Source organism: Symphalangus syndactylus, chromosome 3 (assembly GCF_028878055.3).
Source record: "Symphalangus syndactylus isolate Jambi chromosome 3, NHGRI_mSymSyn1-v2.1_pri, whole genome shotgun sequence".
NCBI lineage: Eukaryota > Metazoa > Chordata > Mammalia > Primates > Hylobatidae > Symphalangus > Symphalangus syndactylus.
The window spans coordinates 62,390,659-62,462,747 of NC_072425.2; the positions used below are offsets into that span (position 1 = coordinate 62,390,659).

Genomic DNA, 72,089 nt, shown 5'->3' on the forward strand with positions numbered 1-72,089 from the left:
AACATGGTGAAACCCCGTCTCTACTAAAAATACAAAAAAATTAGACATGCGTGGTGGCAGGCGCCTATAGTCCCAGCTACTCAGGAGACTGAGGCAGGAGAATGGCATGAACCCGGGGAGCAGAGCTTGCAGCGAACGGAGATCACACCACTGCACTCCAGCCTGGGTGACAGAGTGAGACTCCGTCTCAAAAAAAAAAAAAAATCCTCAAATCATAAAGGAAGTTGGTAAAAGGAACAAAGGAACTACAAAACAGAAATTAATAAAATGGCCATAGTAAATCCTTTCATATCAATAATTATTTTAAATGTGAATCACTCATCAAAAGACATAGAGTGCCTGGGTTTTAAAAAAAGATATAACTGGCCAGGCGTGGTGGCTCACACCTGTAATCCCAGCACTTTGGGAGGCCGAGGCAGGTGGATCACCTGAGGTTGGCAGTTCATGACCGGCCTGACCAACATGCAGAAACCCCGTCTCTACTGAAAATACAAAATTAGCTGGGCATGGTGGCGCATGCCTGTAATCCCAGCTACTCAGGAGGCTGAGGTAGGAGGATAGCTTGAACCCAGGAGGTGGAGGTTGTGGTGAGCTGAGATCGTGCCACTGCACTCCAGCCTAGGCAACAAGAGTGAAACTCTGTCTCAAAAATAAATAAATTAAAAAGTAAATAATAATAATAATAAAGATATAACTATTATACTGCCTATAAGAGATTCATTTTAGCTTTAAGAACACACATAGACTGAAAGTAAAGAGATGGAAAAAGGTATTTCGTGCAAATGGTAACCAGAAGAGAGCAGGAGTGGCTATACTTATATCAGACAAAATAGATATAATGTATACCAAAAGAAAATGAAATCAGTACCTTGTAGAGATATCTACACTCCCATGTTCATTGCAACATTACTCACAATAGCCAAGATATAGGAACAACCAAAGTGTTCATCAGTTAATGAATAGATAAAGGAATTGTGAGATATATATATCAGCCTTTAAAAAAGAAGGAGATCCTGTCATTTGCAACAACATGGATGAACCTGGAGGGCTTATGCTAAATGAAATAAGTCAAGACACAGAATGAAAAACACTACATGGTCTCACTTGTATGTGGAATCTTTTTTTATAAAAAGTTGAATATATAGAAACAGAGTAGAACAATGGTTACTGGGATGAGGGCAGTGGGAGTGAAGGAAGGAAGTGGGAAAGGAGTAGGTACAAAGCTGTAGTTACGTAGGATAAAAAAGTCTAGAGACTTGATAATGTACAACATGATTTTAGTTAATAATACTGTATTGTATACTGGAAGCTTGCTAAAAGAGTAGGTTTTAGATGCTCTTGCCACAAAAAAAGTAACTGATGGCTATGTTAATTGGCTTGACTGTAGTAATCATTTCACCATGTTTATCAAAACATCATGTTTTACACCTTAAATATAAATAATTAAAAATAAATAGTATAAAATTCTTGTTTAAAACCATAGAAGGCAAAAAAGTGAGGAAGAAAAAGGAAAGAACTGGTACAATGAATAGTAAGCAGTTGCAGAAGTGGTAGATATTAGTCCAACTGTATTTTAAAAATTGCTTTAAATATAAATGGCCTAAATTAACCAATTAAAAGACAAACTGTCAGAGTAGATTAAAAAATAAGACCCAACTGTGTGTTGTCCGCAAGATACCCTTTTATTTATTTATTTATTTATTTAGAGACAGTTTTGCTCTTGTCACCCAGGCTGGAGTGCAATGGCGCAATCTTGACTCACTGCAAATTCCATCTCCCGGGTTCAAGTGATTCTTCTGCCTCAGCCCCAATGAGTAGCTGGGATTACAGGCACCTGCCACCATGCCCAGCTAATTTTTGTATTTTTAGTAGAAACAGGGTTTCACCATGTTATCCAGGCTGGTCTTGAACTCCTGACCTCAGGTGATCCACCTGCCTCGGCCTCCCAAAGTGCTGGGATTGCGCCTCAGGTAAGCCACCATGTCCGGTCCACAAGATAGCCATCTAACATATAAAGGCACAGATAGATTAAAAGCAAAGGGATGGGGATAAACATACCATACTAACAGTAATCAGAAGAAAATAGAGGTAGCTATATTAATTTAAAACAAGTCAAATTTCAGCACAAGGAAAATTGTCAGGGATAAAGAGGGGCATTACATGATAACAAAGAGATCAATTTTCCAAGAAGCCATAATAATTCCTAATGTGTACACCTCTAACAACAAGAGTGTCAAAATATATGAGGCAAAAAGTGGTAGAACTACAAGGAGAAATAGATAAATCCACTATTATTGTGGGAGACTTCAAAATGTCTCTATTAGTAATTGACAGATAAAGCAGAAAATCTGTGAAGATATAGTTGCTCAGAACACCACTAGTAATCAGCTGGATCTAATTGACATATATTGAATACTTCATTCAACAGCATTCTGTTCAAGCTCACATGGAACATTAACTAAGGTAGATCACATTCTGGGCCATAAAGCATACCTTAATAACTATAAAAGAAATTATATAACATCTACTCTTAGACCATAATGTGGCAAAACTAGAAATCAATAACATAAAGATATCCAGAAAATCTCAAAATACATGAAGATTAAACAACACACATGGGCAAAGAAGAAGTATCAAGAGAAATTTTAAAATATTTTAAACTAAATGAAAATGGAAAAATCAAAATTTGCTGAAAATCAAAATTGCAGCAAAAATCGTGTTTAGAAGGAAATTTCTAGCATTAAATACACACGTTAGAAAAGAATAAAAACCTAAAATCTCTGTGCAGCTCTGGCTCACTTGACTGACAGATGTCTCTCTGTTTCCAAAATATTGGAAAACACAGATTACTCTTTAGGTAGCACAGAGATAGGAGGAGGAGTCCCATCCCACACAGGAAGGCAAGGATAGGAATACCCAGGAAGTCAAGCTGGAGCTCAGCCATGGTGCAGTAAGGCTTCTGAGACAAAGAAGGTAGTCTTCATTATCAGAAGCTGAGTGCTGAGTCCCCATTCCAGATCAGAGTTCCAGGCCTACATCATGGAACTTTAACACAGACACCAGAAGTTCTTGAGGGTGGGGCAGGGACAACAAATGGAAGATGAACCCACAGTTCTTCCCCCTATCATCTAGCCCAACTGATCTGTCCATTCTCCTGGGTCCCTTTAGATCTTCCATCTTACCCTCCAACTGCACCCTTTCATGATACTGTATGTTTACATTAGTAACATTTTCTATTTATTCCACCTATTACCTTTTACTGCTTCATGATCCCCCTTTGGAGCCCACTGTCTTTGAAAGTGACGTGGCCATGGATTTACACCTTCAAAATCTACTCTGTCCTCAACTATAACCTCCCCACAAACACAATGGTTTTTTTTTCACCTGCGCAAAACCAGGAATTTACTCAGCAGCAACCTATCCCCTCCATATTTCTTCAAAAAGATCCATGTTTACCAAAAGCCATTAGAGAACAGAGTAACCTGTGCAACAAAGAGGGACACAAAGGCATGGCCCATCTCTGGCAAAAAATTTGGAACACTTTTAGTAATTTTTTCTCCTCTAATCTCTTTTAGGCTATTCACCCCTAAGGGCTCTCAAATCTAGCGCCCTCTACCACAGTGTTCTATCCTATGCACCTTCTTTCTTTTTTTTTTTTTTTTGAAATGGAGTCTTGCTCTGTCGCCCAGGCTGGAGTGCAGTGGCGCAATCTTGGCTCACTGCAAGCTCCGCCTCGCGGGTTCACGCCATTTTTCTGCCTCAGCCTCTCCAAGTAGCTGGGACTACAGGCGCCCGCCACCACGCCCAGCTAATTTTTTGTATTTTTAGTAGAGACGGGGTTTCACCGTGGTCTCGATCTCCTGACCTCGTGATCCACCCGCCTGGGCCTCCCAAAGTGCTGGGATTACAAGCGTGAGCCACTGTGCCCAGCCTTGCACCTTCTTTCTTGTCTCTACCAAACCCCCTCTCTTCTTCCCAGCATTTTAAAATTCTGCCTCAATTTCACAGAGCAACTGTGCTGAACCACAACCCACATAACCAAACTTATCCTGATTTAGGAAGCAGATTTCTCCTTAGTGTAATATAACCTATAATGAGCACAATTGAAACTTAGCATAGCATTTTGTTTTGAATTATGCCTATGATTACTTCTTTTATGAAAATTTTTAATTTTTTTCCATCTACTTTCTAACTTTTCACCCCAATTCCTATGGCTCCTCTATACTTTTTTAAAACAATGTCGATTTTGTTTATAGTATATATGTATTTATCTCCCCATGTTAGCCAGTCATTTAACAGTTACAACCCTTGAAGCTTCTCTACTTAGATTATGAACTGCTGAAATTAAGCCTTGTGTCATTGCCTTACACTGCTTGCCTAAATTCCATCACTGAGTCTGATGACTCCATCTTGACCCCAGGCACCCAATCCTTTTCATCTGATGAGGGTTTACCAGTGATGACAGCTTTGCCTGTCTTCTGTATCCACAGCTTCTCCATTTTCTCTACCCAAAAGGAGGTAAACTTTAAGCCTGCCTCCTCACATCTACCCTCCCTTGACTACAGGAGGTCTCTCTGTTGAGAAATATATCTCCATATAGCCTTGCATCTCTGATGGTTTTTGTTGTTTTGTATGTTTGGTTTCATTCTGTTTGTTTATAATGTCTGGTCCTAACAGCCTGTATGGTCCCTAGAACTCACAAATGTAAAAATGTCCTTTACAGCCAGAGCAAGATAAGCTCCACCATAAACTTTCCAAGAAGAAGGGATTATAAAAATTACACATTGAATATATTCTTCAAAAAGGGTGATGCCATTAAAAAAAAGTTGAGAAACTGCTCTAGATTAGAGACTGAAGACACATGAGAACTAAATGCAATACATGATTCTAGACTGGATCCTGTAATGGAGGTTATTTTTAAGCCACAAAGGATATTACTGACAAAAATGGAATATGGATAAGAGATTAGTTAAAAGTTTTACATCAATGCTGAATTTACTGAAAGGGATAATTTACTATGTAAAAGAATATTCTTTTCTTAAGAAATACACAATGAAATTGTCAAGAAGAAAGTGGATGATGTATGAAATGTATTCTCAGATGTCCAGGAATCCATGTGTGTGTGTGTGTGTGTGTGTGTGTGTGTGTGTTTAGAGAGAAAGAGAGAGAGAGAAGAGAGGAGGTAGGAGGGAGGGATATAGGAGAGAGATCACAAATGGGTCAGAATGTGAATAGGCAAATCTGGATAAAAGTTACACTGTTGTGATATGGTTTGGAAGTTTCGTTCCCTCCAAATCTCATGTTAAAATATGACCACCAGTGTTGGAGGTGAGTCTAGTGGGAGGTGTTTGTGTCAACGTGGTGGATCCCTCATGAATGGCTTGGTGCCCTCCCCATGGTAATAAATGAGTTCTCTATGAGTTCATATGAGATCTGGCTGTTTAAAAGAATATGCCACCTCCCCCACTCTCTCTCCCACCATGTGACATGTTGTCTCTAGTCTTCCTTCCACCATGATTAAAAATCTTCTGAGGCCCTCTCCAGAAGCAGATGCTGGTGCCACCTTTCCTGTATAGCCTGCAGAACTATAAGCCAAAATAAAATTCTTTTTGTTATAAATTACCCAGCCTCAGGTATTTCTTTATGGCAATGCAAATGGACCAATATATTGTCGTTTACCATCCATGCAACTCTTCTGCAAGTTTAATTACATTAAATTTCAAATAAATACATTTTTAATAGACCATTGACTACATTTTTATATAACGTTTGAGATTTTTGGCTTTGATTCCCACAGTTGCCACCACCACACCTAGACCTAGTATTGTACAAAGTTGGCATAGTGTACTAATACACCAAAGTAGAATGCCATGCCAACTTTAAAACACTTGTCCCAGGTTCTGTTCCAGGCAAGAACCTGGGATTCCCTTTCCACATTTGAAGCATGCTAACATTTCAACAGGGTTTTACAATATACTGAAAAAGAGCTCCTCCAAAAAAAGATTTTAATTATATATAAAAAATTTATACACTGCAATATGGTTTGGCTGTAATCCTACCCAAATCTCATCTTGAATTGTAGCTCCCATAATTCCCATGTGTTGTGGGAGAGCCCTGGTGGGAGATAATTGAATCATGGGGGCAGTTTCCCCCATCCTGTTCTCGTGGTAGTGAATACATCTCATGAGATCTGACCGTTATATAAGGGGTTTCCCCTTTCACTTGGCTCTCATTATCTCTTGTCTGCCACCATGTAAGACGTGCCTTTTACCATCCACCATGATTGTGAGGCCTCCCCAGCCACATGGAACTCTTGACTCCATTAAACCTTTCTTTATAAATTACCTAGTCTCAGATATGTCTTTATCAGCAGTGTGACAATGGACTAATAAAGTAAATTGGTACCGGGAGTAGTGGGGTGCTGCTGTAAAGATACCTGAAAATGTGGAAGCGACTTTGGAACTGGGTAACAGGCAGAGGTTAGAACAGTTTGGAGGGCTCAGAAGACAGGAAAATGTGGGAAAGTTTGGAACTTCCTAGAGACTTTTTGAATGGCTTTGACCAAAAGGTTGATGATGATATAGACAATGAAATCTAGGCTGAGGTGGTCTCAGATGGAGATGAGGAACTTCTTGGGAACTGGAATAAAGGTGACTCTTGCTATGTTTTAGCAAAGAGACTGGGAGAATTTTGCCCCTGCACTAGAGATTTGCAGAACTTTGAAGTTGAGGGAGATGATTTAGGGTGTCTGGCAGAAGAAATTTCTAAGCAACAAAGCATTGAAGAGGTGACTTGGATGCTGTTAAAAGCATTCGGTTTTAAAAAGAAAATAGAGCATAAAAGTTTGGATAAATTGCAGCCTGACAATGTGATAGCAAAGAAAAACCCATTTTCTGAGAAGAAATTCAAGTCAGGTGCAGAAATTTGCATGAGTAATGAGGACCCAATTGTTAATCCTCAAGACAATGGGAAAAATGTCTTCAGAGCATGTCAGAGACCTTGTGGCAGCCCCTCCCATCACAGGCCCAGAGGCCTAGGAGGAAAAAATGGTTTCACGGGACAGGCCCAGGGTCCCCCTGCTTTGTGAAGCCTAGGGACTTAGTGCCCTGCATCCCAGCTGCTCTACCCATAGCTAAAAGGGACCAAAGTACAGCTCAGGCTGTGGCTTCAGAGGGTGCAAGCCCAAAGCCTTGGCAGCTTCTACATGGTATTCCTGTGGGTGCCCAGAAGAATTGAGATTTGGGAACCTCTGCATAGATTTCAGAGGATCTATAGAAATTCCTGGATGTCCAGGCAGAAGTTTGCTGCAGGGGCGGGAACCTCATGGAGGACCTCTGCTAGGGAAATGTGGAAGGAAAATGCCAAAACCATGGGAACTCACCTCTTGCATCAGCATGACCTGGATGTGAGACATGGGGTGAAAGGAGATAATTTTGGAGATTTGATTGCCTTGCTGAATTTTGGACTTGCATGGGACCTGGAGCCCCTTTGTTTTGGCCAATTTCTCCTATTTGAAATGGCTGTGTATACCCAATGCCTGTAACCCCATTGTATCTAGGAAGTAACTAACTTGCTTTTGATTTTACAGGCTTATAAGTTAAAGAGACTTGCATTGTCTCAGAAGAGACTTTGAACTGTGGACTTTTTTAACGCTGAAGTGAGTCAAGACTTTGGGGGACTATTGGGAAGGCATGATTGGTTTTGAAATGTGAGTACATGAGATTTAGGAGAGGCAAGGGGAGGAATAATATGGTTTGGCTGTCCCCACCCAAATCTCATCTTTTCTTTTTTTTTTTGAGACAGAGTCTTGCTCTGTTGCCCAGGCTGGAGAGCAGTGGTGCAATCTCCGCTCACTGCAAGCTCTGCCTCCCGGGTTCATGCCATTCTCCTGCCTCAGCCTCCTGAGTAGCTGGGATTACAGGTGCCTGCCACCACGCCCAGCTAATTGTTTGTATTTTTTAGTAGAAACGGGGTTTCACCATGTTAGCCAGGATGGTCTCGATCTCCTGACCTCATGATCCACCCACTTCAGCCTCCCAAAGTGCTGGGATTACAGGTGTGAGCCACTGCGCCTGGCCCCAAATCTCATCTTGAATTGTAGCTCTCATGATTCCCATGTGTTGTAGGAGGGACCTGGTAGGAGATCACTGAATCATGAGGGCAGTTTCCCCAATACTGTTCTCATGGTAGTGAATAAGTCTTACAATATCTGACTGTTTTATAAGGGGTTTCCCCTTTCACTTGACTGTCATTCTCTCTTGTCCATTGCCATGTAAGATGTGCCTTTCACCTTCTGCCATGATTGTGAGGCCTCCCCAGCCACATGGAACTGTTAGTCCATTAAACCTCTTTTTCTTTATAAATTACCCAGTCTCAGGTATGTCTTTATCCACACCATGAGAACAGACTAATATACAATGTAAAACAAAAAGGAATCAAAATTTCAATGAACCTTGTTTATGGCATGTAACTCCGAATTTCTTGTTTGGTTCCATCATGTCACTTGTATTCTGCAGTTTTGTGGTGTGATGTGGTTTGACTCTCTGTCCCCTCCCAAATCTCATGCTGTATTGTAATCTCCAGTATTGGGGGAGAGATCCAGTGGGAGGTGATTGGATCATGGGGGGAGATTTTCCCTTTGCTGTTCTTGTGATAGCAAGTTCTCACAAGATCTGATTTTCTGAAAGTGTGTAGTACTTCCTCCTTAGCTTTCTGTCTCCTGTGCCATGTGAAGACATGCTTGCTTTCCCTTTGCCTTCTGCCATGATTGTAAGTTTCCTGAGGCCTCCCCAGCCGTGCCTTCTGAACAACTTGTGGAACTATCAGTCAATGAAACCTCTTTTCTTCATTAATCACCCAGTCTCAAGTAGTTCTTTATAGCAGTGTGAAAATGGACTAATACATGGTGTGAATTGGTTTGCAGGCACTAAGTCAATTACCTGTCCTCTACCAGATTTCCACCTTCCAAAAATGAGTTGACCCTTTTTGTTGTATCCTCTCCTGTCCCTGTCATGTCAAGCATTTATTTTTTAAATCCTTCAGTTTTTAAAGCAGTTTTATTGAAATACAGTTCACATACCATATAAGTCACCCATTTTAAGTGTATAATTCAGTGATTTTTATATTCACAGTTGTGCATCCATCACCAGTCATTTTAAAAATATTTTTATGACTTCAAAAAGAAACCATATATCCTTTAGCTATTACATTTCTTGCACCTCATTAACCTAGTTCTAAGTCTACTTTATCTCTGTGTAATGTCTCTATTCTGGACATCAGAATGGAATCATATGTGGTTATTTGTGACTGACCTTTCACTCAGCATAAAATTTTCAAGGTTTATCTATGTTATACCCTGTGTCAATACTTTATTCCTTTTTATGGCTAGATAATAATCTGTTGTATGGATATACCACATTCTGTTTATACATTCATCAGTTGATGGACATTTGAATTGTTTCCATCTTTTGGCTATTTGAATAATGCTGTGATGAACCTTTGTGTACAAGTTTCTTTGCACTCACATATTTTCATTTCTCTTGGTATATACTTAGGATTGGATTTGCTGGGTTATATGCCAACATTTTGAGGAACTGCCTGTTTTCCAAAGCAGCTGTACCATTTCACATTCCCACTCTCACTGTACGAGGCTTCCAGTTTCTCCAACTTGTCTCAAACACTTGTCTATTTTATTCCAGCCATCCTAGTGGGCGTGAAGTGCTATCTCATGGTGATTTTTATTTGTATTTTTCTGATGACTAATGATGTTGAGCCTCTTTTCATATAATCTTTTACTCTTAATTGCACTATGGGAAGGAGGGTAGATAAACATGTATATTTGATCTAATTTATATAAGTGGAAACATGAATACTCATTTTAAATATGTGATAGAAAAAATTTCTTTTAAATATTTGAAAACACTTATATAGCAATCTCAAGTTTTTAGCAACATGCACAGTTTCTACTGTTATTTTCATGTTATAGTTACTGTGTGATTAAGGGACTGCAACGTTGTGCACTGAATTTGCTCTGTAAGGTTGCTTCTTGTGTGGACTGTGGGTAAAAATTCAAATGACTCCTTGGGGTTGACTTAAAGGAGAAGTTTAAGGAGAACTGATTGCCAAGGCCATTAAAGCTCAATGTGTTTGTCACCAATGCTGTGTACATCTGTTGTACATAAGTGTGTTCCTCATGTGATAAGTATCAAAGGAATGTGACAGCATTGACATATGGCAGATGGCATATCTTCTAATAGATGGATGGCAACATGTTTAAATGGACTTTTGCACTTTAATCACATGTAAAACATGGGATGCATCATCCATACCAAATGATAATTGTGAAATTTAGGTGGTGGGTACATGGGGAGTTACATTGTTCTACCTGCTCTTGTGTATGTTTAACCATCTCTTCAATGAAAGGACTTAAGAAATAAAACATGTTCAGTGCCTCATGAAGAGAAGGAAGCAGCAATAAGCATAACCGGTGCTTTGTCTACTTTGCTAAATCAGCTTTCTCTCCTCCACCAGGTTTTCATCTTCCAAAAATGTGTTAACTCCTTTTGGTGTATCCTATTGTATTCTTATTATCCTCAAGCACTTCTTCTTTTTAAATCCTTTAAGTTTTATTGCATTATAGTACACATACCACAAAATTCACCCATTTAAAGCGTGTACTGTGTACCTATTACAAGGCAAGAATGGATCAGTCCATCAAGACTAGAGTTTAGCTACCACTCAATAGAGACATTTCAGGACGTATAATTCCTCTGAAGATAAAACCCTTAGAAGGTGGCTGAGAGCAGTGGTTCACATCTATAATCCCGGCACTTTGAGAGGCTAAGGCAGGCAGATCACTTGAGGTCAGGAGTTCGAGACCAGCCTGGCCAACATGGTGAAACCTTGTCTCTACAAAAAAAAAAAAAAAAAAAACCCGGCATCATGGCATGTGCCTTTAATCCCAGCTATTCAGGAGGCTGAGGCAGGAGAATCACTTGAACCTGGTAGGCGGAGGTTGCAGTGAGCCAAGAACATGCCACTGCACACCAGGCTGGGCGAATGAACAATACTCTGCCTCCAAAAACAGAGGGTTTCTGATGTTAACTTTTAGCTGTTTCTGACGATAGCTTCTGGGTGTGGCAGTAACTGAACTGGAATGGAGATAAAGGACCTAAGATGAAATGACAGAGGAATTAGGAGGCCAGGTCATTGGCAAGCCTATCCACATGGATGTTTGGGCCCTCCATGGATACTCCATCTCCTTAAGTTCTTTGCTCTGGGCTTTATCCCAATTTTGTCCTTCTTAAGGCCTTCACAAAATCTGAATTATTTCTGCAATCCTAAGTTTCAGACACAGCAGGGTCAGTGGCATAAGCATGGACAGGAAAAGAGAACATGGACAGGTGAGGGAGCTGTAGTGGACATCTGTTTTGTTTTGTTTTGTTTCGATTTGATTTGTTTTTGTTTTCGCACCAAGAATTCACACATTTTTCTGGAAAACCTATCTCAAGTGACCTCTAGAAAACTCACCTCATTTATTAGTCCCAATCTGTATAAGTGGAGTTGCCTTCTCTTCAGAGCTCTAATATTTTAAGGATGTGTATGTGCACACTCTTAGCCGTATGGAGCATTCTGTAAAGATTCATAGCTAGCCTCCAAATGTCTGTAATTCTCATGCGTAGTCAAGGACTCACCTCAGGACCATGAGCTGCAGGTGTTCTAGACAATATTATATTCCACTAAGCCCATGAAGATCATAGGTGAAACCTCCATCCTGATAGGTGCACTGTATACACTAAGGGAAGATCTTGCATGTTGCCATCAACATGGCTAGAAAGAAGGCACAAAGATCACTTCCCCTAAAAAGAGGGATGCCATGTTGACAACAGCCCTGCAGGTACTGTTTTAGTCCTTAAAGAAGAGCCCCATGTATACTTCTGCCAAAATGGCATCTGTCAGCTCTTGAGTGCCCTGGTAAACCTCAAGGGGGTGGTGCCTAGATCCAGATTGAGAAAGGGTCATGAAATAGGCATGATGAGGCATAAACCTTTTTCCACTAGCATGGTCACACTTTCCTAGCTTCACTTGTTTCCTACTTTCTCATTCATTCTAAAGCATCTTTTCCTTACTCTCAGCTACATTTTACCCTAGGAGATAGGTGGTTGCCTGGTCAACATTCCTGCCACAGACAGCTAGGTGAACTTTTTGCTCTGTAAAAATGTCATCAATCCAGGCAGCATGGAGAAATACACAGGGAGGGGAACTACTTCCCCAAGTGACTTGTTAGCAGAAAGACCCCCATGTTGAGGTCAAAATATGCGTCCCTAAATCATGAGCATGCCCTGCTTGTCAAATTCTTAAGCAGCATCCTCAGTGTTCCTAACACCCTACCCCAACCAACAATATCCCAAACACTCCCACCAACCTATAAGATACTGTGGTCTGTGACAACTTTTTTTAAACAGCGCTCAAACCACTATTTCTGCAAAATGTTCCTGTCCTTGAACCTGTCTTCAGATATGGAAGGGCTGCCTTCCTTATTGCTCTAAAGGATATGAAGCAGTGAATGGTGAGGAAGGTGCAGGCTGCCATACAATATCAGTAAGTCTAAAGCAAAGAAGTAGAAAAGAGCTCATCTCCTCAGACTTCATCAGGGAGAGAAGGGGCTTTTGGAGGCACATGATATTCATTCCTCCACAAGAGCTCCAGGGGATTGGTCACCTTTTAAAAACCAAAAGAGTCAGTAAGAGCTGAGCTAACTCCTACCTTTCCCTAACCACAAGCTTGGGTTACCCAAAACCTACACCTCCCAACACAATACACAGAAAAGACATCCTTCTTATTAGGACATTTATTGGGGAGAATCAAGATTCTCAACAAGGAGTTAATTATCTTGTGGGGGGAAATTTTCCTCCCTGGAAATGCTTCGGAAGCATTCTCTGTCCAGTTAGTGAAGGGACATCACTGAACACAGTGCTTTTAGCACTGGTTGGCATGGCTGGACGCACCAGGCTGACCTGACGCTGGCAAGTGGGCTTTGAATGTGGCACGGGCTTCCTGTGGGGCATGGATTGGGGATGGCTTTGACACAGTATCTTCCCCTTAAATGCCTCAACTTTCTGGGGCTGTCTGTCCTTGTCTATGATCTGTCTAATCCTTGTAGGATAATTCTGGCCAACAAAGATAGCTTGTTGTCTGCAAGATTTGGTAGATGTCACTTTGCAGGAGGGAGCCATGTAGTTGCAGTGATAGCCCTGGACAGGTTCTGCTCCGACCTGCTGTTCTGGCACATTCTGAGCTTTCACAAGCTGCAATGGGCAGTGAAGGGGCTCCTGGGGACAGGTGATATCTATCCCATGCCTATGTCCCAGCTTCTCTTCTAGGAACTCCCCAGTGTCTTTCCTAATTTTCTGAGCTTCAATAGTCCCAGTAAAGGCAGTACTTTTACCTCGACCTCTATTCTGCACAGATGATGACAGGGAGCTACCCTTTTCCTGGGAACTGTCTTGCTTTTCATATGTTAGGATGGGTTTATTAAACTGCTGCAAAAAGGTCTTCATCCATTTTCTGAAAAGGTTTTCAGGAGGAGGCTGTGTTTTCAAGGTTGGGGAAGATTTGCTCCCAAGCAACTCCTTTGATGTCTTGTTATGAATAGCATGGCTCTTTCTTCTGAGTTGGGATGTGCCCAACCCTGTATCCCCTCCACCAAGCTCTCCTCCATTGGGTCTTAGAGGGCTCACTCTCTTTGTAGCTGGTGAAAAATTCTTAACTTGGCATTTCTGTAAGACATGCATAGGGACCCTGGGCTCCTGCTGCTGTGCCACAGGGATCCCTCTGTCCTCCAGGTTGACATGCAGCACCTGGGAAGTTCCCATGTCCTGACTCGAGATGCCCTGGGCATGAGTCAGTAAGTCCTTGGAACTCAAGTTATCTATGGCCGGAGACATGTCAGTGAAATGGCTCTGAGGATGGCTGTGCTTCCTCTGGACCAACTTTAACTGGCTCGACATCTGATTTTTAAGATGTGATGATTTAGGATCTTGGGGAACTGGCATTCTTGGTGGGAAAATTTCAGTTTCATGAGAAGTGCTTGCTTTCACATTTGTCACTGAGCAGCTTCCTGACTTGCTGGTTGTCAAGTTGTTCCTAGTTTGTGATTGAAGAGCACAGATCTCCTCTTCCTTGAACATCTCCTTCCACCAGTTGGTGACAGGAAAGGTCTTTCTACTGCCCCGAAGACTGTTAACATTATTACTGGCACTCTCTGTCTTATCCCTTGACTCATGGCCAACTCCAGCTTGCAGTATGGGCAGCTCGGCACTGAATCTACTGGCAGGTACAGTCTGTTTCTGACTGACTTCGTCTATGATGCCGTGTGTGGGGGACAGAAAAGTCTGTCTGCCATCCTCAGTTGTCCGGACACTTTCTGTAAGATAATTGTCAGTATCAGATAATTCTCTTCTCAGATTCCCATGCCTTTCGTGGTCAACAGATGAGGTGACGAGGTGAGGATGACCCAGGATGGAGAATGAGCTTGTTGTTTCTAACTTTTCTCCTTGAAAATCTGTAGTGCCTCTTCTAAGGGGCGTGGAGGCACCATCTTTGGAATCTTTCTCTATAAGGTCATAGTCAGTATCAGAAAATTGTCTTCTCAGGGTCCCCGGTTCTTCTTTGCCAACAGGTGAGGTGACAGGATAAGGACCATCGAGAACAGGGACTGAGCTTGTTGTTCCCAACTTTTCTCCTTGAAAAGTGATTCGTCTACGAGACTTAGAGACCCCATCTTTGGAATCTCCCTGAGAAATAAACCTGGCTGAGGAGGAAAGGTCAAAATGGGGAAAGGAATTGGAAAGATCCTCTTTCGATTTGAAGATTTCTATCAATTCACGGACCTTGCAGGGAAGGCCTGACAGACTGCTCATATAGAAAGATTTAATATGGGCTTCTAGCATCTTTTGTTTGTTGGAACTAAGGAAGGAAATCTCCTGGGAAGTATCAATGCGGTGGTCCTCACTCACCAATGCTGCCAAATTTCGATGTTTTATTTGGCTGTGGGATTTCTCAGCAAGAGATGTTGTCTGTTTGACTGAGTGCCATGAGCTATGCACAGTCTCAGGCATTCGGCCCTCATTGATTTCCTCAAATTTCTTGCTCAAATGTACTGTCAGGGCATTTTCCAGTTGTTTCTGACCTAAGCTCTCCCCTGAGTGATTCCCTGACAGATGCATCATATGAGTTTCTAGGTCTCTCTCAGAGTTAGACCTCAGATCCTCATCTGAAGATGTCTCCAGATCATGCAAGAGATGGTTTTTTGGGGCATTCTCCTGGCTGTATCCCTGATAATTCCCCACATTCTCCAGGGAAAGCATATTTGAGCTCCTCTCGTGGAAGCTTCTAGGGATGCTTGATCCGGACTTCTTTAGAACATTGTGCCTCTGACCCTCAACCGAAGAGATATTTAATGGTCCATGAATGCTCTCTGACATTGATAGCTCTGAAATTTTGCTCTGAGGACATAGCAATGACAGAGACTCACGGATTCTGCGGGGCAGGCCCCATCTGCGTTGGATGAGCCTCTTTCGAATGTGTTGCTCTAGTTTCTTCCTTACCTCAGAGCTGAGTGGAAAATCTCCAGGAAGGATGGAGATGGGAACATGGACCTTGGAGGGCTTTCTGACCAATACAGGATTGGGAGCTGGAGGACAAAAGTCTTCCTGGGATTTTTGAACCACAGAGGGTAAACCCCACACACTTTCCTGCACTTTCTGCAACACGTTCCACTCCAGATGATTAATTTCAGATGGCGTAAGAGACTGTGCCTCATTCTGGGATCTATGAAAACACACTCCACACTCCCTAATCAGGAATAGAGGACTAGGTAGTAGGGCTTGGAATGGAGATTGATGTTGAGCCTCGGACTGGACCTGAGTGAGATGTGGGGACTGACCTTGGGGCAGGGTTTGAGGCAAGGGTAGAGGTTGGGTACTAGGCAAGAACAGAGGTTGGGGAGGGGGAAGTACTGGGGATTCATGGGATATAGATGTATTTGTAATGCCATGGAAGAATACAAACACAGAGGGATGGCCAGGTTGGACAAGAACAGTAGGATGCAGAGACTCGCTGTGCAGAGATGGGAGACCCCAGAAGAGCTGGACATATTTTTGCTCTAAATGGTCCTCAAAACACTTAGAATATGGGGGCTTCTGATGGATGTGCTGCCACTCTAGTTTGTCTTTACTGTCCCCAAAATGAAAGGATTCTGCCATGTCATGCTTAACAGCAATTGAGGTTATCATATTCCGTGAGGAGTTTAGTTGGTAGTTTGGCCTAAGCTGTGTTGGACAAGATCCTGGTTTCTTTCCATTTTCTTTCCACATCAGGAAATCACCCCTTTTTTTGACTTGTCTCTCCAGGAGTGTCAGAGTATCATGGCTGAGAAAAGAGATGTTACCAGGCTGTATGACATTGTCCACAGAGTGCCCCCCTAAAGAGGCCTCAGAAGAGTGAAGGGTAAGAAGCTCCTCCACGAAATCAGATGGTACAAAATTGGAGGAAAAAGAGTCCTTGGCATGAGGCTGCCACCAGGAGAATTCTGAAGATGCGGAGCATGAATGGTCAATGCCTTTGATTGTTGGGGCAGAGGTGGATGACCCACCAGAGTCACCTAGAGATAACGTCTCTGGAAAACTCTTCAAGACGGTGAGACTTGATTTAGACTGAGTCCCAGTGCAATCTTCCGTTGGTAAAGCAGATGGGATTGGTGGTTCGTGATGATGAGCACATGAATCAGTGGGATTCACGGCCTGGGAAATATCTTGGCATAGGGTGGACTCAAATGAAAAGATGGTGTTCAGAGACAAACTGGACTCAGTTTGGAGGCTGGGCTCCCCTCTCTCAATGTGATGTGGTGGGAGAAGGGGAAAGGGAAGCTGTTGGGGTGGGGAATGGTCTACAGGGAACTTGGAATCCAAGGGAGAAACAGGCTGTGGTGGCAGAGGGTCCCTCAGTGGTGAGGGTGAAAATAAGTCAGGTAAGGTGGTGATCAGGTCAGGTGAGGGAATTAAGGGGGGCGGTGGAGAGGGCTTAGGCCGAGGGGACAATATTAGTTCTTCTGGAGTGGTTGCTGAGGTGGAAGACAGAGTGAATGATGACTCAGTCGCAGAAGCTGAAGAAGCCAAAGGGGACACAGAGGGAGCAGCATCTTTCAGGGACTCCCAAGACAGCAGTCGCTGGATATCAGCAGTTGCTCTGTTACACACCTGACAGCTGGGGTCTGGGCATAACAGTCGACGAAAGCGGGTGATATCATGATGCTGGCCCAGGGGACTGCAGGAAGCAGGAGGTCCAAAGCTGCAGCCAGGACCAGAACAAGGAAATGAGGATCTGTTAGCCTGTCAGGGGTGGGGCCCCCTGAATCCTGCTTCACATTGCCCCCCACCCATGACCTCACCATATGTGAGGTCATATGACCTCACTATAGCCTCTCCCCAACACATTCATTCACATACCCGTTCCTATGGCTACCCACTCCCAAAACTACAGCAGGCTACAAGGAATCCCTGAAATGAACATGCAAAAAAAAAAAAAAAAAGGAGGGGGTGGGAACAGGACAGAAGGGAAATGATTAATCACCTTTTCAGAATAGAAAGTAGCTTCCTTTTCTCTTCTGCTTCCTTCTGGAAACTTTTCCGATCTGGGAAACCAGAACAGTGTGTTATATGCAATGAAGGTAGAGGCATAGGGATCATACAGAACTAACTCTGTGGAAGACCCTTGAGATATTAAACTCTGATAGCCCCAAGAATCAGTAGAAAAGGGCAAATAGTCATTGATAATGTTCACAAGTTCACATGTGTATGTCGAATCATTAGTAGAATTCTTTCATATACATTATCCCATGTCATGCTCAAAACCACCACGTGAAACACAGACATCAGTGGTTACCTCCAGGAAGAATCCGAGCATCGAGGAAGTCAAAGTACTTTTGCAAAGTTGTGAGACAGAAACTCTGACTCCAAGCCCACCAGTAGGCCTTCCTCGATATCTCAGTTGGCCACCAGTTGGGCAACACCCATTACTCAGGTCCATCACTTTGTCATGCCCATGAATGGGCAGAGCAGGGCCTATGAGCAGTGTCTCAGGTCTGATTGCTTTCCCATGAGCCTGTCTTCTGAGGGCTCTGTTTTCTGAGACTATCTAGTAACTGACATACTAAGAAATCATGGGACTGAGTGCTCATGAAAGGGACAGGAAGGGTCACCCTGAAGCTCAGATAGAGCAAGCTGACATTACCTTTAAATGTCACACTTTTCCTTTTCCTCCTGGCTCTGCCCTGATGCTGAGAACAAAAGAAACATAATGACAGGCTGGGACTCACTTCTCTCACTCTCTATGAAGCTCATTCATTCATTCATTCATTATACAAGAATGATATGACTCTCTAATTAATAGAAATATGTTCTTGTTATCAATTTTTAAAGGTGATAAAATATTCCCCATTTTCCCTTCTCTGAAAAGCTGAAAGAGGATTTCTTCTGTGAGAGCCACACTTGATGTGCTCAGTTAGAAGTCCTCATCCAGGGCACAGACTCAGAGGCCAACAGTCACATCTGTGCTCCCTCACAGGACAAATATCCCAGAGACAGAGCTCTGGCTCCAGCCTCTGCTCAGAGACTCAGCATTACTCCCCTGGTCAGCCCAACAAGAAGGAAGGCTTTGTTGAATGACAGGTGACATGGGAATGTGATTCATGATCAAATTTCAGCAGAGACTATTCTCCTTCAGAGAGCCCACACTCTCTGAATAATCCCATCTGGGACCACAGAATTACTGTGTTTGGGATTTACCCTGGAACTCTCCACCACAGCCAGATAGGTAGTCTATAAGCTACAGATGGAAACCTTAGTCCTCCTGAACCCCTACGTCTGCCCAACCTCTTCCATAGAAGAGTGAAGTTCTATCCTCTCTTCAGACTTCCCATCTAAGACATGTCTCTGTACCAACCAAACTTTTTTACAAATGTGGGAATAGGATTGGGAGACAACAACAGGGCATTTCTCTTGGGTGTTCACCCACAGTTCCTTACCTTTTGGATGACATTATTATTTTCAGTCGGTGATGAATACATGGTCAATACCACGTAGAACAAGTACAGTATAAACAACCCCAACCCACTCAAGCAGATGAAGTTGGGGTCAATATCGAAGTAATGTGAGTCAAGGCTCAGCCCTGTCTCAGTATAGCTGTTCAGAAAATAGAGGATATTCTCCATGGTCTGAATAGCTCGGCTGCCTGAAGCAACTGAGCACTGAGGGTGCCCAGGCTTAACTATAAGCACAGGCCTGCATCACAGAGCATGGAAGAGTCACAAAGGGTTTCTGAGGGTGGAGGGAGCAACAAGAGGAGGGTGTGTCCACAGCCCCAACCCCACCAGCCCAGCTGACTCCACCTTCCTGGGCCCTCTAGGTCCCTCTGCCCTACCCTGACACTCCATTTCCCAACTCTATCCTTTTTCAAGTCATATATTTATCCTAGTTGAATTTTCGGTTTGTTCCAACAGTAAACCAGGCATTACCCAAGTCCCACTTTGCTGTTTGGAGCCCTTAACTTGGACCCCACCAACTACACTGCCTTGAAAGCCTGAAATACTGCCTGGAATATTTGTTGTACCCAGGCTTTGCTACTCTCAGGATCACATTTGTCCTCAAATCCGTCTTATCTACAGAATGTTTTTGCCTTACATAAATGCAGATATAAAACTTAAATTTCCTTTATATTTACTTCGTTTTGTCAATGTTGAACATTACATTCTTTGTTTTGAAGTCAGTTTTTACTATTTCCAATCAGAGGGACTGACTCAAATGATTAAAACATGTTATCAAGGAAAAGAAGCTCACTGCCCAATTTGGGTTTTTTTTAGACAAGATGGTTTCTATTGTAAATTAACCAAAAAGGAGACAGGAGTCCAGCTCAGATCTGTCCCATGTGCTTGCTTTCATGCAGTCATTTTATTAGAAAAGGTTTAGGGAGTGGCCTTTGGAATTAATAGTTGATTGGTTGAAGGAAAGGGGAGGTCTGAAAGTCCTCAGCATGCACAGTTTTGTTTAATGCTGCCTCATGTATTCCATGTGCACATCTGTGGGGAGTTGGTTAAAATGTGGCAGAAATTTGGGCTGTGACCCCAGCCAGCTTGTTCTGTGCAAACTCCAGTTGGCCTTAATAGTTTTAATCCATTTTAGCCAATTTTTAAACCTCAGAAGCAGGGAGAGTTTTGGCATTTTAGAAAGTTACTGTTGTTGTTCTTCGATCTCCTATCTTATAAACTGATTAATTTCATTAGTCGTTGTTTTCTTCAACTTTCTGGGGCGTGGTTTCAGTAATAATTCATTATTTAACTCTACAAAATGAAAATAAGTGTACAATAAATGTATATACTTGAAACTTCCAGGGACCTTAGGGGTAAATTTATAGAACTTATTTTTCTGAAGTTAGTGAAGTTTAAACTGTTCAAGCACTTTTAGAACATACTCTGTACACAAACACACATACACATCTACCTACAAGGAAGAAGTTGATGGAAAATTATTATAAGTAGAGAGTTAATTTGGGTCAAGCTTGAAGATTGCAACCTGGGAACACAGATGCAAGTCAGCCTAAATATACACTCCAATTACCAGTAGTTACGAGTGGGTTTTTAAAGTCAAGAAAGGGGACAAGGAGTCGGCTGATACAAAGTTGTAATCAGGAATTCTCACTGGTTTACAGAAGCGACATTGATTAGTGATTGGCTATACATTGTTAAGCTATAGGGGGTGGGTTATACTGTCAGATGTGGAATTATTGGGTTACTATATAGCTCCACGTGGCAATAGCAAGCAGTTTCAAGAGATGAATACGTAGTAGCTCAAGGAGGAAATAGGGCTGTGATTTCTGTCTCCTTTTAATGTCTCTCTAGGCCTGATAACTTAAAAGGACTCACATGCCGCAGATAAAAGTTCTTTTCTTTACAAACACACCCACACACCCATCCTGTGACAAATCAATCAGTGTTTTCAAATCCAGAATCAATTAGTTCCTCCTTTTATTTTAATCTCTTATTTGTCATTTTGACCCCACATTTTCTAACTCTCCCTCAAACACAACCAGGCCCAACCCTCCACATCAATTTGGTGACAAGTATGCAACTCCCTTAAAGCAGGGTTAGGTTACAGTGCCCTAAGCTATTGTGATCTAAGAGACCAAAATAGATGCCCCTTTATCAACAAAGGCAGACCCTTAGGTTAAGGAAACAAAGTTACCTACGGGTCAAGAGTTCAGGGCCTGGATGGCATGGCAAATTTCTAACTTTCTATAACTAAACCCCCTCTAACCAAATGAGCTATCAGCTCTGATTGGACTGTGGACCAGCCTTACAAACATTCTTTTCCGATAAGCTACTAATATTAGAGATTTCCAGTTTCTGCCAGATTATAGAGGTGGCACACAAACCACCTCTGTTCTGTAGTTCACCTTATGATGTAAAGGGCCAAATTCTACCTCATTTTAGTGCTAAAACCAAAGTGAGCATGGGATGTATGTTACATATGTTTACTCATTATGGTGTGCTTGGCTCCCGCATAAATATATATAGCTTTTCCCCCAAACTTGTTGAATATGTATGCATATGAATATAAAAGCCAAACTGTCCTTCCCCTGTTCCAACAGAGAGCACCTTCATTCCACACTGGATGCTTTCCCTTCCTGGCTTGCAAACTGATAAGAGCAATAAGGCTCTCCTTTCTACTATTTAGCCATCTTGGTGGTCTTTTGAATGATACTACTGATCCCATCAGTCTTTGGTAGCAGAGTGAGACTTAGATGTGTCAAAGCCTTAGAGCAGAAAGTAGTCTTAAGCAACCTCACCTGACTACACTGTAGGCCATGTAAATGTGATCTTTTCCTGAGTGCCTTGACATCCAAAAAAAACTTGAGAACATCTGCTTTATATTCTATATAATCACTTCTGCAAATGTCCAAATACCAACTACCTGTCATACTTTATTCAGGCGATTCTTGTCAGGTTTAAATGATCCCAATATCCTCCACCCCTAACCCATCTTCCTACACATTCTTTTCTAAACTCTTTATCATGACAGCTGTCATCTGAACTGGCTCTTAACTTCTCATGTCTTTCTGAAACTATTGTTAAAGCAAACAAATATGGCTTGAGAAGGACTCCATGCTTCTATATTTGAGTCCTTGCAAATGAATTGTAGCCTACCCTAATAGTTAGACAAATTGAAAATCTAACTCAATAGTATGCACCTGTAACAATAGCTGAGTGTTGGCCAATCCCAGCGGCCATAATTCGACTGCTCATAGATTGCTGAATGTTCAAACTGCATTCAAAAAGGCGAACGCCGAGTTGTAATCAATCTCACTCTTTCTGTACCTCACTTCTGATTCATGTACGTCACTTTGCCTTTTTGTCCATAAATTTGTTCTAACCACAAGGCACCCCTGGAGTCTCTGTGAATCTGCTGTGATTCTGGGGACTGGCCAAATGGCAAATCTTTCATTGCTCAGTTAAACTCCTTTAAATTTAATTTCTCTGAAGTTTCTTTTAATACTATAAAGCTCCTTATTAGACACCCATGGGCCACCACAGTTACCCATGGGCCACCACTGTTACTGATCTCCTTTGAAAGGATAAGACAGCCTTCAAGCCAGGCCAGGTCTCCTTTCATTTATGCAAGAGCAGGTAACATGCCTTGAGAATAAAATCTGCCAAGAGATGACCCTTCCACCTCTCTTTTATATGTAGCCTCAGCCAAGTTTTCATCTCATAAATATTTGCTGCTGGAAACTGGGAGACACAAGCATCTGTAAGCCATGGGCTCTGCCCTTGACCTCATGTGCCTATTTTATCAATGAATGAAACCGAAGCCCAGAGAGGGTAAGTGACTTCTCTAAATCAGACAGTAGTAAATATCAAAGCCCTAATGAATAAATTCTCTACATTCATAATGCTTCTACTTTACACATATTAATATGTAATTTATTAAAGTAAAATGTATGCCCTAATATTAAAGTAGTTGTATGGTTAAGAATATTCACTTTGTCATTAAATGCTGACAAATTTGGGAAGTAAGGGAAAAGCTATTTTTGGTACTCTATCACCTCTTAGATAACTTTTCCTTTCCACTCTTAGCATCAATGTCTTCATAGTTTTTTTTTTTCCCTAGCCCCCTCTTAAAATCTGTTTTCAAGAACTATATTATATATGACTCCCAGTAATGTAGAAAATAAAAGTTTAAAATGTCATCCCTCCCAGGAAAACATTTCACACATTCTGTATATATCTACCTCCATGCCTTGTAATAAGCTCTTACCAAAGCATTTTAGGGAGCCTTTGGGAGGTGGCAGAGGTGGCTTCTGGTAGGATGAGACTGTCCCACCATTGCCTCCATGACATCTTCCCAATTTACCTACACCCAGAAGTCTGGTCTTGGATTTCACACTGCACTTGGTTTTATTATCTCCAAGGAGGAATTTTTTCCAAAAGCTCTTAGAGTAATATGCTACCACTTGAGGATGCTCAGTCCTATTAGTTTAGGACTTTCATATGTTCCCAATTTCCTAGGAAGTTTCCTCAATGCTCACGCCCTCATATCATGACCACTGTACCTGGGATAAGTCACTTGGAAGCAGCTGTTTTCAGGATCCCCAAAAGCCTGAAGCAGAACAGGTTCTGAGCCAAAATCCTTTATAATTGTACTTTAAAACAGTAGTTTTATCCCAGTTCCTGGGGAGACCAAGGCAGGTGGATCACCTGAGGTCAAGAGTTCAAGACCAGCTTGGCCAACATGGTGAAATCCAGTCTCTACTAAAGATACAAAAATTAACCTGGCATGGTGGCAGGCACTTGTAATCTCAGTTACTTGGGAGGCCGAGGCAGGAAATTAGATTGAACCCAGAAGGGGAGGTTATAGTGAGACAAGACTACACCACTGTACTACAGCCTGGGCAACAGAGTGAGACTCTGTCTCAAAAAAATAAAAATAATGAAAGAGTAGTTGTAAGATGTTCTTCATAAATTCACACAACAAATATTTATTGAACTTTACTACGTAGTATCCCTGCTACTGTAAAAATATCAGTAAAATAAGACATTGCCTCTGCCCTTGTACAGGTCATAGTACAGAAAGTGAGACCTGCAAACAAGTATAATAAAACATGCTACAGAAAACTGTAAAACAAGCAAAAATAATACACAATGGGAAGATAGATAAAGTAAAATTCTTCTGCCAGGAGGAAGGGAAAACAGGGTTCAGGGAATACTTCAGAGAGTTGATGCCAACTCTCTGATGTTAGGGCTTGTGAGATATTAACAACCTCCTCCTCCTCCTCCTCTTCTTTTTTTAATTGACTTTTATTCTTTACAGAGGTTTTATGTTGACAGCAAAAGTAAGTGGGAAACTTCCTATATACCGTCTATCTCCATACAGGCACAGCCTCCCCAATTGTTAACATCCCATGCTAGAGTGGTACATTTGTTACAACTGATGAACCTACAATTACACATCACTATTACCCAAAGTCCATAGTTTACATTAACGTTCACTCTTGATGTTGTACGTTCTATGAGTTTTGACAAATGTATAATAACCCATATCCACTATTGTACTATCATACAGAATAGTTCACTGCCCTAAAAATCCTCTGTGCTCTGTTTCTTCATCCCTCCCTCCCCAGTAGCCCCTGACAACCATTGCCCTTTTTACTGCCTCCATAGTTTTGCCCATTTTCGAATGTCATATAGTTGGAATCACACAGCCTTTTCAGACTGTATTCTATCACTTAATAGGTTTCCTCCTTTTTTATGTTTTGCCAGTTTATTTCTTTTCAATGGCATATAATATTCCATTTTGGGATATACAAAAAAAGTTTACTTACCTACTGAAAGAAATTTCTGTTGCTTCTAATTTTGCCAATTATGAATAAAGCTACTACATAAACTTTCTTTTTAAAAAATTCTTCATTGAAACATAATTTGTTTACTATACAATTCACTCACCGAAAGTATACCATTCAACAGTTTTTAGCATATTCAGTGTTGTGCATGCATCACCACAATTTTCGAAAATTTTCATTACCCCAAAAAGAAACTCTGCTTCACTTAGCCTTCACCCCTCAATATTTGCATGCCTCCCTATGTTACCAGTAGTCTACTTTCTGTCTCTATTTTTCATTTCTAGACGTTTCATCTAAATGGAATCATACAATATGTGGATTTTTGTGTCTGGCTTCTTACCATGATGTTTTCAAGGTCCATTCGTGTTGTAGCACATATCAATACTTCATTTCTTTTTATGGACAAATGACATCCCATTGTATGGATATATCACATTTTGTTTATCTATTGATTTAGTTGGTGAACATTTAGGTTGTTTTCACTTTGGGGCTATAATGCTGCTGATATAGTAGTTAAGAAGAAATTACCTAGGCAGATAATAAGGGTATGGGAGTCCTCAGTAAATCTTTTCTTTTTAATAAGAATCAGTCCCAAATCATTTTCTAACAAAGAGCAGCCTATAAATTCGAGCTGCAGACATAGACAAGCAAGCTGGGAGCTTGCACAAGTGAATGCCATCAGGAACTAGGGGACTAGACATGTTCAAGATGAGGGCTCCATCTTCTTTTCTCTGTCAGCCACATGTACAGTAAGGAGCAGACAAGATGGCACCGATCAGCTGGAAAGCCCATTTGTGTAATAAGATTAGGTTGGGGCAACCAGCCTTGCCTGTACACTATGTAAACATCATACCTGATTGAACCAATCTGTGAGCCCTGTGGAAATCAGACACTGCCTCCTCAAACCTGACTATAAAATCTGGTGCATTCACTGCCAGCCAGTCTTTTCCACTTGGAGACTTTTCTTGGTCTGTAGAGAGAGCTGTTTCTCTTTCTCTTATCTTCTGCCTGTTAAACCTCTGCTCCTAAACTCCTCGTGTGTGTCTGTGTTCTAAATTTTCCTGGCAGAAGATGATGAACACCAGGGCATATACCCCAGATAATGTAGCCCCTTCAAACTGGGGCCTCATGTCTGATACCAAGGTACAACCTTCATCGACATGGTGAGTAGGGGAGCGGACTCCAACTCTGTCCTTTCATTTCAAGGCTCTCAGCCTTCATTTTAGAACCAAATCAAACCAAATACTGGGCCCCCTTCAGCCGTTTTAAAACAATTACCATGGCTGCCAGCCTTACAAGACTTAGGGGACAGGCTGACAAGGAAGAACATGGAGAATCTCCCCAGCATCCACTGGTCGCTGATTCTCCACCTCCACAAGTTCTTTGCCCTGGGCTTCATCCCAATTTTGTCCTTCTTAAAGCCTTCACGAAATCTGAATTATTTCTGCAATCCCAAGCTTCAGACACTGCAGGGTCAGTGGCATAAGCATGGACAGGAAAAGAGAAGGATGGTTGAGTGAGGGAGCTGTAGTGCACATCTATTTTGATTTGTTTTGTTTTGCTTTTGTTTTGACACCAAGCACTCACAAATTTTTCCGGAAATCCTACCGCAAGTGCCCTCAAAAAACACATCTCATTTTTGGCTGGGCGAGGAGGCTCACGCCTGTAATCCCAGCACTTTGGGAGGTCAAGGAGGGCGGATCACGAGATCAGGAGATCGAGACCATCCTGGCTAACATGGTGAAACTCCGTCTCTACTAAAAATACAAAAAAAAATTAGCCAGGCGTGGTGGTGGGCAGCTGTAGTCCCAGCTACTTGGAAGGCTGAGACAGGAGAATGGCATGAACCCAGGAGGTGGAGCTTGCAGTGAGCCAAGATCGCACCACTGGACTTCAGCCTGGGCAACAGAGCAAGACTCCATCTCAAAAAAAAAAAAAAAAAGAAGACAGAAAAAGAAGGAAACAAATCTCATTTTTTAGTCCCAGTCTGTATAAGTGTAATTGCCTTCTTTTCAGACCTCTAATACTCTAATATTTTAAGGGTGGGTATGTTCATACACTTGGGTAAAAGGAACATTCTGTAAAGGTCCATAGTGAGCCACCAAATAGCTGTAACCCTCATGCATAGTCCAGGACTCACTTCCAGATCATGAGCTGCAGGTGTTCTACACAATATTTATTATATTCCACTAACCCCATGAAGATCATAAGTGACACCTCCATCCTGATAGGTGCACCATATACACTAAGGGAAGATCTTGCATGTCGCCATCAACATAACTGGAAAGAAGGCACAAAGATCGCCTTCCCTAAAGAGAGGGATGCTATGCAGGACAACAGCCTTGCAGATACTGTTTTAGTCCTTAAAGAACAGCCCCATGTACACTTCTGCCAAAATGGCATCTGTAAGCTCTGCAGCACCCTGGTAATCCTCAAGGTGGTGGTGCCTAAGTCCAGATTGAGAAAGGGTCATGATATGGGCATGAAGGACATAAACCTTTTTCCACCAGCAGGCTCATCCTTTCCTAGCTCCACTTTTTTACTTTCTCATTCATTCTAAGGCATCTTTTCCTCTCAGCTATATTTTACCCCAGGAGGTAGGTGGTTGCCCGGTCAACATTTCTGCCACAAACAGCTAGGTGATCTTTTTGCCCATTAAAAATGTCATCAATCCAGGCAGCCTGGAGAAATACACAGGGAGGGGAACTACTTCCCCAAAGTGACTTGTAGTAAAAAGATCTCAACATCGAGGTCAAAATATGCTTCCCCAAATCATGAGGATGCCCTGTTTGTCAAATTCTTAAGCAGCATCCGCAGTGTTCTTGACACCCTATGCCAGCCAGCAATACCCCAAACACTCCCACCAACTTGTATGACAACTTTTTAAAAATAGTGATTAAACCACTATTTCTGAAAAATGTACCTGTCCTTGACCCTCTCTTCAGATATGGAAGGCCTGCCTTCCTTACTGCTCTAAAGGAGATGAAGCAGTGAATGGGGAGGAAGGTGTGGGCTGCCACACAATACCAGTAAGTCTCAAGCAAAGAGGTAGAAAAGAGGTCATCTCTTCAGACTTCATCAGGGAGAGAAGGGGCTTTTGGAGGCACATGATACTCATTCCTTCACAAGAGTTCTAGGGGATTGGTCACATTTTAGAAGTCAAAGGAGGCAGTCAGTAAGAGCTGAGCTAATTCCTACCTTTCCCTAACCACAAGCTTGGGTTACCCAAAATCTATACCCCCCAACACAATACACAGAGAAAATACTCTTATTAAAATGTTTATTGGGGAGAATCGAGATTCTCAACAAGGAGTTAATTATTTTGTGGGGGAAAATTTTCCTCCCTGGAAATGCTTCGGAAGCATTTTCTGTCCAGTTAATAAAGGCACATCACTGAACACAGTGCTTTTAGCACTGGTTGGGATGGCTGGAGGCACCAGGTTGACTTGACACCAGCAAGTGGGGTTTGGATGTGGCACAGGCTTCCTGTGGGGCACGGATTGGGGATGCCTTGATACAATATCTTCCCCTTAAATGCCTCAACTTTCTGGGGCTGTCTGTCCTTGTCTATGATCTGTCTAATCCTTGTAGGATAATTCTGGCCAACAAAGATAGCTTGTTGGCTGCAAGATCTGGTAGATGTCACTTTGCAGGAGGGAGCCATGTAGTTGCAGGGATAGCCCTGGACAGGCTCTGCTCTGACCTGCAGTTCTGGCACATGCTGAGCTTTCCCAAGCTCCACTGGGGAGGAAAGGGGCTCTTGGGGACACGTGATATCTATCCCATGCCTATGCCCCAGCTTCTCCTCTAGGAACTTTCCAGTGTCTTTCCTAATTTTCTGAGCTTCAGTAGTCCCAGGAAAGGCAGCTCTACTTTTAACTCGACCTCTATTCTGCACAGATGATGACAGGGAGGTACCCTTTTCCCGGGAACTTTCTTGTTCTTCATATCTTATGCTGGGTTTATTAAACCACTGCAAAAAGTCTTCATCCATTTTCTGAAAAAGTTTCAGGAGGAGGCTGTGTTTTCAAGGTTGGGGAAGATTTGCTCCCAAGCACCTCCTCTGATGTCTTGCTTTGAACAGGATGGCCCTTTCTCCTCGGTTGGGATGTCCCCAGTCCAGCATCCCCTCCACCAATCTCTCCTCCTTTGGGTCTTGGCAGGCTCACTGTCTTTGTAGTGTTTGTGAGAAATTCTTTTTGTTGTTGTTGTTGTTGTTTGTTTTTTGGTGTTTGTTTGTTTGTTTGTTTTTAAGACAGAGTCTCGCTCTTTTACCCAGGCTGGAGTGCAGTGGTGTGATCTCAGCTCACTGAAACCTCCGCCTGCTGGGTTCAAGCAATTCTCCTGCCTCAACCTCCTGAGTAGCTGGGACTACAAGCATGTGCCACCACACCCGGCTAATTTTTTTTGTATTTTTAATAGAGAGGGGATTTCACCATGCTGGCCAGGCCAGTGTCAAGCTCCTGACCTCGTGATTCACTCGCTTCAGCCTCCCAAAATGCTGAGGTTGCAGGCATGAGGCACTGCGCCCAGCTGCTTGTGGGAAATTCTTATCTGGGCATTTCTGTAAGACATGCTTATGGACCGTGGGTTCTTGCTGCTGTTCCTTACAGATCTCTCTGTCCTCCAAGTGGACATGCACCACCTGGGAATTTGCCATGTTCTCATGGAGATGCCCTGGGCATGAGTCAGTAAGTCCTTGGAAACCAAGTTATCTAAGGCAAGGGACATGTCAGTGAAATGGCTTTGAACTTGGCTATGCTCACTCTGGGCCAATTTAAACTTTAACTCGCTCAACATCTGATTTTAAGGTATGATGACTTAGGATTTTGGGGAACTGATATTCTTGATGGGAAACTTTCAGTTGTAGAAGTGCTTATTTATGCATTTATCACTGAGAAGCTTCCTGACTTGCTGGTTGTCAAGTTGTTCCTAGATGGTGTTTGAAGAGCGCAGAGCTCCTCTGCCTTGAACATCTCTTTAGACCCATTGGTGACATAAAAGGTCCTGCTACTGCCCTGAAGCCTTTCTACATTATTACTGGAACTCTCTCTCTTATGCCTTCACTCACAGTGAGCCCTAGCTTGCCTTATGGGGAGCCTTTGGCTGCATCTACTGGCTAGTACAGTCTGTTTTTGACTGACTTCGCCTATGATGCTGTGTGGTGGGGGCAGAAAAGTCTGTCTGCCATCCTCAATTGTCTGGACTTTCTGTAAGCTCATGGTCAGTATCAGAGAATTCTCTTCTCAGGGCTCCCTGCCTTTCTTTGTCACAGGTGAGATGATGTGGTGAGGATGACCCAAGATGGGGAATGAGCTTGTTGCTTCTAACTTTTCTCCTTGAAAATCTGTAGTGCTTCTTCTAAGGGGCGTGGAAGCCCCATCTTCGGAATCTGTCTCTGTAAAGTCATGGTCAGTATCAGAAAATTGTCTTCTCGGGGTCCTTTGCTTTCTTTGCCGACAGGTGAGGTGACACGGTGAGGATGATCCAGCATGGGAACTGAGCTTGTTGTTCCCAAGTTTTCTCCTTGAAAACCTTCTTCTAAGGGGGTTTGGAGACCCCATTTTTGGAATCTACACCAGAAATGGAGGAGGCTGAGGAGGGAAGGTCGAAATGGGAAAAGGAAATGAGAAGGTCCTCTTTCGAAGTTAAAGATTTCTGTGGATTCATGGACTTGGCAGGGAAGGCCCCACAGCATCCTCATACGGAAAGTTTTAATATGGGCTTCCAACATCTTTTGTTTGTTGGAACTAAGGAAGGAAATCTCCTGGGAAATATCAATGCGGTGGTCTTCACTCACCAATGCTGCCAAATTTCGATGTTTTATTTGGCTTTGGAATTTCTCAGGAAGAGACATTGTCTGCTTGATTGAGTGCCATGAACTATGCACAGTCCCAAGCATTTGACCCTCATTGATTTCCTCAAATTTCTTGCTCAAATGTACTGTCAGGGCATTTTCGAGTTATTTCTGACCTAGGCTCTCCCCTGAATGATTCCCTGATAGATGCATCATGTGACTTTCCAGGTTTCTCTGAGAGTTAGACCTCAGATCCTCATCTGAAGATGTCTCCAGCTCATGCAACAGATGATCTTTTGGGCCATTCTCCTGGCTATATCCCTGATAATTTTCCATGTTCTCCAGGGAAAGCATGTTTGAGCTCCTCTCGTGGAAGCTTTTAGGGATGCTTGATTCGAAATTCATTAGAACATTGCGGCTCTGACTTTCAACCAAAGAACTATGTAAGGGTCCATGATTGCTCTCTGACTCAGATAGCTCCGAAATTTTTTTCTGAGGATGTAGCATTGACAGAGACTCATGGATTATGTGAGGCAGGCCCCAATTGCTCTGGATGAGTCTCTTTCAAAGTTGGTGCTCTCGTTTCTTCCTTAGCTCACAGCTGAATGGAAAGTCTCCAGGAATGATGGAGATGGGAACATAGGCTTTAAAGGCCTGGCTGAACAATGCAAGGTTGGGAGCTGGAGGACAAAAGTCTTCTTGGGATTTTTGAACCACAGAGGGTAAACCCCACACACTTTCCTGTACTTTCTGCAACACGTTCCACTCCAGGTGGTTAATTTCAGATGGCGTAAGAGACCGTGCCTCATTCTGGGGTCTATGAAAACACAGTCCACAGATCCTAATCAGGAATAGAGGACTAGGTTGTAGGGCTGGAAGTGGAGATTGATGTTGAGCACTGGACTGGACCTGAGTGCAATGTGGGGACTGACCCTGGGGCAGGGTTTGAGGCAAGGGTAGAGGTTGGGTACTAGGCAAGGACAGAAGTTGGGGATGGAGAAGCACTGGAGATTCTTGGAATGTAGACGTATTTGTAATTCTACTGAAGAATACAAACATGGAGTAATGGCCATGTTGGACAAGAACAGTAGGGTGCAGAGACTCACTGTGCAGAAATGGGAGACCCCAGAAGAGCTCGACATATTTTTGCTCTAAATGGTCCTCAACGCACTTAGAATATGGGGGCTGCTGATGGATGTGCAGTTGTTCTAGTTTGTCTTTACTGGCCCAAAAAGGAAGGGAGGCTGCCAAGTCTTGCTTATCTGCAATTGAGGCTAACATTTTCTGTGAAGAATTTAGTTGATAGCTTGGCCTACGTTGTTTTGGAAAAGATTCTGCCTTGTTTTCATTTTCTTTCCACATTAGGAAATCACTCCTTTTTTTGACTTGTCTCTGCAGGAGTGCCAGAATGTCATGACTGAGAAATGAAAGGTTAATAGGCTCTATGAGGTTGACCACAGAGTGCCCCCCTATAGTGGTCTCAGAAGAATGAAGGGTAAGAAGCTCTTGCATGAAATCATATGGTGCAATAGGGGAGGGAAACAAGTCCTTGTCATGAGGCTGCCACCAGGAGAATTCTGAAGATGTGGGGTATGAATGGTCAATGCCTCTGATTGTTGGGACAGAGGTGGATGATCCACCAGAGCTACCTAGAGATAACATCTCTGGAAAAGGCTTCAGTATTGTGGGACTTGCTTTAGACTGAGTTACAGTGCAGTCCTTCAGTGGTAAAGCAGATGGGGTTGGTGGTTCATGATGACAAGCACATGAATCAGTGGGATTCATGGCCTGGGAAATATTTGGTAAGGTGTTCATATCTTGGGATAGGGTAGAGTCAAATAAAAAGATGGCGTTCAGAGACAAACTGGCCTCAGGTTGGAGACTGGGCTCCGCTCTCTGAATGTGATGTGGTGGGAAATGGGGAGAGGGAAGCTGTTGGGGTGGGGAATGGTCTATGAGGAACTTCGAATCCAAGGGAGAAGCAGGCTGTGGTGGCAGAGGGTGCCTCAGTGGTGAGGGAGAAAATAAGTCAGCTAACAGGGTGATCAGGTCAGGTGAGAGAATTAAGTGGGTCAGTGGAGAAGGCTTAGGCCAAGGGGACAATATTAGGTTTTCTGGAGGGGTTGCTGAGGGGGTGGAAGCCAGAGTGAATGATGACTCAGTCGCAGAAGCTGAAGAAGCCAAAGGGGACACAGAGGGAGCAGCATCTTTCAGGGACTCCCAAGACAGCAGTCGCTGGATATCGGCAGTTGCTCTGTTACACACATGACAGCTGGGGTCTGGGCATAACAGTCGACGAAAACGGGTGGTATCATGATGCTGGCCCAGGGGACTGCAGGAAGCAGGAGGTCCAAAGCTGCAGCCAGGACAAGAACAAAGAAAGGAGGGTCTGTTAGCCTGGCAGGGGTGGGGCCCCCTGAATCCTGCTACCTCTTTCACATTGTCCCCACCCATGACCTCACTATGCACTCTGTAGCCTCTCCCCAACACATTCAATTCACATACCTGTTCCTGTGGGGACCCACTCCCACAACTATAGCAGTCTACAAGGAATCCCTGAAGTGAATAGAACATGCTAAAAAAAAAAAAAAAAAAAAAAAAAAAGGAAGGGGTGGGAACAAGGACAGAAGGGAAACGATTAATCACCTTTTCCGAATAGAAAGCAACTTCCTTTCCTCTTCGGCTTCTCTCTGGAAACTTTTCCGGTCTGGGAAACCAGAACAGTATGTTATATGCAATGAAGCAGAGGCACAAGGCTCATAACAGAAGTCACTCTGTGGAAGACCCTTGGGATATTAAACTCTGATAACCCCAAGAATAGTTAGTCATTGATAATATTCACAAGTTCACATGTGTATGCATCATTAGTAAAGTCCTTTCACATACATTACCCCATGTGATACTCAAAACCACCACGTGAAACACAGGCATCAGTGGTTACCTCCAGGAGGAATCTGAGCATCAAGGAAGTCAAAGTACTTATGCAAAGTTGTGAGACAGAAGCTCTGACTCCAAGCCAACCAGTAGTCCTTCCTCGATATCTAACTTGGCCACCTATTGGGCAACACTCATTGCTCAGGTCCATCACTCCATCTTGCCCATGGATGGGCAGGGCAGGGCCTCTGAGCAGTGTCTCAGGTCTTATCACTTTCTCATGAGCCTGTCTTCTGAGGGCTGTTTTCTGGTCAATATCCATCCAAGTAAGGTGAGTCAGGGCTCAGCCCTGTCTCAGTATAGCTGTTTAGAAAACAGAGGATATTCTCCATGGTTTGAACAGCATGGCTTCCCAAGGCAACTGAGTGCTGTGGGTGCCCAGTCTTAACTGTAGGCCCAGACCTGCATCACAGAGCATGGAAGAGTCACAGAGGGTTTCTGAGGGTGGGGGTAGCAATAAGAGAAGGGTGTGTCCACAGCCCTGCCTTTTACCAGCCCAGCTGACTCCACCCCTCCTGGGCCCTCCAGGTCCCTCTGTCCTACCCTGACACTCCATTTCCCAACTCCATCCTTTCTTCATGTCATATATTTACCTCAGTGGAATTTTTGGTTTGTTCCAACAGTAAACCAGGTATTATCCGAGTCCCCCTTTATTGTCTGGAGCCCTTAACTGGGACCCCACCAACTACACTGCCTTGAAAGCCTGAAATACTACCTGGAATATTTGCTGTACCCAGGCTTTGCTACTCTCAGGATCACATATGTCCTCAAATCCATCTTATGTACAGAATGTTTTTGCCTTACATTAACCCCGATATGAAACTTAAATTTCCTTTATACTTACTTTGTTTTGTGAATGTTGAACATTACATTTTTTTGTGCTGAAGTCAGTTTTTACTATTTCCAATCAGAAGGACTGTCTCAAAAGATTAAAACTAATGTTATCAAGGAAAATGAGCTCACTGCCCAATTTGGGTTTTTGAGAAAAGAAGGTTTTTATTGTAAATTAACCAACAAGGAGACAGGAGTCCAGCTCAGATCTGTCCCGTGTGCTGGCTTTCATGCAATCTTTTTATTAGAAAAGGTTTAGGAGGTAGCTTCTGGGATTAGTAGGTGATCTGTGGAAGAAAAGAGGAGGTCTGGGACATCCTCGGGCATGCACAGTTTTGTTTACCACTACCTCATGGATCGCATGTGCACATTTTGGGGGAGTTAGTTTGAAACATGGTAGAAATTTGGCCTATGACTTCAGCAAGCTTGTTCTGGCCAACTCCAGTTGGCCTTATTAGTTTTAATCCATTTTAGCCAGTTTTTTAATCTCACAAGCAGAGACAATTTTGGCGTTTTAGCAAGTTGTTGTTGAATCTGCTGTCCTGTAAACTGATGATTTTTTCAGTCATTGGCTTTTTAACTCTCTGGGGTATGGTTTAACTAACAATTCATTATTTAACATCTACAAAACTAAAACAAGTATAAAATAAATGTATATAATTAAAACCTCAAGGGTTCTTGGGGGTGAATTTATAACACTTATTTTTCTGAAGTTAGTGAAGTTTAAACTGTTCAAAGACCTTTCGAACATGCTCTATACACAAACACACATACACATCGACCTAAAAAGAAGAAGTTGAGGCAAAATCAACATAAATAGAGAATTCATTTGGGTCAAGCTTGAGGATCGCAACCTGGGAACACAGATGCAAGTCACCCTCACCCTAAATATACACTGTAATTAGCACCAGTTACAAATGGGTTTTTAAAGTTGAAAAAGGGGACAAGGAGTGGGCTGATACAAAGTTGTTATCAGGAATTCTCATTGGTTTACAGAAGCGACATTGATTAGTGATTGGCTATACTTTGTTAAGCTATAGGGTGTGGGTTATATTGTCAAATGTGGAATTATTTGGTTAATGTCTAGCTACATGTGGCAATAGCAAGCAGTTTCAAGAGATGAATACATAGCTCAAGGAGGAAGTAGGGCCATGATTGCTGTCTCATTTTAATGTCTCTCTAGGCCTGATAACTAAAAGGACTCACATTCCTCAGATAAAAGTTCCTTTCTTTATAAACACACCCACATACCTATCGTGTGACAAATCAATCAATATTTTCAAATCCAATATCGATTAGTTCCTCCTTTTATTTCAACCTCTTATTTGTCATTTGGACCCACATTTTCTAACTCTACCTCAAATACACACAGTCCCAGCCCTCCTCATCAGTTTCATAACCAGTCTGTGACTCCCTTCAACCAGATATACGTTACAGTGTGCTAAGCTATTGTGATGTGCCCTGTGCTGTAGCTCAGTAGCTAAGGTATTGCCCTTTCACACTGGCAGTCAGATTTGATTCCCTACTTAGAAAGTAAGTTCTTGGCTGGGCGCTGTGGCTCACGCTTGTAATCCCAGCACTTTGGGAGGCCGAGGCAGGCGGATCACGAGGTCAGGAGATCCAGACCATGGTGAAACCCCGTCTCTACTAAAAAAATACAAAAAATTAGCCGGGCGTGGTGGCAGGCGCCTGTAGTCCCAGCTACTCGGAGAGGCTGAGGCAGGAGAATGGCGTGAACCCGGGAGGCGGAACTTGCAGTGAGCTGAGATCGCGCCACTGCACTCCAGCCTGGGTGACAGAGTGAGACTCTGTCTCCAAAAAAAAAAATAAAAAAAAAAAATAAAAAAGTAAGTTCTTTCTGGTTTAATATCTACATGACCTTGTATAGTCTCTTCTCCTCCACGGGCTATCTTAAATTTTCCTTTCTCTGAGCACCTGGGAGGTTACTTTTGGTAAAGTTCAAAAGCCAGAAATATCAGCCATTTGGCCTGGCTAAAATAAGGTAATAAGAAATTTTAAAAGACTTTATTAAAGAGGACTATGGTTAAAAGTCAGCTTACTTAAAAGTGGATATTTCAGCTCTAAAAGCCTGGACTCCTTGGGAAAAACAGGAGGCACCAGATACCCCTTTCTTGGCCCTGTTCTTCCAAGGACTCCACCATAAAGCCAGTAAGCAATTAAGAAATTTAAAAACTGGCAAATGAAAAATCTTACAATTATTGTAGTAATCTTCTTCTCTCTGTCTGTCTATGTAATTATACATGTGTTGTGTGTAATGTTTATATAAAAGAGCTCTAATTAATTGGCTTAAGCAAAAATAAGTGCTTAAATCAAATATTTTGAAAGCAAAATAAAAACTGTAATGCCTTTTAGTTCATGTAACTTTAGTAATCTTTGGGAACTAAAAACAGCTTTAAAGATTATTGATAAAATAGAGACATTTTGGCCAGAGGCAGTGGCTCACGCCTGTAATCCCAGCACTTTGGGAGGCCGAGGTGGGTAGATCACAAGGTCAGGAGATCGAGACCATCCTGGCTAACATGGTGAAACCCCATCTTTACTAAAAATACAAAAAAATTAGCTGGGCATGGTGGTGGGTGCCTGTAGTCCCAGCTACTCCAGAGGCTGAGGAGGGAGAATGGTGTGAATCCAGGAGATGGAGCTTGCCGTGAGCTGAGATCATGCCACTGCACTCCAGCCTGGATGACAGAGCAAGACTCCATCTCAAAAATAAATAAATTAATTAAATAATGATATTTTGTCTCAATTATGCAGGTCAGATATTAGGCTTGCTAAATGCTTTAAGGTCATAAACTACTTTGACTTTTGAAAATTGTTCAATTTATTTTGGAGATGTTATATTCTGAATAAGGCCTGGGGATTTATGGAATTAACCACGCCCCCTAGCTATGCAAGGTTTTATAACAAGAACGTTATAAAAAAAAAGAGATTTTATATAAGAAAGGATGTTGTATGGTAAATTCTTGTCCTGAAGTAAAATGACTGGTTGTTTAAAAAGAGGGATATTTAAGACAAGTCAGAAAGTCTAAATATGTTATACATGGTCTGTGTAAGTCATAAAAGAATTTATGAAAAATAATTTATGCCAGAAATGTTTAGGGCACATCAGAAAGTCTAAATATGTTGTACATGCTCTGTGTAAGTTGTGAAAGAATTTATAAAAAACAATTTACGCCAAAAATGTCGTACAATGTAAAGGTGATTAGGCCTCCTAAATACTTCATAAAATGCCACTGTTACTCTTAACTGCACAGCCTGCATGCTTTACAGCTTGGTAAAACCTGGAACACATGGAGTTAGATGTTGGAAAGAGCCAGGCCTTATCTGCATTTCTGTCTGGGTCCTAGGCTCCACACCTAGTACATAATTGAAATCCCTTACTTACCAAGGCTTTCACCAAAAGTGAAAGTTGCCAAGAGTTAACACTGTAATATGTAATTGAGACTGCTGAAAAAATAGGTTTAGATTCAAGGTGTGTAAGGAGAATGAAATGTGTTTTTTGTAAGAGATTATACGAAGGTATGAGAATTTAAATTTTTTGCCTAGGTTAGAGGGTTAAAGGATTGTTTTAAATTAAATAAAACTAAAGGTTTGAACAAGTTGTGGAAAGTTTATGAAAAGTTGATTGTGAGAGATTCTATGTGTGAACAAATTGGCTAAAGTTAAAATGGCATTATTCAGTTTTTTCCATAAATTGGACATTGGAATAAAAGCACAACAGAGTTTCTTAGAACATTGTTCTGCTCTGAGAAAAAAAAAATTGTACAGGGTTATAAAAGGCTTATAAAAATCTTACTTTATGGTCAAATTAGTTAAAACTGAATAGATTTATAAAATGTTATTAAAAACTAGCTTTAGCATTAAAAATACACTAATAAAAACATAAAATTTGGATTTTCTCTTTTAAAAAGGATTTTTATGTAATATTAAAAGATGAAAGTTTTTTGTTTACCTTTTAAGTAAACTACAAAGGACAAAGCAGGGAAGGGAAGGAAAGAAGAGACAGTCACTTGGCCTCATGCTATCTTCATTGGGTCTTGTTTGGGAAGCTGAGTCTCTTCTCTATCAGAATGATGTTTTTCCTTTAAAAAAAAGTTTTCAGTTATCTTTTTGGCTAAATGAATGACTTATGGTAACCTAAGATTCTATTTTGTAATATCCAACGTTTTAAACTTGTGGTATTAAATAAATCTTTCAAAATCAAACTCTGGATTATCATGCTAAATCAGCCAATACTAAAATTGTTTAAATATACAATTTGAATGAACTCCATGGTCTTAAGTCAAATTACCTATGATAACCCATTAGTTGTCAGTGCTATGCACCCAAATTGGAGAAACAACTGGTATTCAAGAGGACATAAGACCATTGTTAAGCATGGACTCATGAAGAAACAGGACAGCTGCCTTGTCCTTCCTGAGTCCTTAAAGCTTTTGTTATTAAAGGCTCTGCATTCCATGACTCATCATGGAAGAGATAAAATAATCCAAATTGAAGATATTGATGTGATGACTTATAAATTGCAGAAATAGCTTAAAACCAATGTTTAGTTCCATATTCCTGGGAAGACAATCAAAGCTTCAGGTACCTGATGGGCCATATAAACATTTATAAAGGGATTTCATTCAATCGTCATTTTCAATGCATATTTTCTTGTTGTATAAAAGTTTTCCCATGCAAGAAGGCTGATGTTATAACAGTAGATTATTATGCTACGGTGTATTTTCACTAGGTAAAGAAAGCTTTTTATGGTTCACTGAGGACAGTCCCTTCACAATCTAGAACCTGACTGGATCTTCTGAGAATATCAGAGAAAGACTGTCCTTGCCATCCACACTACAGCAAAACTGGAGCCTTGAACCTTGGGTTCATAATCTCACAACTGAGAAGAGTTCCTCCACACTCCTGGAACTTTACCTCCATTGGAACCCTTAAGGTAAAACTAACCAGGAAAGTTTCTCCCCAGAAGAAGATGGCATCCCTGATGAGAACAGGTTTTCCCAAGATCACGGATCAAGACTTCTACTATCACGAGACTCTTATCGTTGAATATTTTTTCTGTGTTTATGCCTCCATGAACAATAGAAATGAAAAGGAGGTCTATTATATAAACTTACAGGGTATACTTTTATTTGTGAATGATTTTGCAGCCAGCCTTATATATGAATAACCTTATACTTTAATAGATAGAAGATGAAGGCCCAATGTAGGTGAGAAAGTTTAGTCCTTCATACAATGCTTCATAATCAGTCAAAACTCCTCTTAACACACATCATGGATTAAAGAGAACATTGCCACGAGGGCTTCACTCTTCTAGAAGCACATCATTTGTTAGTTCCTTTTTCCATGACTTAGAACAAAAGAAGAAATAATTAGAAATGTCTCCCTCATAATAGGCTTTACAGCAAATTCTACTTTAAAGGCTATCATTACACAACAGACTAAATTCTCTCCTGAAAGTTATGCTAAATAATAGAATTGGCTAAACAGAAAAGTGCCTGTGCAGCTGCTGACACTTGTGGCCTATGGAGAAACACATCAAATATAGATTATAAAAATTCAGTTTCAAGGGATTAATGAAAAATCCACTTAGTCACATGAGTAGACTCTTCACCTAGCTCATTCTTTAATCTATTTAATTTTATATCGTTTGGTTTATGGGGGCCCTGGGTAAGGGTCATACTCCAAACTCTTGGTATTATCCTCCCAGTAGTCATAACAGTCTCCCTGGTGGGGTGTATTCTCTCAAAGTTTTAAATGTTTGCACACAGCCATCTCTAGAACACCAAATGTTCTGTCTTCAACTGGAATGGCGAAAGCTGAAAGAAATGTGTGACTACGAGGACACCATAACCTATGAATAACATGCTGAGACCAGAAACCAAAGTGATGGTAACTGAGAGTGGCACTAAGGCCCTAGGTTTTGGTCACATTCTCACTTAAGTGAGAACCTGGCCGAAAGGGGGGAATTTTTTTTAAAATAAAATTATGGGAGGCCATTATTTGGACTGAGCTCATGCACCTGGCCCCAACAAACCAAACCAAACTAAAATGAAGTCAGTCATGCTAAATGTGACATAATCAAACTAAGACTTTAAAAAAAATTGATCCTATAACAGACAAGGTTTTGCTTTTCTCCTATAAACAGGATGCTCCAGTGTAAGGAGGTTCCCTCTACTCAGTCTTTATTCTCCCCTTGCAAAACCCACTGTTCTACTCTTTCCCAGTGGGTTTCAAAACCATATAAGTACATTTACAATCATGGTAGTAATACCAATGACTAACGTTATGGTCAATCTCTCAAAATTGAGAAAATGACCAAAAAGGGGGACTTTTTAAAGCAAACTAAATATGGCCTGAGAAGGACTCTGCACTTCTATATTTGAGTCCTTGTAGATGAACTGTAACCTAGCTTAACAGTCAGAAAAATTGAAAACCTAACTCAATAGTATGCACCTGTAACAACAGCTCAGTGTTGGCCAATCCCAGCAGACATACTTCAACCACTCATAGCCTGCTGAATGTTCAAATTGTGTTCGAATAAGGCAAATGCTGAGCTATAACCAATCTCACTGTTTCTGTACCTCACTTCCAATTCCTGTATGTCATTTTACCTTTTTTGTCTATAAATTTGTTTTAACCACGAGGCACCCCTGGAGTCTCTGTGAATCTGCTGTGATTCTGGAGGCTGCCCAATTCATGGATCATTCATTGCTCAATTAAATTCCTTTAAATTTAATTTGGCTGAAGTTTTTCTTTTATCAAAGTAGAGAGTTCATTTGGGTCAAGTTTGAGGATTGCAACCTGGGAACACAGATGCAAGTCGGCCTAAATATATACTCCAATTAGCAGCAGTTACAAGTGGGTTTTCGAAGTGAAAAAAGGGGACAAGGAGTGGGCTGATACAAAGTTGTTATCAAGAATTCTCATTGGTTTACAGAAATGACATTGGTTAGTGATTGGCTATACATTGTTAAGCTGTAGGGGGTGGATTATATTGTCAGGTGTGGCATTATTTGGTTAATGTCTAGCTACATGTGGCAATAGCAAGCAGTTTCAAGAGATGAATACATAGCTCGAGGAGGAAGTAGGGCCATGATTCCTGCCTTATTTTAATGTCTCTCTAGGCCTGATAATTTAAGAGGACTCACAGTCCTCAGATAAAAGTTCTTTTCTTCACAAACACACCCACACACCCATGCTGTGACAAATCTATCAGTATTTTCAAATCCAGAATCTATTAGTTCCTCCTTTTATTTCAAGCTCTTGTCATTTTGACCCCACATTTTCTAACTCTACCTCAAACACAACCAGGCCCAGCCCTCCACATCAATTTGGTAACAAGTATGCAACTCCCTTAAAACAGGGATAGGTTACAGTGCCCTAAGCTATTGTGATCTAAGAGACCAAAATAGATGCCCCTTTATCAACAAAGGCAGACCCTTAGGTTAAGGAAACAAAGTTACGTATGGGTCAAGGGTTCAGGGCCTGGATGGCATGGCAAATTTATAACTTTCTATAATTAAACTCCCTCTAACCAAATGAGCTATCAGCTCTGATTGGACAGAGGACCAGCCTTACAAACGTTCTTTTCTGATAAGCTATTAATATTAGACTGCCAGTTTCTACCAGCTTATAGGGGCTGCACACAAACCACATTTGCATCCTGTATTTCACCTTATGATATAAAGGGCCAAATTCTACCTCATTTTAGTGCTAAACCCCCACTCCAGAGTCAATATGGGATGTGTGTTACATATGTTTACTCATTATGGTGTGCTCGGCTCCTGCATAAATATATATATCTTTTCCCCAAAACTTGTTGAATACGTATGAATATGAATATAAAACCTAACCTGTCCTTCCCCTATTCCAACAGAGAGCACCTTCATTCCACACTGGATGCTTTCCCTTCCTGGCTTGCAAACTGATAAGAACAATAAGGCTCTCCTTTCTACTATTTAGCCATCTTGGTAGTCTTTTGGATGATACTACTGATCCCATCAGCCTTTGGTAGCAGAGTGAGACTTAGGTGTGTCAAAGCCATAGAGCAGAAAGTAGTCTTAAGCAACCTCACCTGACTACACTGTAGGCCATGTAAATGTGATCTTTTCCTGAGTGCCTTGGCATCCAAAAAAAACTTGAGAACATCTGCTTTATATTCTATATAATCACCCCTGCAAATGTCCAAATACCAACTGCGTGTCATACTTTATTCAAGCTCCTCTTGTCAGGTTTAAATGATCCCAATATCCCCCATCCCTAACCTGTCTTCCTACACACTCTTTTCTAAACTCTTTATCATGACAGCTGTCCTCTGAACTGTCTCTTAATTTCTCATGTCTTTCTTAAACTATGAAGCCCTTTATCTGACACCCATGGGCCACCACTGCTACTTGATCTCTTTTGAAGGGGTAAGACAGCCTTCAAGCCAGGCCAGGTCTCCTTTCAATTATACAGGAGAAGGTAACCTGCCTTGAGGATAAAATCTGCCAAGAGATGCCACTTCCTCCTCTCTTTGATATGCAGGCTCAGCCAAGTTTTCATCTAATAAATATTTACTGCTGGAAACTAGGAGACACAAGCATCTGTAAGCCACTGGCTCTGCCCTTGACCTCCTGGTGCAGTTAGAGCAATTAGTTCTACACAGCTCAAGATCTATACACATGTAGAGGAGAGTTTCCCCCACCTCCAGCATTTACAGTCGCCAAGTGATCTCTGGAACAGATCAGATACTGTGGGTCATAACTCCTCAGACACATCATGCTTCTTAGCAAGAAATCCCTGCATGTCCACCCTCTCCAATTTTCTGATACAAATTAATAATTCTTTGAGAAGATGGTCAAAGAACATCTTCTCTCTTTTAAAATGTCATTCATTAGCTAGATGTCTTTACAAACATATGTGTGCCCACAGTTGAAAGCTTCAAGAAGTTTCAGTAAAAAGGCTTTTCCCCAAATGCTAATAAAATTCCCTTTCTGAACCTGGTACAAGCTCCTTCAAAATTTAAAGGAACAAGAAACTAGAGATATATTTATTTTCTTTTTTTGTACCGCCAACAGTAAATTCCATTGACATTGAGTGGCAGTGCTTCACACCACTTATCCTTTCTGCACTAGCACCAACTAGAAATAATAAATTTGCCTACCTTATAAAGAAGTCTACTTCCAGCTGTCTCAGTGCATTTTCACAACCTATGAGGTTAGCAGGTCAGGCATTGTGCCTTTTTTGTTTTTGTTTTTTTTCTCTTTTAATTTGCTTTTATTGTAACAGGCACTTAGATTTTCTCTGAATATTGTGCCTATTTTATCAGTGAATGCAACCAAAGCTCAGAGAGGGTAAGTGACTTCTCTAGATCAGACAGCAAATAAGTATTAGAGCTCTAATGAATAAATTCTCTACATTCTCGATGCTTCTACTTTAAACAATATTAATATGTAATTTTGTAAAATTAAAAGTATCCCCAATCCTAAAATTAAAGCAGTTGTATACCTAAGAATATTCACTTTGCCCATTAAATGCTGACAAATTTGAGAAGTAATGAAAAACTATTTTTGGTACTTTATCACCTCTTAGGTAACTTTTTCTTTCCACACTTAGCATCATTGTCTTTATAGAGTTTTTTTGTTTTTTTTTTTTCCTATCCTCTTCTTAAAACTTGCTTTGAAGAATTATATTACATATGACTCCCAGTAATGTATAAAATAAAAGTTTAAAATGTCATCCCTCCCAGGAAAACATTTCACACATTCTAATGTATCTACCTCCATGCCTTGTAATAAGCTCTTACCAGAGCATTTTAGGCAGCCTTTGGGAGGTGGCAGAGGTGGCTTCTGGTAGAGTGGCACTGTCTCACCACTACCCCATGACATCTTCCCAATTTACCTACATCGCCACCCAGAAGTCTGTTCTTGGATTTCACACTGCACTTAGTTATATTGTCTCCAAAGAGGAGTCTTTTCCAAAAATTCTACTACAGTAATATGCTACCATTTGAGGATACTCAGTATACATGGCAATAAAGTTACATTTTGTCTAAGCTTGTTGCTCTCAGATTTTTGTAGTACAACCAACCATATTAGAATCTCTATGAAATGAGAGCTTTGGGGTCTAAATGCACTTTTCATCAAGTCTCTGGGTGCCTCACTTTGCCCTCTTGCCAACACTCTCAAACTTAGCCCTTGAAATCAGCCAGAATGATGACGTGTAATAATTAACATTTAAGAATAATGAACACCTAGCCAGGCGCGGTGGCTCACGCCTGTAATCCCAGCACTTTGGGAGGCTGAGGAGGGCGGATCACGAGGTCAGGAGATCGAGACCACGGTGAAACCCCGTCTCTATTAAAAATACAAAAAATTAGCTGGGCGTGGTGGCGGGCACCTGTAGTCCCAGGTACTTGGGAGGCTGAGGCAGGAGAATGGCGTGAACCCGGGAGGCAGAGGTTGCAGTGAGCCGAGATCGCGCCACTGCACTCCAGCCTGGGCGACAGAGTGAGACTCCGTCTCAAAAAAAAAAAAAAAAAGAGTAATGAACACCTTATATTTTTGAGGTTCTATTCTTAATAAGTCAGAAAAGGGTGTTGAAAGGGGAAATGCAATCCACACAGAGAACATGAACAAATCTACAGTATCTAGAAAAGTGCATGTCTGGTCAAACTAAAGCATAAGATATGTGCCTGAGGATGAACCTAGCAAAAAATTAGGCTGAAAAAGTAGAAGGGGACCCAATGTGAAAGACTTTAAATGACAATGTAAGAAGCTGGACCTTTGCACTGAGGGCAGTGGGAAGCGAATTTTTCTATACCATAAGAACAGCACACTCAGCTCTGTGTTTTGGAAAGAAGACTGGCAAACAGAAGCTGGTGAGAGTTCATGGGGAAACATACAAACCAGTTACTGTATCACATAATACTCTTTCTCTAGCCAGTGATATAAAACAAGATGAATTCTGGTTTATACAAAAATGTTAACTTATGGGCTTATATTTCTCCACAATAGAGGAGTAAATCCAGCTTCTCACTTACTCTCCCTTGGATATGGCTTCCCAGTATTCACTCATTCTCAGGCCACGTCTCTGGTGGCCAAAGATGGCATCCAGCCAGGAGAAAGGAGAATCATTGTCCTGGCATTCCCAAGCAAAGTGCCAACTTTGAGGGTCCAGGACCAGCTTAGGTTATAAGAATACTCCTGAAATAATCACTGGTAACCAGAGAGCACTAATGGTCTAGCTAAGTCAGGCTACTCAAAGTGTGATACGTGGACCAGTCCCTGTCCACACATTTTGTGACTGTGTGTCACAAGATGAATATAGAAATCGAGAGTGGTTAGAAATTTTACTGCAATTTGACAGGGTAATTCAATCTAATAATAAAAAATTGAGGCTTGTATTCTGTATGTGTTTGTCTTTTTTTTTTTTTTTTTTTGAGATGGAGTCTTGCTCTATCACCCAGGCTAGAGTGCAGTGGCGTGATCTCAGCTCACTGCAAGCTCCGCCTCCTGGGTTCACGCCATTCTCCTGCCTCAACCTCCTGAGTAGCGGGGACTATAGGCACCTGCCACCAGGCCCGGCTAATTTTTTTGTATTTTTAGTAGAGACAGGGTTTCACCATGTTTGCCAGGATGGTCTAGATCTCCTGACTTCGTGATCCGCCGTCCTCGGCCTCCCAAAGCACTGGGATTACAGGCGTGAGCCACCACGCCCGGCCTCGTGTGTCATTTTTTTTTTGTTGGTTCGTTTTTGTTGTATTTTACACAACTGTCAATCCACAGTGGATGCAGGGGTGGGGAGTCCTTTACTACAGATAGTTTTAGAATCTGTGGTTTAATGTACATGCTCCACTGTGAAGCCTTGGTGTATGGTTAATTTTATGAGTTAACATAAGGGAAAGAAGAATTTGCTCCTTTTTTCTACCTTCCTGCCTGAGCTAGGGCATCAATCTTCTCCTGACCTCAGACTGAGACTTACACCATGGGCCCCTTTTGTTCTCAGGCCATAGCTTATATATATATATCTTACTGGTTCTGTTTTTCTGGAGAACACTGACTAATACAGTAAGGGTGCGTCAGGATCCTGGAAGCACATGGGGAGAATGCTGGGGAAAACTTTCCCTCTGGCTATGAGAAAGGACTAAAACAAATGTCCATTATAATCCTGGGGCCTAATTTGGAGAGGGAAAGCACTCTCCCAGACTTATTTTCTCCTTCCTATTTTCTCATGCTTTCCTCCACAGTGACCCATCCTTAGTCCGAGTCTGGTAAAAATTTACTCTGGAAAAGCTTTGGCTATGGCCGTTATAATAAGCTAAACATTACATGGCCATTCACCCACCTTCCCATTGGAACTTTATTGCTAGAATCAAAGTATCTAAATGGCTCTCCTAAGCCATTAAGAGCAAAACAACTTTGAGCTAGACTAACACGAGGTAATTACTAAATTGAGTCAAATTCCTTTGCTATGCTCTTGGCACTGAGGTATGGAAACTCCAGAGTCCCGTAAGAGGTCTGAAGAAAAAAAAATCTTCAAGACAAATTTCAGATATTGGAGTTTTTCATTAAAAGTACGTTTTAGAAAATTGTTTTAGTTAACTTGCTAAAGCAGTTGTATGGGGAAGAAATGTGTGCAGCTCTTTGGAGACTTGAGGTTTTCATTTCTCTTTTTGAAATAAAATGGAAACAATAATAACACAATTAAAAATAAAATTAGAAAAACATAATCTAAGAGTATTTTGTTTCTTTTTCTAATTAAAGCTCTGCAATTACAGTTTCACTGGAGAGCAACCTGTGTTTTTAATCTCACTGTCCATGAAGGGCTAATACGGGCAACAGGTGGTGAGATGTCTGCTACACTCTTGGAAGTGACCTTGGAGAACTTTCCAGTCTGACTGAGAAACCTCATCTGCTTTCTCGTTTTATAAATTGGAAACTGAGGCCAAGACAGGTTTAATTCTTTTCTCCTTAATTCATTGTTGCATGCACATGTGTGTGTGTGTCTGTATGTGTGTTTTCTCCCAGGGACCTTGGAAACTGGATGTCTGCACAGTTTTAACATAATTTAGACATAGAATATGAGATTTCTTCCTTTCCAAGTCCCTAAATAACCTACCAGCACCAAGAGGAGGGCTCAAAAAGCACCAAGTTTTATCTAGTATTGCCTTGAAATACATAATTTTTGCCTAAGTGAACTTCGCAAACAATTAAGATAGTAATGCTTTTTGTGAAAATCTAACTAAAATCTAGCTGAAAACGTATGAAAATCCAACTAAAATGTGACTCACATCACTCAAGATTCTCACATCTAGAAATAAGTAAGATCAGTTTTGGAAGGTAAGTGCACCTCATGTGCCAATTTTAATAATGGTAGCTACCTGGGCACATTTTAAAGATTCTGAGGGTCTGTCTGAAAAAAAAAATGCAGTGATCTACTAGTGACATCTGGTAGGAGAAGGGAGGAAAGGGGTCAGACTGATAATAAACTTGCTACATATTTGCCAGCTTTGGCTTGGATATTAAGGAAACTACCCAAGATTATTTTTTCTGAGCCCTTTCCAATGCTTACTCAAACAAAGTATTAAATACATCAATTTAAAAAAATTACATTCCAGTCATTTCTCAAATTTACATACGTAGGCAAAGTCAACCAAGAACATTCAAACAAAGGTAGAAAAAGTACAGAGTACAGGCTACATTGCTTCCCAAACACTTCCTTTTTTTCATGTAATAACAAATTGCAAGACAGAATTTGCCTGCTGGAAGAGTGAGTGGAGAATACAAATATCCCCAGCATCCTGGCTTAGCTATTTCTTGGCCATGCTGCCCAGCACCTGACACTGGGGCATCCTTAGCAATACTTTTGGGAGATTAGGTATGAAAATTCTCTTTGTAAAGCAAAAGTTGCATTGGTCTCTTCCCATCCCTGAATTGCTGAAATGAGAACGCAGGCAACCCTTTGGAGGGCACCAAGATCAGGGTCTGCCCTATTGACACAGATATTTTTGAGAATCAATCCAAAATTGTCGTTATTAAAAAATCATTCAGCCAGGCGCGATGGCTCACACCTGTAATACCAGCACTTTGAGAGTCCGAGGTGGGTGGATCATTTGAGATCAGGAGTTTGAGACCAGCCTCTGCAACATGGCAAAACCTTGTCTCTACTAAAAATACAAAAATTAGCCAGGTGTGGTGGCATGTGCCTGTAGTCCCAGCTACTTGGGAGGCTGAGGTGGGAGGATCATTTAAGCACAGGAGACGGAGGTTGCAGTAAGCTGAGATCACACCACTGCACTCCAGCCTGGTCAACAGAGCTAAACCCTGTCTCAAAAAAATTAATTAATTAATTAATTAATTAATTAAATTTTAAAATCACCCAGTGGCTGGTTTTCAGTGATTCTTTCCTATAATATTTAAGATTTTGAGAGGGGGACCCATGATTATTTATACAGCTCGATTAGGTTCTTTTCCTTCATTTGAACCTGAGCTCTTCTTTCCAACAAGACACAGTGTGATATGCACTGAAGATACAAAGGGAAATAGGAGATAGTCTGTGCTTTCAAGGAATTCAAACCTAATTAATGGTCAAAGAATATATACAAGCATGTGATAGTCCAATATCAGCAAATTTTTTCTGTAAAGGGGCCAGATAGTAAAAGCTGTCAGTGCTGTGGGTCATCCGGCTCTGTGGCAACTACTCAGCTCTGATGCTATAACACAAAAGCAGCCACAGCCAGTCCTTAAAAAATGGCATGGCTAATTTCTAATAAAAATGTATTTACAGAGAAATTCTGCTAACCAGATTTGAACTACTGTTTGCTGACCCCTGACTTAGATTCTACTCGGTGAATCATAGAATTTGAGCATCTCTCAGGGGAAAAGTTTAAAAAATGGGCAGATCAGTTTTTGGTTAGTGTGGTGGCTTGAATAATGACATATTTATTCATAGGTGGTGATTTTTTAATTTATTGAAATCCCAAAGAAGATCTATGACATCTCTGGTGAATCTGTGAGAAAATTACGTAGTTACGTTTACTAATAGAATGGTTTTATTCATTTAAAAACTATTTTTAATACAAGATTTGCCATGTCACCAATTGATTCAATGAGGCACAATTGCCAAACTTGAAAGTAATGTTGTAGAAATCCACAGGGCCGAGTGAAGAACACCCTAGAGGGAAATAAGAAAAATCATCATGGAAAGCATACAGTGTAAATGCACCCCCATCATGCAGAGAGTGAAAATTTCAAATTATCATGGAATAATCTGGAAAAACCACTCTCACCCCAAAACCTCAACAGAGACTCTCCCCATTCATCTCCCTTCCAACAACTAGGAATTTGTTGAGCAATGAGACAAATAAAGCAGTCTGGAGAATTTGATGGAAGATAAGAAAACACTATTTTCATATTAGCTGTACTGATATTCTAATGAAATCCTTACCTTACAAAAAGAACTTGTTCCTGAAAAGTGGATTTCAGATGTTCGTTGAAACACAAAGGCCTATTGTACAGTCAGGTGCAGAAGTCCTTCTGCTGACCACCTGGTCATGGACAGAGGCCCGGGACCAATGATGCCCTGTGTCCCTGTGTGTGTTAGTTCATTCTGGGTCACAGTCATGAAGTGTCACCAGTATCCACAGAGCTGTGCGCTCTGTTTTCCACTCGCTTCCATGGCTTCTGCCTCCTGCCATAAAACCAGTGAGTGTCGTGGTGCAGGCAAACCCTGCAGGCTGCTGAGCTGAGAAGAGGCCAGATCCCCAGAGAGCTATGCAGCAGGCACTGGGACACTTCCACCCCACCTGGTCCTGCCCCCACATGGAGCTCCCGTGATTAGAAATCCATATGGATCATGTAGACCCATCCAACACACTCCTGGCCTATGGCTGGGTGACACCCTGCATATGTATTTAACTTCCCCCTTCCTTATATCAGATGTTGAGTGATCATGTCTGTGGCCCTGTCTCGTTAAAGGCTTGTGATTAACTGTGAAAAGAAGGAAGAAAAAGGAGAGGAGAGGAGAGGAGAGGAGAGGGGAGAGGAGGAGAGGAGAGGAGAGGAGAGGAGAGGAGAGGAGAGGAGAGGAGAGGAGAGGAGAGGAGAGGAGAGGAGAGGAGAGGAGAGGGGAGGGGAGGGGAGGGGAGGGGAGGGGAGGGGAGGGGAGGGGAGGGGAGGAGAGGAGAGGAGAGGAGGGGAGGAAGGGAGGGAGGAAGGGAGGGAGGGAGGGAATAAGGAAGAAAGGAAGGAAGGAAGGAAATACAAAGGCTTTGTGTAAACAGTGCCACCAGCTCAGCTTATATAACAAAGCAGCTCACGTCCCAAAGTTCATCACACTTTTCCTCATCATATGATCAAATTTTATAGTGTCCTGGAGATTAGAGAGACAAGCACTCTGTTTTACTGTGAAACCCAATTCCAGGCAGATTCAGTGATAGTCTATGGCAGAATCATTGCCAACATTCACAAAATGATACTCATTTCTGGCCACCAAACTAACTTCACTTCCACATCACAGATGTGTCTGCCCTAACCCAAGTGTGTGTGTGTGTGTGTGTGTGTGTGTATGTGTGTATCCTTAATATTTGGAGCCCATCAAAATATCCCAAAGATGTCAGCTGACAAATTTAGTACATCTTTTACCCGACATTAGGTATTTATATTTTCAAAGAGGATTTTTTAAAGACCAAAGAGTCTTTCAAGGCCTGAATAATGATTTTGTAATGGCAAAACTTCAAACATCATGAGCAATAAAATAACTTAATTGAACAAGGGAAGTGGGCTCTTCTGCAACTAACCCTGATTATTAGTTTCCCAAACACTTAAGAAACAGTTTTTTTCAATCAAGTTAGTAATGGATAACCAGCTGTCCATCCACCATATTCATTTCTCACAATTTTCACACAAATTGCATATCATAAATATCACAGCAAACTATCCAATGGATTTGGTTAACTAAGTTCTTTTTTTTTTTTTTTTTTTTTTTTTTTTGAGACAGGGTCTTGCCTGTCACCCAGGCTGGAGTACAGTGGTGAAATCATAGCTCACTGCAGCCTCAAACTCCCTGGCTCAAGTGATCTTCCTGCCTCAACCTCACAACTAGCTATAACTATAGGCACATGCCACCACATCCAGCTAATTTTTGTTGTTGATTTTTTTTTTTAAGAGACAGGTTTTGCTATGTTGCCCAGGCTGGTTTTGAACTCCTCAGCTCAAGCAATCCACCTGCTTCAGCCTCCCAAACTGCTGAGATTACAGGCGTGATCCATAGTGCCCAGCCAACTAAGTTTCTTTCTAAGTGTGTTTATATAAAACCTCACTCTCAAGAATCTAAAATAGAACAGGCAGCACACGTTTCTTGGTTCCCCAACTCTGCTTACTGTATAGTATGAAATGCTGGGAACTCTAAGAAATGTAAGCTATGGTTCCTGTCCTAAGGAAACTGGTGTAGTCAACACAAAAATAAACAATAGAGCAAATTATCATTTGGCCAATGTAATTCCCACAAAAATGTAATAGTAACATACCAAAACCACTCCACTTTTCACTGGTTTCCCTCTGCATTTAGGATAAAGACAAAGCTTCCTAAAAGGGCCTGTGAGAATCTGTGTGCTCTGGGAAACAGCCTTTCTTCTGGACATAGACCCGCTTGCTCTCTCTGCTCCAGACACCCTGTCTTTCGGTTCCCTGTCTGACAATGCTCCGTTCCATCCCAAGGCCTTTGAGCAGACTCTTTCCTGGGCCTGGAAGGTTCTACATTCCCCTTTCCCCTAGACCATTTCTTTTTATCAACAGCACTCACCCCACACTCCATATACTTCCACTGTCCCCACTGGGTATCCTTCTTGGCACTTTTCACTACAGCAAATCTTTCATTCACTATATAATTATTTTATATTTGTTTCTCTTCAGTCTGAAGAAAACCCAAGAAAAGAAAAAGAAGAAAAAAAATTTTTAAGTAAAAGATATGCATCTCTCCACTTATATGCTTAGCATATAAATAAATGGACCCATGAATGAATGAATACCTGGAGTTACATAAATAAATTAACCTATAACGTTTTCATTTTTCTTTCTTTTCCTTTTTTTTTTTTTTTTTTTTTGAGACGGAGTCTCGCTCTGTCACCCAGGCTGGAGTGCAGTGGTGCGATCTCGGCTCACTGCAAGCTCCGCCTCCCAGGTTCACGACATACTCCTGCCTCAGCCTCCCAGGTAGCTGGGACTACAGGCATCCGCCACCACACTCAGCTAATTTTCTGTATTTTTAGTAGAGACAGGGTTTCACCATGTTAGCCAGGATGGTCTCGATCTCCTGACCTCGTGATCCACCAGCCTCGGCCTCCCAAAGTGATGGGACTACAGGCATGAGCCACTGCACCTCGCCCATTTTTATTTCAGTAGCTTTTATTTCAAAAGGGGTACAGGTGGTTTTAGTTACATGGATAAGTTCTTTAGTGGTGATTTCTAAGATTTTGGTGCACCCGTTCCCAAAGTAGTGTACACAGTACCCAACATGTAGTCTTTTATCCCTCACCCTTTTCCAACCCTTCCCCACTGAGTCCCCAAAGTCCATTATATCATTCTGATACCTTTGCATCCTCATGGCTTAGCTCCCAATTATAAGTGAGAATATATGATATTGGGTTTTCCATTCCTGAATTACTTTACTTAGAATAATGGCCTCCAGCTCCATCTAAGATGCTGCAAAAAATATTATTTCATTCCTCTTCAGGGCTAAGTAGTATTCTATGGTGTGTATATATACTACATGTTTTTTACCCATTCATTTCTTGATAGGCCCTTAGGTTGGTTTCATATCATTGCAATTGCAAATTGTACTACTATAAACGTGTGTACATGTGTCTTTTTCATATGACTTTTTAAAATTAACTCATACCTTTTTATTTGATAGTAATCATTTAATAAAGTTATTAAAAGTCTAAAGTTTGCTCAGCAAATATCTCTAAAATTCCCATTGTATACTCTGCTAGGAACTGGAATATAAAGATGAAGGCATTGTCCCTACGCATGCTGCCTACTGAGAGAGACAGACAAGAAAACAAATAATTACAAAACACCCTGCATTCTAGACAAGAGAAATCCAAAGTGTCAGGAGATAGAGGGAAGAATTAACTCCTCCTGGAGGAGCTACAGAAGATTTCCTTTTACTTTATTTTAGTTTTATTTATTTTTTGTTTTCCATTTTTTTTTTCGATTCAGTGGGTACATGTGCCACTTTGTTATATGGGTATATTACTTGATGCTGAGGTGTGGGGTATAAATGATCCCGTCACCCAGAGAGTGAACATAGTAACCAACAGGAAGTTTTTCAGCCCTTTCCCCATCCCTTCCACCCTCCTTGTGGAGTCCCCAGTGTCTATTGTTCCCATCTTGATGTCCATGAGTACCCAATGTTCAGCTCCTTCTTACAGGTAAGAACCTGCAGCATTTGGATTTCTGTTTCTGTGTTAATTCACTTAGGATAATGGCCTCCAGCTGCATCCACGTTGCTGGAAAGAACTTGATTTTGTTCTTTTTATGGCTGCATAGTGTTCCATGGTGTATATGTCCCACATTTTCTTTCTTTTTTTTTTTTTTTTGAGAAGGAGTCTCACTGTGTCACCCAGGCTGGAGTGCAGTAGCGTCATCTCTCACCACAACCTCTGCCTCCCAGTTTCAAGTGATTTTCCTGCCTCAGCCTCCCGAGTAGCTGGGACTACAGGTGTGCATCACCATGCCCAGCTAATTTTTGTATTTTTTAGTAGAGACGGGGTTTCACTATGTTGGCCAGGCTGGTCTCGAACTTCTAACTTTGTGATCGCCCTCCTCAACTTCCCAAAGTGCTGGGATTACAGCCGTGATTTGTTTATCCAATCCACCATTGATGGACACCTAGGTTGATTCCATGTTTTTGTTATTATGAATAGTGCTGCAATGAATATATGAGTGCATGTGTCTTTTTAGTAGAATGATTTATTTTCCTCTGGGTGTATACCCAGTAATGGGATTGCTGGGTCAAATGATAGCTCTACTTTTAGTCCTTTGACAAATCTCCAAATTAATTCCACAGTGGCTTAACTATTAGCTTGGTGCAAAAGTAACTGAGGTTTTTGCCATTGCTTTTAATGGCAATAACTGCAGTTACTTTTGCACTAACCTACAATTTATATTCCCACCAACAGTGTATAAGCGTTCCCTCTTCCCCACAGCCTTGACAGCACCTGTTATGTTTTTACTTTTTAGTAATAGCCGTTCTGCCTGATATGAGATGGTATTTCATTGTGGTTTTGATTTTAATCTCTCTGATGATTAGTGATGCTGAGCTTTTTTTTGTATTTTTGTTGGCCGTTTGTATGTCTTCTTTTGAGGAGTATCTGTCCATGTCCTTTGCCTACTTTTTAATGGAGTTATGCTTTTTTTGTGTGTTGATTTAAGTTCCTTATAGATCCTGGATATTAATCCTTTATCAGATGCATAGTTGGAGAATTTTCTGCCATTCTGTTGGTTGTCTATTTACTCTTTTAATAGTTTTTTTCTTTTTCTTTTTCTTTTTTTTTTTCTGTGCAGAAGCTCTTCAGTTTAATTAGGTCTCAATTGTCAATTTTTATTTTTGCTGCAATTGCTTTTGAGGACTTGGTCATAAATTCTTTGCCAAGGCTAATGTCCAGAGGGGATTTCTTAGATCTTATTCTAGAAACTTTATAGTTTGAGGTCTTACATTTATCTTTAATCCTTCTTGAGTTAATTTTTGTCTATGATGATAGGTAGGGGTCCAGTTTCATCTTTCTGCATATGGTTAGCCAACTTTCCCTAGAGAAATGATGCATGAACTCTTGAAGAAGAAACAGAAGTACAATGGGCTGAATAGTGAGAGAAGGCAGTGTATGCAGAAAATGCAACGTGGAAACGTAAAAAGGTTTGAAGAGCATGATATAGGGTGGAATAGCAAATCATTTGGTGCCACTGTGTCTCAGTGTGTAGAATGGGTATGACTTGAAATGGAATGGAAATTGTTGACAGAGGTGAAATGATGACACAATAAATTTGAGGTAAGAATAAGACAACCATGTGGGACTGAATGGTAATTAGTGGGAGGTAGACAATAGAGGTTTGAGAAAGTGGTAAGAAAGAGAGAAATATTCTAAGGCAATGATGGTGGATATTTGGGAATCAGGGACTCCCAGTCTCTGACCACTGTTTCAAAATCATACTTCATAGGGTAGGGCTTCCCACACTTCTCTAGTGACAAAAATCACATGGTTGTTAAAAATACATATTCCAGGGACATATCTCAATCTTAATGAGCATCCCCAAAGGAAAAGCCTGGAAATCTGTATGTTTAACCAACAGTGCAGATTAACCCATACTATCAGCGAAGCTTGAGAAATATGTTCAAAGGGAATTCCGTTTTCTCTTACAGATATGACTCACCATCCTGTTCCCCAGCACTGCCCACTCCCCCGTCAGGGACGGCGGCTACCCAAAACATCCACTTCAACCATTAACATAATGACCTTTATTTCTAATATGACAATAAAATATGACTAGACTAGCACAGAAAGTACTGGTCATTCGGATAATTATGCACACTACTAGAAGAAATTTTCAGGTAATTATGCTCGAAAGGTAGAAAAGCTGGGCGCAGTGGCTGACGCCTGTAATCCCAGCATTTTGGGAGACCAAGGCAGGTGGATCAGTTGAGGCCAGGAGTTTGAGAGCAGCCTGGACGACATGGCGAAACCCTGTCTCTACTAAAAATACAAAAATTAGCCGGGCATGGTGGCACATGCCTGTAATCCCAGCTACTCGGGAGGCTGGGGTGGGAGGATTATTTAAGCCCAGGAGGTGGAGGTTGCAGTGAGTCAGGATCATGCCACTGCACTCCAGACTGGGTGACAGAGTGAGACCCTGTCTCATAGAACTATGCTGTCTGAGCAGAAAGAGGAGGGCCCATGCATGTCTGCCATTAGCATGGTAGCTATGGGTGACTTCTTAGGTCTCCAAACCTATTTGCTTCTCCCCAGTTGATCATCAGTTCATCAGTTGAGGTCCTACATGCTGGGCAGTTGGCTACAGAATAATTGAAATTCTTTCCACACTTAGTTGTTGGGCTTCTTACTGACAGAGAATGGAGAAATGGTATATACCACATAACAGGGCTCATTCTGAGGCCATCACACCCCCTATATTGAAGAACAAAACAAAAAGTCCCTTTCTGTGCTGTTGAGAAATTCTGTGCTGTTATTGGAGGTGGTGATACCGTTATCATGCGAATAGCAACCCTTCATTTAGCCCACACTCTTTTCCTGTGACCAGCTGGGTCACCACTTGACTATCCACAACTACAGATATAAATTGAAACTTGGTATTGCAAGCCTGAACCATTTCTAATGGAAAGCTGCTGCCCTCTCTGGAAATCCAGCTGGGTGACTGCCTCCAACCAGAGAACTCACCGAAAAGCAATGCAGTGAAATCTCGTGTTGTTTATACAATTTCCTTCATGGTTTTAGCTAAGTAATTTCACAGCTGTGTTCCTCAGTTTCCTCACCTGTGATTCAACACAAATGCAATCTTTTTAATTTGTTTTATGTAATACTATAAAAATAAGGGTTTTTTTGTTTTGTTTTTGTTGTTGTTGTTTTGTTTTTTTTTGAGACAGAGTGTCACTCTGTCGCCCAGGCTGAAGTGCAGTAGCAAGATCTCGGCTCACTGCAACCACTGCCTCCCGGGTTCAAGCAATTCTCTGTCTCAGCCTCCCAAGTAGCTAAGATTACAAGCGCTCACCACCATGCCTGGCTAAGCTTTGTATTTTTAGTGGAGACAGGGTTTCACCATCTTGGCCAGGCTGGTCTTGAAATCCTGACCTCATGATCCGCCTGCCTCGGCCTCCCAAAGTACTGGGATTACGGGCGTGAGCCACTGCGTCTGGCCTAAAAGTTGTTTTTAAGAGCTTGCTTGACCAAAATTACTTTGCTGGCATTAAACTACATTTAAACAGAAGTCTCTTTTACAAGCAGACAAATATGTATAATATATTGAGGGTTTTTTTCTCTCTTTTTTTTTTGAGATGGAGTCACGCTCTGTTGCCAGGCTGCAGTGCAGTGGCACAATCTTGGCTCACTGCAACCTCCGCCTCCTGGGTTCAAGCAATTCTCCCACCTCAGCCTCCTGAGTAGCTGGGACTACAGGCATGCACCACCATGCCCAGCTAATTTTTGTATTTTTAGTAGAGATGACGTTTCACCATGTTGGCCAGGATGGTCTCGATCTCTTGACTTCGTGATCCGCCTGCCTCAGCCTCCCAAAGTACTGAGATTGCAAGCATGAGCCACCACGCCTGGCCTTTTTTCTCATTTTTAAATCTAACTCAATCAAGCTACATTTACAACAGGCACCCTATTTGAGGCAGTAGCAAATTGCTGGGAGGTGAAACCTTTGTTCAAAGGTAGAACAGCTGAGAGATAAATACTACTAAGTCTGTATTTTATCTTTCCTTCCTGATGACGTTTGAATGTCAGATAAGGTGCTCTTAATAAACGAGGACTTGTTTTCCAAAATGTTGTACTACTGATTTGGCAAAAGAGGTTTTGGGGAAGGAAAGCAATGAAAATGGAGAGGGAAAAAGAGTAGTTCCTGGGTGTTACTGAACTATATACAGATTTCTGAAAACATCAGAAATTGTATTTGGTAGATCATATGGATGTATTTAAATGAGGATTCCAGGAAATGCTGGGCACTGCTTTCTAAATGATCATCTCTAAATTTTACTGATATTATGCCCACTCATAAAATGATTCATGGGGTGTTCCAAGGTTTCTTGCCCTTTGATCCACAGAAGAATTTCTCAAAGTGTGTTTATAATGGATGATGATAGGGATTATATAGAGAGAATAAAATAGGAGAGTCATGCCTAGAACTTGAGTACATATGGACACTTGATTTATGACAAAAAATGAAACTACAAGAAATGGAGAAAGAATGGTCATCACAATAAATGGTGCTGGAACAGCTAGACATACACAAGGGGGAAACTTGTGTTGAATAAAATATTCTTGGATACAAAATAATTCACACTGTGTATTTGGCATCTCATAGTACAGAGCAGTGCTTTTCAAAGTGTGGTTCATGGACCACTTGATCGAAGTCACCGTGGTTATTTTTAAAGATATAGATCCTTGAACCTTAGACTCATTGATCTTCTAGGAGTGAAGCCCAACAATCTGCATTTTTGTTAAACTCCCTTAGATGATTTCCTTTTTTTTCTTTTTTTTGAGACAGAGTCTTGCTCTGCAGCCCAGGCTGGAGTGCAGTGGCACGATCTCGGCTCACTGCAAGCTCCGCCTCCCGGGTTCACGCCATTCTCCTGCCTCAGCCTCTCCGAGTAGCTGGGACCACAGGCGTCCGCCACCATGCCCGGCTAATATTTTTGTACTTTTTGGTAGAGACGGGGTTTCACCGTGGTCTCGAACTCCTGACCTCGTGATCCGCCCGCCTCGGCCTCCAAAAGTGCTGGGATTACAAGCGTGAGCCACCGCGCCCGGCCCAAGGATTCTATTTCTAAATAAGACACATCCTGAGGTTCCAGGAGGACATAAATTTTGGGGGAACACTGTTGTTCAAACCAATACAGTCTCAGTAGAGCGTGGACTTTAGAAAAAGAAGGTAATAGGATTAGTTGGAATCCAGGCAGGTAGGAAATGGAAGCAAAGACCAGACACAAAACCAGCTATACACTTGGCACTCCAGCATCCCTGAACCACACAGGGCTGGCTCTCCACATGATTCCACCTTCACTAACAGGGTCAGTTTATCCATTACACACAGTAGGCACAATGCCAAGTTCCCATGATACTTTTAGAAACCCATGAAAATGTTTTAATCTCTTTCAAAATCTAAAAATAAATAAACAAATATATTCCAACCTGGATTATATTCATATATATATCAATGCAGTCATAAAATTTAATTTTAATGCTTTTTTATGCAGTGGTTCAGAAACAGCCTCTGGGTTTCAGCACAGGCATTCAGATGGAATGTTGGGGTCACCACCACCCAAATTTTTTTTTTTTTTTTGAGATGGAGTTTCGCTCTTATTGCCCAGGCTGGAGTGCAGTAGTGCTATCTCAGCTCACTGCAACCTCCGCCTCCTGGGTTAAGCGATTCTCCTGTCTCAGCCTCCCAAGTAGCTGGGATTACAGGCTCACACCACCCCTCCCAGCTAATTTTGTATTTTTAGTACAGATGGGGATTCACCATGTTGGCCAGGCTGATCTCGAACTCCTGACCTCAGGTGATGTGCTCACCTCGGCCTCCCAAAGCTCTGGAATTATAGGTGTGAGCCACCATGCCCAGCCCACCACCCTAATTTTGTGTGTGTGTGTGTGATGGAGTCTCGCTCTGTCGCCCAGGTTGGAGTGCAGTGATGCTATCTAGGCTCACTGCAAGCTCCTCCTCCCACGTTCATGCCATTCTCCTGCCTCAGCCTCCCGAGTAGCTGGGACTACAGGTGTCCACCACAACGCCTGGCTAACATTTTGTATTTTTTCAGTAGAGACAGGGTTTCACCATGTTAGCCAGGATGGTCTCGATCTCCTGACCTCATGATCCACCCACCTCGGCCTCCCAAAGTGCTGGGATTACTGGTATGAGCCACCGCACCCGGCCCCACCACCCTAATTTTTAATATATTGTTTAATGAAGGAAGGAGCCCTTAGAAGGCAAAAGTGCCCAGAGCACGCAAAAGTCATCACACAGCCGTGTTCACCAGTACACATGCTCATACACTTGGCCTGGAGAAGCTGGAGAGTCTGCACGGGCTTTCACTCATCCCTGCTCTCAGGGTGGTCCATAGCCAATCACTGGTGATGGCAGGGGTATCACAGCCCAGCACCTTTGCTGACGGGGAGAATAACCTCTATGGGTATAATTCACTCTCCATAGTGCCCCATCAAATCACATCATTGCCTTGCTTCTTCCCCTACCTTATACTGTATCCCTCCTACCTTTGCAGCATTCCCTCACTAAATCATTTGCCTAAGAATTCCTACCTCAATCTCTGTTTCTAGGGAACATGACTTAAAACACTTTGGATCTCCATGACAAGCATTATTATCTAATAAACACTCATATTGAATGAGTAAACGTTAGAGAGACATGGAAGCAAGTATGAAAGACCCAGCCAGGACTTTACATGGACTGAACTGATCATAAAAAAAACTTCGGTTCTTGGCCGGGTGCAGTGGCTCATGCCTGTAATCCCAGCACTTTGGGAGGCCGAGGTGGTTGGATCACCTGAGGTCGGGAATTCAAGACCAGCCTAGCCAACATGGTAAAACCGTCTCTACTGAAAATACAAAAATTAGCCAGGTGTGGTGACACGTTCCTGTGATCCCAGCTATTTGGGAGGCTGAGGCAGGAGAATCACTTGAACCCGGGAGGCGGAGGTTGCAGTGAGCCAAGATCCCACTACTGCACTCCAGCCTGGGTGACAGAGTGAGGCTCCATCTCAAAAAGAAAAAAAAACTTCAATTCTTGACAAATTATAGACTGGAGACATAGAGAAAAGATAATGATGTGGATTCTTCAAGGGCACAAGACAATGAATTTGCTCATAAACATATGAGCAGATCTACCGATTAGACCTGAGGAACAATGCCACACAGTGTGTGCCCAGCACTGTGTAAGTTACTTTCATATGTACCAACAGACTAAGATAACAGTAAGCTGTCAAAACTGATTGAGGTCTCCTCGAATTCTCTCAGACTTCATTGGCCCCAGAGCTGAGGATGAGATGAGTTTAAAGCAATGGACTATGAGGTTGGTTCAGATGAATTTTTGCAAACAATCATCTGCTGATGAAAGGACTGCCTTTGAAGACAGTATCCTTGATGATCTTAAGAGTATGGTCCTCTGAAGCCAGTGTTCAACAAGATGTAAAAATGAGAAGATTTCATGCCATGGAATTTCTATCATAGATATGGTTTTTTGTAATTTTAGCAGTTCTTCTCAACCTTTGCAGCAGTTTTGGAGCCGAGCAGATGGCAGGGGAGGGCTTAACTAAGTGGTGAAGTTTCAGCTGCAAAAGGCAATTCCTAGAATGACAATTCAGAAACTCATTTCCCCCAACACTTATCATATTGGCAGAGGGTTAGTGAATCTTTTTAGAAAAACAAGAAGGAGGCAATGCATCAGAATAAGGCAGCCTAAGTTTGGTTAGGTTATGTGCAGGCAAACACTACTGAGTCCAATTCTTTCCTTGCATTGCAATTCCCAAGGCAACAGGCCAGTCTTGTTTGTAAATTAAATAATATCCAAAATAACTAAAGCTTAGGATCTGAAATATAAGGCACCTCCAGCACATGGAGCAACTGCTACACGCATCCGAAACCAGGGGATGACAGTTTCAGCTAAGTTGTTCCAACCCTGGCTGGCATTAAGGACCCCTATAGTTTCCAGCTATATATCATAAGGAAACAGCAAGTTTGTAGAAAGAGCATAATCTGCGCTCAAATCCTGTCTCTGATACTAAATAACTATATGATCTTGAAAAAATTACTTTTCCTCTATAAGCCTCCTTCCACAAATGGTGGTGGGGTGGGGGAGGGGATAATTGCAAACTCAAAGGCTTATTGTAAGAATTCAGTGTGATAATATACATGAAAGTAACTAGCAAATCGCAGATCTTAAACTGGTATCCATTTTTCTTCATTTCTATTCTGCCTAGCTCGGCAGAAGTTTGTCAAAATAGCTGTTGCTCTTTCAAACTGCTTCAGTTTTGGCTCATCCATAATTTTTTCTTTATCTTCAAACAACTTTAATTATAATGGTTTGCTTTTCTTAAAATTTCATAGCCCATATTCTTTGTGAATGAGACAGTGAGGTTTGGCTTTTGGGACTTTAGTTTTGATCCTTTACAATATGCATATAACAAAAACAATAAATGTATTTTACATTCTGAAGCTATAAATGTATCCTTTTTTAATGAGGCCTGTTTGTTTCAATTAAGCCTAAATTACTGAAGCACAACAAAGGAACTATCGATTGAGATTATTTCTGTGGCAAGTAACAGAAAAGCTATTCAACTGGCTTAAACAATTAAGGGAATTTACTGGCTCCTGTAACTGAAAAGTCCACAGGACTTTTCATGGCTTGATCCAGGGACGGTTTGGTCCAGGCTCTGGCTCAATTTTTCCTGCAATCCTCTCAGTTTTTCCTGCCTCTAAATGTTGGCTTTGTTCTCAGGCTGGCCTCATAAAATGACTGCTAATAGCATTCGTGGTGGTTTCTCATTCACATCCAACACAGAGCTAAGGCCAAGGCCAGTTTTTAGGACCGCCATACAGAAGTCCCAGGCTTCACTCTGATTGGACTACCCTGATCCTATTTCTCCCATCCAAGCACTTCCCAGGCCCAACCCTGTTTAACTTCTGAGATCAAGCACGTGCAGGGTGATACGGCCATAGATTCTGGTCCTATTTCTGTAGCTAGGGAAGTGCCATCTTCTGACTTAAATTCGTATCATCCCTATGACAAGAACATGGAATTATTCTCAGTGATCTAGAAAATCGGGTCCCTCTTCCGGATCTGAATATGAGGTCCACTCCTCCTAAACATCATAGTTGTCACTCAAGGGAACTGAAATGGGTAGTAGAAAAATAATTTCAATGTCTGCTACAATTAAAAAATAATTTTGGCTGGGTGCAATGGCTCACGCCTGTAATCCCAGCACTTTGGGAGGCCGAGGCGGGCGGATCATGAGGTCAGGAGATCAAGACCACCCTGGCTAACACGGTGAAACCCTGTCTCTACTAAAAATACAAAAACTTAGCCAGGCGTGGTGGCAGGCACCTGTAGTCCCAGCTACTCAGGAGGCTGAGGCAGGAGAATGGGATGAACCCGGGAGGCGGAGCTTCCAGTGAGCCTAGATGGCGCCACTACACTCCAGCCTGGATGACAGAGCAAGACTCCATCTCCAAAAATAATAATAATAGTAATAATAATTTTAGCAATTTAATGCAGCATTCCTAAATGCCTTTTCTTCATTTTAAAATTATCACTTAGGCTGGGTACAGTGGCCCACGCCTGTGATCACAGCACTTTGGGAGGCTGAGGTGGGTGGATCACAAGGTCAGGAGTTTGAGACCAGCCTGGCCAATATGGTGAAACCCCATCTCTACTAAAAATACAAAAACTAGCCGAGCATGGTGGTGGGTGCCTGTAGTCCCACCTACGTGGGAAGCTGAGGCAGGAGAATCACTTGAACCTGGGAGGTGGGGGTTGCAGTGAGTCAAGATCGTGCCACTGCACTCCCGCCTGAGCGACAGAGCAAGGCTCTGCCTCAAAAAAAAAAAAAAAAAAAATCACTTATTTCACTATATTAGACCCTTTCCAAATAAAATATTAGGCTTTAACATCGAAAGGCAACCACAAACTAAGAGTCAACTAATGCAAGGCAAGATGTTAGGAGGAATTTCAAGACATCTAAGTCAGGAGTCTTTCTTGTTCTTTTTTCCTCTCCACTTCCTCTTGTTTTTCTTTCGCTCAATTTTGTTGATAATCTTTTCTTTTTCTCACTTTCTTCCTTCCATTTATATAGTCCTGTTTGCTTCTCTCAATATGCATTTTAATATATGCAAACATAACAGGATGTACGATTAGACATTTTCTGATCTCTCACAATTTTAGCTACAGTCTCAAAGCTGTTGACACAGGTGACAGAGTCCTCCTACAGAAGCATGGACAAACTCTCTCAGGAATTACTAAGAGGGGGCCAAACTTATCCACTGCAGTTCTCTCCAGCAGCCTATAAAAAAGAAAACTAGAGATTCATTAGGAAGGAAGTTTTCAAAGCTGAAATTTTATGTAGAGATAATAGATGGATGGTCTCACCCTGAGGCAAGTGAGGAAGGCTTTTAAGTGGATCACTCATAGAGTGCTGGTGCTTGTCAGAAGCTGGTATCTTATTCTTAAACTAGATATTTATCAAGAGCCACAATCTTGGAGTATAGGGGAGACAGGAGAGGAAGGGAAAGTAAAAGAACAGGTGTTGCCTATCCTTCCCACTGCTGAACCCAAGCTTTGCATCAGGATTGCGTTGGGCAGAGGATGGGAGGTTGGAGCAAACCTAATTTTATGAAGGATGAAAGATTTATTTAGATTGAACTGAGCTTCCAAGTACCTGAAAACATCACTCTCTACTGATATCCAAAAATAACCTTGCTAGGCTGGGCGCGGTAGCTCACGCCTGTAATCTCACCACTTTGAGAAGCCAAGGCGGGCTGATCACCTGAGGTCAGGAATTCAAGACTAGCCTGGCCAACATGGTGAAACCCCCTCTCTACTAAAAATACAAAAAAATTAGCTGGGTATGGTGGTGTGTACCTATAGTCTCAGCTATTTGGGAGGCTGAGGCACACGAATCATTTGAACCCAGGAGGTGGAGGTTGCAGTGTGCTGAGATGGCACCACTGCACTCCAGCCTGGATAACAGAGTGAGACTCCGTCTCAAAAAGCAAAACAAAACAAAAAACACAAAACCTTGTTGAAGCTGTTTTCCAGAAGTGAGGAAGAAAAATCCAAAAGAACATTATTTTACATTCGTTGTGGAAACACTTTTTAAAGTTTCACATTACTATTTTAAATTTCTATATCACGGCCAGGCATGGTGGCTCACGCCTGTAATTCCAGCACTTTGGGAGGCCAAGGCGGGCAGATCACGAGGTCAGGAGATGGAGACCATGCTGGCTAACACAGTGAAACCCCGTCTCTACTAAAAATACAAAAAATTAGCCAGGCATGGTGGTGGGCACCTATAGGCCCAGCTACTCGGGAGGCTGAGGCAGGAAAATGGCTTGAACCTGAGAGGAGGAGCTTGCAGTGAGCCGAGATTGCGCCATTGCACTCCAGCCTGGGCGGCAGAGGGAGACTCCGTCTCAAAAACAAAAACAAAACAAAAGAATCTATATTGTGATATAGTCATCAAGCAATACATTTTTTACATAAAGAAAATGCAGTTTCCTAATTGTACCCTACTAAATTCAGTTTATTTAATAAGCTTAGCATAAAAATGCAAAGCATCATATATGTATCTTCAATATACTTTGTGAGCACACCTAAATAATGCATCAGTTGGGTCTGCAAGAAACCATGCTTTCAAAGAGAGCAATTAAGGAGAGTTCAATGAATATACTGTTTACAAAGATGTGGATGGGGCTCTTAAGGAATTAGCAAACCAACCAAAGACAGCAGGAGCCCTAGTAATGCTTAGGCTAGGGGATCCCACCATCTTTGGTTGGTTTGCCTGGGGGGATCAGTGAGGTGGGGATGGGTGGGTTGGGGAGTGGAGGGAGTGGTTGCCTCAGAATGCCTTGGACACCAGCAAGCAAGGAAAGTACAGGCAGTGCTGGGCACAGAGCAGAATTGAGAGAGAGATAAACAGCTCATTTCAATAGCACATATATTTCAATTTCTGTTTGGGCATGATGGCTCCTACCTGTGATCTCAGCATTTTGGGAGGCATAGGTGGGAGACTCACTTGAGGCCAGGAGTTCAAGACCAAACTGAACAATGTAGGGAGACCCCATCTCTACAAAAAAAAAAAAAATTAGCCAGGGTGGTGGTGTGAGCCTGTCGTCCGAGCTACCTGGGAGGCTGAGGTGGGAGGATCATTTGAGCCTGGAAGTTGGAGGCTGCAGTGAGCTATGATCCTGCCACTGCACCCCAGCTTGGGTGACAGAGTAAAACCCTGTCTCTAAAAAAAAATAGTAATAAATAATATATTTCAATTTCTCAATTCTGGCAAATAGAATTTTAATTGACATATGAAATACTCAAATTACTTGAACCTGGTAGGAATTTGTAGAATAAAGTAGAATTTTTACGCTGAATCCCTTGGTAAGAATGAAACTATATTTCCCAAGGAAAGAAAAGTTAAGCTCAGGTCAATGAAATCAGCCTGCAAAGTGTAGAAAATGTATTTGAACAAAAATATTATTAGCCTAAAATCTAAAGTGAATATGGATAAATATATGATAGAAAACAATCACCAAGTCTGGGCGCGGTGGCTCACACCTGCAATCCCAGCACTTTAGGAGGCCGAGGTGGGCGGATCACCTGAGGTCAGGAGTTCGAGACCAGCCTGATCAACATGGAGAAACGCTGTCTGTACTAAAAATACAAAATTAGGCCGGGTGCGGTGGCTCACGCCTGTAATCCCAGCACTTTGGAAGGCCAAGGCGGGCAGATCATGAGGTCAGGAGATTGAGACCATTCTGGCTAACATGGTGAAATCCTGTCTCTACTAAAAATACAAAAACAAAAAGTAGCGGGGCATGGTGGCGGGCGCCTGTAGTCCCAGCTACTGGGGAGGCTGAGGCAGGAGAATGGCCTGAACCCGGGAGGTGGAGCTTGCAGTGAGCCGAGATCGCACCACTGCACTCCAGTCTGGGCGACAGAGCGAGACTCCGTATCCAAAAAATAATAATAATAATAAAATAAAATAAAAATACAAAATTAGCCAGGCGTGGCAGCCCATGCCTGTAATCCCAGCTACTCGGGAGGCTGAGGCAGGAGAATCACTTGAACCCGGGAGGCAGACGTTGCAGTGAGTCGAGATCGATCGCGCCATTGCACTCCAGCCTGGGCAACGAGAGCGAAACAACGTCTCAAAAAAAAAAAAAAAAGAAAGAAAGAAAAGAAAAGAAAAGAAAATAATAATAATAATCACCAAAACGAAATCTCAAAACAAAATTGCTGAAAATGGAAAGTGAAGAAATCACGATCCTATGTAAGACCACAAATGGAGGCCAGAAGCCGGGGACCCGTTTCACCCCACACCAGCACCTCCGCATCTAACATTCAAATCTTGCCCTCAACAACGTTTTTGCTGTGACAGACCTTCAGTAGTACGTTTTCTGACATCTGACATCTAAAATCATGCTATTATAAAATCATCTGTACTCCAAGGAAAACAGGAAGCTTTGTCCTTCATAGCATCTCAGAAGATCATCTCCTCCACGTCATTTTTCCATGACTCCTTGCATTCTCATTTTTGTGAAGGTAAAGTAGGTCACCTAAATGTTCTACACGTTTGTTTTTTCTCACTGATGCAAAAGGGACATGAGATATGGTCAATTAAACTCTTTCCCCAACCTGCCCCTCCAAATGGTTCCCACGTTCCAACCATGAAAGTTTCTCTTTCTAAACTCAGTGAAACTCAAGAGTTCTGTGTTTTCTGGACAGCTTTCTTCCCTGTCCCCCACACTCACACCCACACATAAGCACATCTTCCCTCACACTTACTGTCAAGATCCAGCTTAAAATTCCTCTCTTTTCTCAAACTCTCACGGGTCTCACCCCATACTACACCCCCCATCCCCAGTGTGACCAACATAATCAAACATCTCCTCTTCTGCTCACCTAGTATTTAGTCCACAAACTTTAGAATGGTCCTTATCACCCGCATTACAGTTGCTGTTTATGGGACCATCTTCCCCATGAGACTGTGGGCTTTTGGGGGCAGAAACTGTGCCATTTATTTTTATGTCCCCAGTGGCAGAGGGAGAAGGTTCATAATTTATGCTAAAAGAAAGAAAATAAGTCTGAAAAGGTTTTCAAGCTATCTTAAAAGTTTCCTAAGCACTGGAAGTCACCCTGTGCCTGCTCCTCTGCTCACTGCTTCCTTAGAGCCTGGATGACAAGGCGCTGGCTAACTTCTGGGCTTCCCACTTTGACCCTGGCAAGGACCCCGAAATTGGGTCAAGGCCACCTCCAAATTCCTTTAAAACAAACACAAGGAACGGCATGTAATAAATCAAAACCTTCTTCTGCAATCCTTATTTCTTAGCTAAATTCTATATGTCAGGTTGCCTTGAAATGAGAGGTGGCTGTTTATTAATATCTTCCTGTTTATTAATGAGCAATGAGGTGGCTGTGTTTACAAACTGGGTTGTTGCTACAACACATTTACAGTTATAAATAAAGCAAACTGCAAAGAGATTAGCAGTGGAAGATCTGAGGTTTTATTTGTTTTCATGAGAACTCTGCCAGTTGCTTCCCACTGCACCTTAAGATCTTTTTAGCCTTCTCTGAGGCAGCCATCAGTCCCATAAATGCCACAGCAAGCTTGGTGGAGCTGCTTGCAGACCAGGGAGGTGAAACAGTGTCCCCCAGCTTTTTATAGACCCGGTTCTGAAGTCTTGAGTTTCCTTTGCAGTCAGTAAGGAGAGACCCAAAGTGCAGGAAGTTTCTGTCTGTGAATGTTTAGGAGTTCCATTCTGGCCAACTCCTCCTCTTGAGTCATGTTTATTACACATATTGGATAGGTCACTAAATGTACAGTAAGTTCCTATTGTTTGCAACCCATTGTTCTCTTAAATGGCTTTGTAAACTATGAAGGGCTTTAACAATTCACTTGTTTTCCAGCCTCCAACTGCAATTCTCAACACACACTTAACACCACTATCCGCCAGTGAGGAAGGACTTTCCATGACTTCTGAAGCAACACATTAAAGTAAAAGGTGCACTTTATTTAGAGAACCAAAGGCTTAGGTCTGACCTCTGGCTACATTACCAGGACTGGGACTAGGGTAAGTTAATTGAGGAACCTAGGGTGCAAAATTTAAGGCAGCATTCACTCCCAGGGTGAAAAAGTAAAAAATTGTGTTACTTTTTTAAATTGAAGTGGAATTCACATAACACAAAATTAACCATTTTGAAGCACACAGTTCATTTTGTACTGCAACTGGCGTAGTCACAATGTTGCACAACCATCCATCTGGTTCCAAAATGCTTTTATCACCACACAAAAAAACCCCACACCTAGTAAGCTATTACTCCCATTCTCCCTCCCACTCCCCACCAAGCCTCTGGCACCCAGCGACAACCTTGCTGTCTCAATGGATTTACCTCTTCTGGAGACAACCTGTGTGTTTTGAGAAGTAGTAATAATAGCTAACTCCCTTGTACCAAGACACCAGTTGAAGGGTTTAATGTGCTCAAATTCAATTAATCCTCACAAAAACCCAATGAGGTGGGCCCTAATATCTTCAGGTAAATGGTTCACTATTTAATTCTCTAATCATTATTTCTTCATCTGTAAAATGAGGAAAATTGCAACACACTACCAGTTTACTAAGCACATTTGTGTGAGAGGCATTTTTCTAGGCCAGGAACTGGATTGATCTGTAACCAATTGGGAGTGACTGCTTGTAGAACAGTGGGAGATTAATTCTCAAGATGGATTACTGGGACAAAGTGAAGTAATCATTGACTAGTGATGTCTGCTGTGGACAGAGGAATGAGTGAAGTGGTTGTAAGTAACGGATTTGCCTTCCCTCCTAGGCAATTGAGAGGGAGTGAAAAAGACAAGCAAAACGCAGACTCTGCCTCAGTCCAGTGCAAGAGGGAAGCATTACCCATGGAAGTACAATGACAGGTGCAGGCAGTGTGTAGAGTGTTAAGAGCAGAGGCACTGGAATGAAAACCAAACCAAACCAAAACAAAACAAAGCATGTTCAAATCTCAACGCTGCAACTCATAGACACATCTTGAAAGAAGTTATTTAATCTTTCTTGTTCTCATTTCTTCTTCTGTAAAATAGATAATAAATCTAATTCATAGGCTTCCAGTGGGAATGGCATAAGATAGTGTGAGCAAAGTACTAAGCACAGTATCTGACACATAGGAAGAGCTTAATAATTGGTAAGGAAATAAAGCCTATATCTACAAGGCTGGGCACGGTGGCTCACGCCTGTAATCCCAGCACTTTGGGAGGTTGAGGCGGGCAGATCGCTGGAGGCCAGGAGTTTGAGACCAGCCTGGCCAACATAGTGAGACCCCGTCTCTACTAAAAATACAAAAATTAGCCGGACGTGCTGGTGCATGCTTGTAATCCCAACTACTCGGGAGGCTGAGGCAAGAGAATCGCTTGAACCTGGGAGGTGGAGGTTGCAGTAACCTGAGATTGTGCCACTGCACTCCAGCCTGGATGACAGAGTGAGACTCCGTCTCAAAAAACAAACAAAAAACAAACAAACAAAACTTATATCTATAATAGTATACTTAATATGTATTACATAATATTATATTACTTATATTACATTTTGTATTTATCTTTATATGATAATATGTTATATACAACAATATAATGTATATTATATATGTCTTTATACATATATAGTGTGTATATGTATATACATTCTCTCCTCTTTATAGGACAAAGAATAAACACAAAAGAATCAGGTCTACTTGCAAGAGGAAGAAGAGGTCAGGAAAGCCTTCACATAAGAGGAGGCCTTGAGGTGCTTCTTGAAGGAATAGAACCATGTGCCTGCCTCACCTTGCTATTTTGAAGATTTAGTAACATCATTTATTTCAAGCATTCAGCATACCTGCAGTCCACAAATGTTAGTGAAAAACAAATGTTTTTGTTGGTTGTTTTATTATTCCACAGTGACCCTCTGAATCTGTCAGAGTTCTCGATGCCAAACAACAAAAACTTCCTCCGGGTAATCTAAGCAGAAGAGAAAGTTATTGGAAGGGTCTTAGAGAGCGCAGTGAACCAACAGGAAGCAGGCTTCATACAGTGGCAGGCACCAAGAGAGGCTGGGCAGTTGAGGACACAGCCAAGGCCAGCCCAGGAGCAGTCTGGTTAGGTTGATGCCTTGCCACGACCAGGGTGGTTGTCAGCCATCCCCGGGACTGTGCGTCACTCCCTCAGGGTGTCACACCCTTGGTGAGAGAACCCATCAGCTAATCCAGGTCAATTTACACAGAAGGAAGTAGGGCCCTTGTTTCTAAAAAAATTACATTCCAGGGCCTATTTTTGTTTTGTTTTGTTTTGTTTGTTTGTTTTTTGAGACGGAGCTTTGCTCTTATTGCTCAGGCTGGAGTGAGGTAGCACAATCGGCTCACCACAACCTCCGCCTCCCAAGTTCAAGCGATTCTCCTGCCTCAGCCTCCCGAGTAGCTGGGATTACAGGCAGGCACCACCACACCCAGCTAATTTTTTGTATTTTTAGTAGAGATGGGGTTTCTCCATGTTGTTCAGGCTGATCTCGAACTCCCTACCTCAGGTGATTCACCCGCCTCGTCCTCCCAAAGTGCTGGGATTACAGGCATGAGCCACCGTGCCTGGCCTGTCAGGCCCTATTTTAAAAATAGAAAGCAAATTTGGATGCCAGGTGTCCAAAAAAAAGTTTCAGCTATAACTTAAAGAACACTGTTTTGACATAGCAGAGAATATTGTACCAAAAATGTAGAAAATCACCATAAACTGCAGAAATTTACATTCAAAATATAAAATAACTTAAAAATCAAGATTTTCAGATCATCCTTAGGTATTTCATGCTAGGTATCTGCTATATAGTAGGTAATGAATAAATAAATATATTTACCTGGCAGGACGCAGTGGCTCATGCCTGTAATCCTAGCACTTTGGGAGGCCGAGTCAGGTGGATCACGTGAGGTCAGGAGTTTGAGACCAGCCTAGCCAACCTGGTGAAACCCCATCTATACTAAAAATAGAAAAATTAGCCAGCTGTAGTGGCATGCACCTGTAATCTCAGCTACTC

General features: G+C 41.9%; 1 protein-coding gene, 1 non-coding gene and 1 pseudogene across 2 annotated transcripts; all 3 read right to left on the reverse strand.

Annotated features, from left to right (window-relative positions):
- Positions 1–12,835: 12,835 nt before the first annotated feature.
- LOC129479281 (spermatogenesis-associated protein 31D3-like) lies at positions 12,836–19,306 on the reverse strand. Its single transcript, XM_055272143.2, has 4 exons — positions 19,085–19,306; positions 18,293–18,337; positions 17,632–17,702; positions 12,836–17,349 (listed from the first exon to the last, which is right to left on the reverse strand). Exons 1-4 carry the CDS (start codon positions 19,268–19,270, stop codon positions 12,888–12,890), a joined length of 4,764 nt encoding a protein of 1,587 aa, XP_055128118.1. The 5' UTR covers positions 19,271–19,306; the 3' UTR covers positions 12,836–12,887.
- An 8,911-nt stretch (positions 19,307–28,217) lies between these two features.
- LOC129478511 (spermatogenesis-associated protein 31D1-like) lies at positions 28,218–34,050 on the reverse strand (annotated as a pseudogene).
- Positions 34,051–59,506: 25,456 nt separating this feature from the next.
- Positions 59,507–59,574, reverse strand: LOC129479963 (small nucleolar RNA SNORD95). The gene has a single exon (XR_008656881.1). It is a non-coding gene; the product is annotated as a small nucleolar RNA SNORD95 (small nucleolar RNA).
- Positions 59,575–72,089: the final 12,515 nt, after the last annotated feature.

Bases quoted from the DNA above. Each gene is read 5' to 3' on its own strand.
- LOC129479281 (XM_055272143.2), bottom strand. From the start codon at position 19,270: ATGGAGAATATCCTCTATTTTCTGAACAGCTATACTGAGACAGGGCTG. The intron at 17,703-18,292 runs GGTAATGTCAGC...ACACACTGTTCT, and splicing joins GGAAAAGTGTGACATTTAAA to GGTTTCCCAGATCGGAAAAG. The intron at 17,350-17,631 runs GTGATTAATCAT...TCCTGGCTGCAG, and splicing joins CTACTTTCTATTCTGAAAAG to CTTTGGACCTCCTGCTTCCT.